The sequence below is a fragment of the Callithrix jacchus genome, chromosome 2, assembly GCF_049354715.1.
Source record: "Callithrix jacchus isolate 240 chromosome 2, calJac240_pri, whole genome shotgun sequence".
In the NCBI taxonomy this organism is placed as follows: Eukaryota; Metazoa; Chordata; class Mammalia; order Primates; family Cebidae; genus Callithrix; species Callithrix jacchus.
The window spans coordinates 58767582-58837880 of NC_133503.1; the positions used below are offsets into that span (position 1 = coordinate 58767582).

Here is a 70299-nt window from a genome sequence, read left to right on the forward strand (position 1 = left end):
GAGGGCCCTGGTGCCAGCCCCTCCTGCCCCCGCATGGGGAGAGCCCTGGGGAGGGGCAGGTAGGATGGAGGCCACTCGAGCTGGGAAAGGCTGCAGCTCTGCGGAGGCTGTAGTCTGAGTCTGGATTCTATCTGAGCCAGGATCCACCCACGTGGGCCTGCAGCCTTTGTTTCGGCTCTGCCCTGCATTCCCAGCATTTCTGCTCCTGCCTGGGCCTCCTCCCGGCCCCTAGCCCTGGGCTTCACCTGGATTGGGGCCCAGGAAGATGGCTTTCTGCCCAGGGTTAGCTCTTCATGTCTTGTGAGCTCTGTGACCTTGACCGAGGGGCCTCTGTTCGCATCTTGGCGTGCACATCTGTGAAATGGAGCTGCAGCTCAGGCAGGATGAGGATATCATGCCATTGACATGCCTGGTGTGGGATTTCTCAGCTGCCTTCTCCTGCTGGGACTTCACTCCAGCCTGTAGTATTTCTAGGCCCCAGCATTGCGAAGGACAAAGCCCTTGACTGCAGGGATTGCTGAGCATTGATGGTGCCGCCTGTTGAAACGAGGTTCCTGCACCTGCCTGGACAGCCGAGTGCACCTGGTCACCCCGTGCCCTTGCCAGGTGTCATGAGAGCTGGGGGCCAGCCTTTGCTGGGCTCCTCCTTTAGCTTGGGAACGTTTCCTTTTCTTCACTCAGGCCTCTGCATCCTTGCTGTGGAGGGGGTTGGACCTGGCTGGGAGGATCAAGGCTGCAGGTGGTCTCCAGCTCTGGGCTCCTACAGCTGTCTTGGGATTCCCAGTGGCAGGTGAGTCTGAGGCCCAAGGCCAGGCAGGTATGGGTCTCTGCCTGGGTCCTGTACACAGAGCAGTCGCTGGGCCGGGCCAGGCTCGGAGACCCCGCTCTGCAGAGAGGCTCTCCTGGTTTTTGCCCTCTGGCCAGGCACAAGAAGCCATGATCCTCCCCGGGGCTCCTTGGGTTTTTTGAGCTTTGTACTCAGCCACGGGTTTCTCCAAGGGTTCTGGGATGGGAACTTGAGGGCGTGGCTCCTATTTTAAAGATGAGGGAGCTGTGCTTCTAAGCATGCTCTGAATGCCTGGGGGGCCCCAAGCAGAAGGGTTGCAGGACACGGAGTGGCAGGACCTGTGTTGTGGCTGGGTGTCCAGGGGCCCTCCTGTCTCCTGGACCTTGACTCTGCCCTGCCCCAGGTGTGAACTGGGCCCCAGACTCCAGAGCAGCATTCAGGCTGGAGCTCCCCTTGTGCCTGCAGACAGCAGGGCCAGCCAGGCTCTTCCTGGGTTGTGTCCTGGGCAGGTGCTCAGCCTGCACCTATCAACAAAGGGCCAAGATTCCCCGAGAGGTTTGCCTCTGCATGCTCCCTGTTAACGGGCACGGGAAGGGCCAAGATGCAGACCCCAGGAAAGGCACGGCCTCCAGGTCCAGAAGGAAGAAAGAGCAGGGATTTGAACTGAAGTGGTAGGGCTCACAGAATTCCCCTAGCCACAAACACAGCCCCATTCCCTCACAGAACCCCTGCTCCCCTCACATATCCCCCCATCCCTTCACAGATCCCCATCCCCTCACAGATCCCCCCATCCCTTCACAGATCCCCATCCCCTCATAGATCCCCCATCCCTTCACAGATCCCCATCCCCTCACAGATCCCCCATCCCCTCTCACAGATCCCCCATCCCCTCATAGATCCCCCATCCCACCACAGATCCCTCATCCCCTCAGATCCCCAGCCCCTCACAGATCCCCCAGCCCCCCAAAGATCCCCCATCTTCCCACAGATCCCCATCCCCTCACAGATCCCCCATCCCTTCACAGATCCCCATCCCCTCACAGATCCCCATCCCCTCACAGATCCCCCATCCCCTCACAGATCCCCCATCCCCTCACAGATCCCCCCATCCCCTCACAGATCCCCTATCCCTTCACAGATCCCCATCCCCTCACAGATCCCCATCCCCTCACAGATCCCCCCATCCCCACAGATTCCCTATCCCTTCACAGATCCCAATCCCCTCACAGATCCCCATCCCCTCACAGATCCCCATCCCCTCACAGATGCCCCCATCCCCACAGATCCCCTATTCCTTCACAGATCCCCATCCCCTCACAGATCCCCCCATCCCCACAGATCCCCTATTCCTTCACAGATCCCCATCCCCTCACAGATCCCCCCATCCCCTCACAGATCCCCATCCCCTCACAGATTCCCAATCCCTTCACAGATCCCCCCATCCCCTCACAGATCCCTCATCCCTTCACAGATCCCCATCCCCTCACAGATCCCCCCATCCCCACAGATCCCCTATTCCTTCACAGATCCCCATCCCCTCACAGATCCCCCCATCCCCTCACAGATCCCCATCCCCTCACAGATTCCCAATCCCTTCACAGATCCCCCCATCCCCTCACAGATCCCTCATCCCTTCACAGATCCCCATCCCCTCACAGATCCCCCCATCCCCACAGATCCCCTATTCCTTCACAGATCCCCATCCCCTCACAGATCCCCCCATCCCCACAGATCCCCTATTCCTTCACAGATCCCCATCCCCTCACAGATCCCCCCATCCCCTCACAGATCCCCATCCCCTCACAGATTCCCAATCCCTTCACAGATCCCCCCATCCCCTCACAGATCCCTCATCCCTTCACAGATCCCCATCCCCTCACAGATCCCCCCATCCCCTCACAGATCCCCATCCCCTCACAGATTCCCAATCCCTTCACAGATCCCCCCATCCCCTCACAGATCCCTCATCCCTTACAGATCCCCATCCCCTCACAGAACCCCAGTCCCCTCACAGATCCCCAGTGCCCTCACAGATCGCCCCACACGCTCACAGATCCCCCCATCCCCTCACAGATCCCCATCCCCTCACAGATTCCCATCTCCTCACAGATCCCCCCATCTCTTCACAGATCCCCATCCCCTCACAGATCCTCCATCCCCTCACAGATCCTCCATCCCCTCACAGATCCCTCATCCCCTCAGATCCCCAGCCCCTCACAGATCCCCCATCTTCCCACGGATCTCCCATCCCCTCACAAACTCCCATCCTCCACAGATCCCTATCCCCTCAGATATTCCCCATCCCCCCACGGACCCCATCCCCTCACATATCCCCCCCCCACAGATTTCCCTGTGCCCCTCACAGATCCTCCCCATCCCTTCACAGATACCCGCATCCCCTCACGGATCCCCCATCCCTTCACAGATTCCTTCACCCCCTCACAGATCCCCTGTCCCACCAGATTTCCCTGTCCCTTCTCAGATCCCCCCGCCCTGTTTCCTCACAGATTCCCCACCTCCCCTCTGTACAGCGGTTTCCAGTGATCCTGGTCCTGGAGTGTCGGGGTTCCTGGGATGGGCAGAAGGGGACCCAAGCCCAATCCTGAGAATGGGGACCCTAGGCTCCTGACAGGCTCCTGATAATCTGACGCGGCCTGTGGCCGAGGCTGTACCAGAAATTGCAAGGTTCCCCGCCGCCCGTGGGTTCTGCGGGTTCCGGGGGCGCTGTGATGGCCCTCAGTGCCCAGGATGGAGCTGAAGGCAGCCTCCTCCGGGAGGACTTTGGTTCCAGGCTCCTGCTCCCTAGGGACCCACGGGCTAGGAGGGGCAGTGCGGGAGAAGGAGGCCGGGCCCCTGCGGCTCCCGTGATGGGGATCCTGGAGGTGGGCACGCCTCGGCCCCCACCCAGCACCCCCCCACGGCCCCGTTAGCGCCTCACAGCTGGGTGGCCCTGACCCTGCGGCCACGCTGGCTGGCTCCTGACGCCTCAGAGACTCAGTTTCTCCTCTGGCAGTCGCGAGGGGATTGTGCCGCGGGGTAAACCCGTGAGCGGCGCTCAGCGAGTTTGGCCGCGGCTGTGGCAGCCTTAGCCTCTCCTTCTGCTCTGGCAGCTGGGGAAGGACACGGTTCCCTAGAGCCCCGAGGTGAGGGAGGAGAGTCATGAGGGGCACCCGGGAGGCGTCAGAAGGGCCAGCACAGAGAGGCAGTGCCTGGGCTCCCCTGGGGTCCTGCTTCCTGGTTCCCCCCTAGCCCAGCACCTCCCCAAGCTGACAGCCCCACGTGCAGGCTAGGTGTGGCCTCGTGCCTCCCACTCCTGGGTCCAGGGGAGTTATGAATCCCCCCAGCCCTGCCTCAGGATGACCCTCCACTGTCCAGGGTTCCCCATGCCCCACCTCACCTTTCTTTTCTTTTTCCCTCCCCCCTCTCCCTTCCCTCCCTCCTTCTCTCCCTCCCTTTCTTCCTTCCTTTTTGATGGAATTTCACTCTTTCTTTCTTTTTCTTTTTCTTTTTTTTTTTTTTTTGAGACTGAGTTTCGCTCTTGTTACCCAAGCTGGAGTGCAATGGCATGATCTCGGCTCACTGCAACCTCCGCCTCCTGGGTGAAACAAATTCTCCTGCCTCAGCCTCCCAAGTAGCTGGGACTACTGGCGCCTGCCACCATGACCAGCTAATTTTTGTATTTTTAGTAGAGACGGGGTTTCACCATGTTGACCAGGATGGTCTCCATCTCTTGACCTCGTGATCCACCCTGGCAGTGGCCAGTATCAGCTCACTGGAACCTCCACCTCCGGGTTCAAGCAATTCTCCTGCCTCAGCCTCCCGAGTAACTGGGATTGCAGGTGTGGGCCACCCTGCGTGGGCCACCAAGCCTGGGCCACCACACCCAGCTAATTTTTTGTATTTTTAGTAGAGATGGGGTTTCACCATGTTGGCCAGGCTGGTCTCGAACTCCTGGCCTCACGTGATCCTCCTGCTTCAGCCTCCCAAGGTGCTAAGATGATAGATGTGACCTTCCACATTGGCTCTATTGCCAAGTCCTGTGATCAGCTGGGCCTGGGTCCCATGTACTGTTTCTGTTGTTGGATAGATTTCCATCAGAAGCACCGGACAGAAAATGGGGGAGGACAGTGCTTCCCAAGGAAATCAGTGTGCCATTCACAGATGGAGCTACTTACTAAGTGGGATGCTGGAATTGCCTTGGCCTGGGTATCCCCGAAGCAGAGCCTGAGGGACAGACTTGTGGGCATATGGTTTACGGAAGGGTGGATCCCAGGAGCACAGTGGGGGCTGAGGTGTGAAACAGTCAAGTGGGAGGCCTCATTTAGTCGGCCCCGGGCTCCAACTCCTGGGACCCAGAGCCTGCACACGCATGAATGCCAGGAGGGTCCAAGATCCCCCCAGAGGCGTTAGAGAAGGCTTGGGCAGAAGCTGGATGGCAGCAGGGGCTGAACAGAAGTGAACAGGAGGATGCATTTGCCTGAGTACAGACCACACATATGCATGGCCCTCACTGCACAGGACCCTGTGCTAGCCTCCCATAGCTGGCCGCTTCTCACCCAGACAACCTTGTTGCCCACTCATCTGCATGCCATCTTCAGCCACCTGCTCTCCCAAGAGAGCCAGGGTCATTGTCCCCAAACCCAAGGCCACCCTGCCCTCCCCACCCCTCCTAGAGCCCCTGCTGCTCTGGAGGCTCAGAATGAAGTTGAGAAACTTCCAGGGCTCCGGGCCCTGCCTGACCCTGACTGTCCCAGCCACACCGTGTCCCCTGTCTGCCACCTCATGATTTCAGCCGAGCTGGCTTGGTTGTGGCATGGGGAAACTGGAGCAGATGGGGCTGCCCAGGCAGAAGGAACGGGGTCAAAGGGCAGGACTTTCCTGATGGGGCAGCAGCTGGGAAAATGGAGTGAGTGGCCAGGGAGGGCTGTTTATGGGATGGCCCTCTGCAGGGTCTTGGCAGCCACAGCCCCCGCCCAGGCCTCCAAGCTTGCCTGGCGACAGGGCCTGGGTGTGAGTTGGACTGCAGGTCCCTGGTGGGCCTGGTCTGGGTTTGGGGTCAGCGAGGCAGACTGCTTCAGAGACAGCTGCCCCCTCCTGGGTGTGGCCAAGCGTGGGGTGAGAGAACTGGGCTCTGCTGGGCTCTGCCCATCTGTGTGACATTGGATGACCTCACTGTGACCTTGGGCTGCACCGCTGCCCTGGTCAGAAGAGAGGGAGGCTTGTTGGGGTGGGCTGGGACCAGGTGGCCTCTAGACGCCAGGCTCTGGAAGCATCCCTGCCTACTCTTCCCTAAGGACTTCCCAGGCCATCCCACCTTCAAGACAGAACATGCTGCTGTGGCTATGGGGCCCTGCCTGCCCTCCCCAGCCTGGGGACTGTGGTGGCAGGGCTGGAGGCGGAGTTCTTTCTGGGTACCCCAGGTCACCTAGCAGAGGCCCTGGCCCTGAGTGGGCACTGAGGGAGGCCCTTGTACATCTGGGGGCTCTGGGTCCTCTCTGTCGGCATTCCAGGCTACTCCAGTTCTCCCTGGGGTGGGAGCCAGGATCTGGTGTGGCCTCAAAGGTGACTGTAGCAAGTGGGAGCTGGCCTGTCCGGTGGACCCCCACCTTGGCCTGGCACAGCTGGTGTCCACCCCCGCTCCCCAAGGGTACTCAGACGATAAGTGTGTGGTTTCTACAGAATAAAACAGCCACTGTTTCTACCCTGGCCTTTGAGCTGCCAAAAAAATGTGCAGTATTTATGATTCAGCCCCCGGCTACCCAGCCACGCACCAGCATCTGGCAGCTGAGGCCCCTGTTCTTCCTCCCTGGGTCTGGAAGCCATCCCCAGCCCTTCTGGCTTCTGAGCTGGAGCCTGGTGGCCCGAGTCTTCTGGTGTTCAGGACAGACAGACAGACAGACAGAAACATGGCCACCCTCCCCTCTGACTTCTAGGCAGCCCCAGTAAGGCAGGGGAGTCCATTGCAGGCCCTAGATCCAGGCTGGGGGAACCACTGCCAGCAGATGCCCCCTGGCCATGGAGCACTGGCTGTGACCCCATCTGTCTCCCTCAGGGGACTGTGTGCCCTCCAGGCTGCCTTCCAGACTGCACGGCATCTTGACTAGCAGGAGGAAAAAACCCAGAGCACACATGGGGCAGGGCTAGCCTCACAGCCCCTGTCCGCCCGCTAGATCCATTGGTGCGAGGACCTGTGGCACCCCTTCTGGAGAGGGCTAGGAGACCCAGCTGTGGGGCAGAGGCTGGGCTGAGAGCCCCATTTTGGTGCTTCCTGCTGTCCTTCCATACTTCCTCACCAGAGAGGCCTGGCTGGGAACCTTTCCATCTTGGTGCTCCCAACACTGAGGCTTCCTTGTCCCAGCTCAGCCCCGGCAGGTCCCCAGAGGCACCTGGGAATGGCACAGGTATCCTCACACATAATCCCCAGCACACCTGCCCCAGGGGTTCCGAGGTCTTGCTGGATCCCCAGGGAAGGGTCAGCCTTCAGAGCTTTGGGCCTTTCCCTACAGCTGCATTTCAGCAGGGAATGCAGCCGCTCTGGCATGCCAGGGCTTGTGGTCCAGAGAGGCAGCTGCCACCTGGCGTGGGAGGCTTCTCAAGCTTGTCAGGCAGAGACTCATAACTCAGTGGTGAACCCCACTTGACCTCAGGACCACCTGCCTATCTTTAGTCCAGGCTCTGCCCTGTCCTGGGCTCCCTGGACCCCCTGGCACAGCCTTGTGCTACTCAGCATCCACAGCAGGGTCGGCTCCCAACATCCCCTCCCCCAGGAACCAAGAACTAGGACTCGTCCACATAGCAGTGCCTGCCAGACCTCCTCCAGCACTGATGGATGGAACAGCCAGACCCTACACTCTGGACAGCAAGGAGGCCTTGTGGCTGATGGGTCTCAAGAAGTTCATTTGCTTACTTTTATAGATATTTATTTATTTGAGACAGGATTTCTCTCTCTTGCCCAGGCTGGAGTGCAGCAGCACAATCATGGCTTACTTCAACCTCCTGGGCTCAATCCATCTTTCGCCTCAGCCTTCTGACTAGGTGGGACTGTTATGGCTTCAGGGTTTCTCTTTGTTGCCCAGGCAGGTCTCAAACTCCTGTGCTCAAAGGATCCTCCCACCTCAGCCTCCTAAAGTGCTGGGATTACAGGCGTAAGCCACTGTACCCTGCCAAGAAGTTAATTTGTTTGTTCATTCTTGGCTCAGCAGAGTTGCACACCAAAATGGCTCAGTGAGTTGGCCTGGTGTGGGAAAGGGAGGGGTATTCTGAAGATCAATTCTGCTCTTGGTGGGTCAGTGAGCTTCAGCAGAGCTTCACCCCTTTCTGAGCCAGTTTCCTCATCTGAAGGTGGTTGAACTGTTGGATTAAACCAGATTAGTCCAGAGTTGCCCATAATTTTGCATACAAGATACATTCATGAAAGACTATGACTTTTTTTCTAAGAGTTTATAGTTTAGTTCTCACATGTAGGTCTTGGATCTGCTTTCAGTTAATTTTTGTATGTGGCATGAGGCAGGGGTCCACCTGCATTCTTTTGCATGGTGGAAATCCAATTGTCCCAGCATCATTTGTAGAAGAGACTCATGATACCCTTGACAAGTCAATCAACCACAAATGTATGGCTTTTTAAAATGAACTCTCAATTCTATTTCATTGATTTTATATGTCTCTCCCTGTGCCTTGGGTCTTCATTGCTGACATTGTGGTAAGTTTGAAATCCGAAAGTGTGAGTCCTCCAGCTTTGTTCTTTGTGAAGACTGTTTTCTTTTACAATTGCCTTGACTAGAAAGTACCTCCAGAAGAATGTTGACTAGAAGTGACTGAAGCAGACATCTTCGTCTTGCTCCTGATCTTAGAGGAAGAGTTCTAAGTCTTTCGCCTTAGCTAGCTGTGGGTTTTATGTAGCTGTCCTTTATTAGGGTGAGAAAGTTCCCTTCTATTCCTAGTTGTTGAGTGTTTGTTTATTGTTTATTATGGAAAAATACTGGATTGCCTTTTTTTGCATCAACTGAGATGATCATGTGATTTTTGTTTTTATTTTGTTAATATGGTGTATCACACTGATTTTTTTGGTATGTTCAATCACCTTTGCATTCCTGGAATAAATCCCACTTGGTCATGGAGCACAATCGTTATTTTTTATGTTGCGAGATTTGGCTTTCTAATATTTTATTGAAATTTTTGTGTCCATACATGAGGGATATTAGTCTGTAGTTTTCTTTTCTGGTGATGTCTTTGTGTGGTTTTGGTGTTGGGATATGACTGGCTTCACAGAATGAGTTCTTTCCTCTTCTATTTTTTGGAAGAGTTTGGGAAGCATTTATGTTAATTCCTTTTTAAATATTCGGTAGCATTCACCAGTGAAGCTGTCTGGTCCTGAGCTTTTCTTTGTAGGAAGTTTTTTGATTACTAATTCAATCTCTTTGCTTACTATAAGTCTTCATGTTTTTGGGGCCCCTTTTTCTTGAGTCAGTTTGTGTTTCTAGGAATTTGTTCATTTCTTCTAGGTTATCGAATTTCTTGGCACACAATGTTCACAGCATTTCTTTATTATTTTTATTTCTGTAAGGCTGGTGCTAATGTTCCCTCCTTTCATTCCTGATTTTAGTAATTTGATTCTCTGTCTTTATTTCTTGGTCAGTGTAGCTAAAGGTTTGTCAATTTTATGTTTTTTCAAGAACCAACTTTTGGGTTTAACACTCTTTATTGTTTTTCTATACTCTATTTTAAAAAGTTTTTTCCCCTGTAATTTTTTTTTTCCTTTTTTGAGACTGAGTCCTGCTATGTTGCCCAGGCTGGTCTTGAACTGGGCTCACATGATCCTCCTGCCTCAGCCACTCAAGCAGCTCTCTAATCTTTATTATTTCCTTTTTTCTGCTTGCTTTGGGTTTTATTTGCTCTTTTTTCCATTTTTTAAAAGACGAAAGATTAAGTTATTGAGTTGACATCTTTTCCTTTTTATTAAAAAAAATTAGCAGTTTCTAGCTATAAATGTCCCCGAAGCACTGTTTTAGCTGCATGCCATAAGTTTGGTAAATTGAGTTTTATTTTATCTCAAAGTATTTTCCAGTTTTCATTGGGATGTCTTTGACTCATTGGTTATACAGGAGTGTATTGTTTAATTTCTGTATATTTGTGAATTTCATAAATTTTCATCTATTAAGGATTTCGAATTTTATTTCATTATGGTCAGAGAACAAAGTTGGTATGATATTAATTATTTTGAATTTATTGAGACTTGTTTTATGGCCAAACATATGGTCTATCCTGGAGAATGTTTCATGTGCACTTGAAAACAATGTGTGTTTCTGGCTGGGCGCAGTGGCTTACACCTGTAATCCCGGCACTTTGATCACTTGAGGTCAGGAGTTTGAAATCAGCCTGGCCAACATGGTGAAACCCCGTCCCTACTAAAAATTATCCAGGGATGGTGGTGCATGCCTGTAGTCTCAGCTATTTGAGAGGCTAAGGCATGAGAATTGCTTGAACCCGGGAGGTGGAGGCTGCAGTGAGCTGGGATCAGACCACTGCATTCTAGCCTGGGTGACAGAGTGAGACTCCATCTCAAAAAAAAGAATGTGTGTACTTTTATAGTTGAATGGCGTGTTCTACAGATGTACATAAAGTTGAGTTGGTGGATAATGTTGTTCAGGTCTTCTACTTCCTTGTTGATTTTTTGTCTAGTTGTTACAATTTCAATTTCTTTTTGTATAGTGACCTTAGGTCCTGCAACCTTGCTAAATTCACTTATTAGTTTTAGTAAAATGTTTTTGAAATTCCTTTGAGCTTTCTACATACAGAACATGTTATCTAGAAATAAAAACAGTTTTATTTCTCCTGTTGCATTCTGTATGCCTTTTATTTCTTTTTCTTGCCTTATTGTACTGGCTAGGACCTCCAGAACAAATAGAGGTGACAATAGAATGGACAGTCTTGCTTTATTCCTGTTCTTAACTAGAAAGCATTGAGGCTTTCAACATTGAGCAAGATGTTAGCTGTAGGTGTTTTGTAGATGCCTTTAATGAAGTTGAGGAAGTTTACTTCTACTATTAGTTTTCTGAGAGTTTTTTTTTAAATCATGAAAAGGTGTTAAATTTTGTCTAATTTTTTTGCATCTATTTAATTTCATTGTATGGTTCTTGCATCTATTAAAATTACCATGTGATTTTTTTCTACATTATTCTATTATTATTGTGAATTACATTGATTAGCTTTTCAAATGCTGCATTAACCTTGCATTCCTGAAATTAACCCCCCTCTTGGTCATTAAATATTATTCTTTTTATATTGATTCTCCTTGTTAATTATTTGTTGAGGATTTTTGTGTCCATGCTTAAGAGGGGGATTGTTCTGTAATTCTCTTTTCCTCTGATGTCTTTGGTTTTGAATCAGGATATTTGGAGAGTCACAGACAGTTCACACATTCATATGCAGGCATACACATTCACATGTATTCACACGCAGGCACACACATTCACATGCAGGCTCATGCATTCACACACAGACACAGGCATGCACATACATTCATGCACAGGCTCACATATTTACATGCATTCACACACAGGCACACACATTCACAGGGAGGCTCACATAGGCTCACACAGGCACACACAGAGGCACACACATTCACCCACAGGCACACACGTTCACATACAGGCACGTACATTCACACACAGATTCACATATTCACATACCTTCAGACACAGGAACACATATTTGCATACATTTACACACAGGCACATTCACATACAGGCTCACATAGGCACACACACATTTACATACAGGCACACACACAATCACATGCATTCAGACACAGGCTTACACACATTCACACACAGGCTCACACACAGGCACACATTCACACGCAGGCTCACATAGACACCCTCGAGGATGCTTTAGTCCCACATGGAGTCAGGCGCTTGGATTCACGGAGGACCCTGCTGTGGTCTGTGCCTGTGCTCATTTCTCAGCTGGGACAGTGTGGGGTGCTCCTTGGAAGCCATCTGTTTTTCCTACTCTGAGAAGGGCCCTACCCTGGTTACAAATCCTTCACAATTTCTGCTGCTTCCCAGGAGTCATCGGGGTGCAGGAAACCTGCCTTCTGACATTGCCCTTCTGTGGCCCTGTCCCTGTTCTGTGGACGAGGACAAGGCCTTCCAGGGGTGGGGCTGTGCATTCCAGGGCCCTTATCCTGTCCAGCCACCCCTCCCTCCCACAGCATTCCCACCTGGCCCCATGTGACATTGGCTCCAACCCCCAGCGCCCTTCTTGGTGGCACTCGTGAGCTGCACAAGTTTGTGGTGATGGAACACCGAGCTGGGGTCAGCCTTTGTGAGAGGCCATGAGAGCTGGCACCAAGGGGCCTTCACCATGGGATGCCCTGCAGGGTCCTGGGGCCGTGTCCCTCCTGCAGCTGTTCCAGCCCTACAGAGTGTGTGTGATGCAGCGTATAGGTCCCACAGTTCCTCGAGGTCTGGCGAGTCACAGCCTGCCCTGTGTTGATTTTGCTGCTCAGTGAGGGGCGTGGGCAGATAGTGTCACAGTTATCAGGAGGCAGAGAACCCCAGGCAGAAGCGGATCTTGAGGAGGCTAGATGGAGTCCCCAACCTGGAAGCTGTGGTTTGCTGGCCTGAGATCCTGGACCTCAGCCCCCGGCAGCGGTGGGAGCCTGTTTCTCCACCATCAGAGGACCATGTTTTGCAAGTGTTTGCAAGGGCTAGGGTTAGGGATCTTCATGAATGACTCTCTATGGGCTTTCTCCAGGGACAGGGACCCTTCCAGGTGGGAAGGGGAGGGCAGTGCTGTCTGGGGAGGTGGGTGAGGGGACCACAGTCTGAGGTCCAAATTCCAAAGGAATCACCTCTTAGACCCCTTCTTTCTTCATTCCTTCCTTTCTTTTTTTTCTCTCTCCTTACCTCCCCATACATTTTTTTAGAGCTACTGGGCCTGGGGGTGGGAGCTGCCTCCTAGGATTGGGGTGGCCTTGGAAGATGGGGCCTCCAGTGAGAGCCTGGAGGGGGCCCTGGGAGGAGGGGCTCAGGGTGCTGTAGTCCCAGTCTTGGGGTCATGGGGGCCCTTGAGCACCGGGGATCCCGGTGCCTCTGTGCAAGAGATGGCTCTGGGGCCCTGTACTGATAGAGGACTCTGTGTTTACCTAATGCGGGGGTGCATGGGGGTTGGCAAACAGCCCTTGACTGCTGGCGGAGGCTGTCAGCTTGGGTGGCGTCCAGAGGCCCCTCAACCCTGCATACCTTCCTCCCGGGCTCCAGTCCCGCCACCCCCACCTTCTTGAACACTGACCTGCAGCGACCCTGAACAAAAGGAAATCCCTAAAGCTAATGTCCATGGGAGCTGGTGGGAAGTGAGCAACAGTGGGGGTGGGGTCAGAGCCCTCGGAAGCAGGGAGTCGTGCTGGAGTGGGAGCGTCCCCTTGCCCACCCCAAGCCCAAGGGGAAATACCTGAGTGAGCCCTGGCCCGTAGGAGGCGTGTGAGGAATGTTCTGAAAATCCTAGGCTGGGTGAGTGGGGCCCTCATCCCAGGCAGGGTCTAGGGCCAGAGACAGAAAGGCTCGTCTGAGGACACACTGGGAGCCAGCCTGTCTTTACACACCCCCAGACCTCACCCCAACCTGGATTTCCAAGCCAGGCCCCCAGGACTCTGGCCCTGAGCAGGTGGGAGAGGGGAGGGGCAGGCAGACATGTTGTCAGCTGGGAGGAGTTGGGGGGGTTGGTCCCACATCCAGAGGACAGATTCATGACAGCCTGAAAAACACCCTCCGGAAAAAGCAGCCCAAATCGTCTCATGTGCTTCAGAAATTCTGGCATTTTCCCCCTCAAAATCTGTCCTAGTTATGCTTGAGATCTCCTGACCCCAGAATACTTTTATTTATGACAGAAAATTCATCTCCATGGCAACGCCTTAGGAAGCTGCAGCCTCAAGATTATAACTTCCCAAGCAATGAAGACAATAAATGGATTTTTCACAAAACAGCTAAGAGCGACTCTGGCAAGAACCGGCCCCTCTGTAGTCTGGGGATGGGGGTTTGGAGTTGGGAGGGGTGAGGGGACAGAAGGAGAGCCTAGGGCTGAAGTAAAGCCCACCAATGTGGTGGGTCCAAGGGAGTAAGCCTCACATTGTCTGCGTTCCAGCTTTTAAAGAGAAGTGCACTTAACCCCTTCATCAAATCAAACATGACCCTGGGCTGTCCCAGAGGCCCTGAGTGAGCATCCCCACATCAGGCCTGGCATACTGCAGTGTCTAAGCCTCCCAGCCACCTCTAAAGCATACCTTTGTGCCTCATCTTCCCTGTCTGAGAAACTGGCATGAAGCATAGAATAGGTTGCCTTGTTCCCGGGGAACCACAGGAGACTCTCTTTGACAACCCTTAGGGATCCAAGGCTGGAAACCCCTCTACAAATGGCTTGGAGGAGCTTTTCAGACTCAGCCCAAATCCCACAGTGAGGACATAAGTACCAGCCAGTTCCAGCAGAGATACTTCCTCAAATCAGATGGTGCCTATTGCAGGGGCCTCAGTTGGACAAGGTGGAGCCATCCCTCTGGTCCTAGATCCTCTCATCCATCCATCCCCTCATCCATCATCTTCCATCCATCCATCCATCAACCTATCCTACTATCCACTCATCCATCCATCCATCCATTCATCCATCCATCCATCCAGTCAGTCATGTGTCCAACCATCATTCATCTGTCATCTATCCATCCATCCAACTATCCACCCATTCATCCATTTACCCATCCATCCATTCACACATCCATCCACCCATCCATGAATCCATCCCTCCATCATTCATCCAACTATCCACCCACCTACCCATCCACCTATCTGTCCAACCTTCTATCACTCATCCAACTATCCACTCACTCACCTACCCCTTCATCCACCCATCATCTACCCATCCTTTCACCCGTCCACCCAATCATCCATTCATTCATCTATCCAACAATCTATCACCCATTTGACTATCCACTCACTCACCTACCCATCCACCCATTCATTTATCCAACCATCCATCTGTCCAGCCATCTATCATTCATCCAACTATCCACCAGTCCATCCATCCATCCATCCATCCATCCATCCATCCATCCATCCATCCAACTATCCTTTATCTAACCATTCATCCATCTGTCCCTTCATCCTTCCAGCTTAAGTTCCTGAATGCCTAACAGGAACCTGTCTCTCTGCCAGACACCATGAAATTCTTGCCTTCCTGGAGCTAACCACTCAGAGGGAAAGTCAGGCATTAATCATACATGCAAATGAACATAATTGTAGACTGAAGTAAGCGCATGAAGGAAAGTGACAGCAATGACTAGTACTTGGGGGCAGATGGTATGTTAAATCCTTTATGTTTTAATTCTCACAGCCACCCATGGGTGGGTGCTGCCAAAGACCTATGCTTCATAGATGGAGATGTTGAGGCATAGACTCAGGAAGGATCTTACACCAAATCTTGTAAGTGGAGGAGTCAGAATGTGAACTTGGCCCTTCTGAGTGTTTAATCTCTACGATATTCTGCCTCTCAGGTGGATGGGGAGGGTCCATAAGGGCCCCTGATCTGGTCTAGTGGGACCTCGGAAGACTCTTGGGTTGTTCAACTGAAGAACCAGCAAGGGATGCCGGTGAAGCACAGAGAAGGTGAGGTGGCAGGAGGACCAGCGTGTGGGTAGTGCTTGTTGAAGGCGGGTGGGCTCTAAGAAGCAAGACTGGCCCTAGAGGTGAAGAGGGACGGAGGGAGGGAGGGAGGGTGGAGAGGGGAGGAGGGCTGCCCTCTCTCCTGCCCCCACAAGAGGCACCAAGCCCTGCAGATGAGCTGCACACGAGAAGGAGGAGAGAGAGATTATTACTAAGAGCAGGTCACTGTCAGTGTCCAAACCTTTAAAAATTAGACAGAGTCGGTCTTCAGAGGAGAGCCGTTGTCTGGAGGGGGCATTCCTGGGCTCGGCTGCTCTTCAGAGCCTGTTGGATGCAATTAATTAGCGGGACTGAGTGCCTGTGTCCTGCCAGGCTGGCCCCGCCTCGGCCTTCCTCCTCACTCGTTTCTGGAGCTCCTGCAGCTCCAGGAAACCTGTCCCCAGTTGTCGGGTCTGAAATCTGCAGTGCTCACACATAAACTGTGGTGCCCTCTGACCTGGCCTTTCTGTGAGAGCCCATGGCCTGAGGGGAGAGGAAGGAAAGTGCCTGGTTTTGGAGAGGAGCTGTTTTCTTTTCAGGCTCCCCAGAGCCCTGGCTGGCTGCCTCCTCTCCCACATTCTACCTGGACTCCTCCCTGTCCTCCTAGGGGCCCTGCCTGGCCCTCCTTTCCTGTCAATCAGATGACAGTGACCTGGCCTGCACCTGACACTTCCTCCACCTCCCCAGGCCTGGGCTCGGGCTCCGCAGCAGCCCTGGATTTGGCCTGAAGCCAGGGGTCTGGGCAGAGAGTACTTGCTTGGGATGAGGTGTTCAGGGCCTGGAGAGGACAGGGTGGGCTCAGCCTGGGATCTCTCGGGGAGGCTGGCAGCTAGAGAGCCTTGAAGGGCAGACGTGCACATAGGGAGATAACAGCTTGAGGTCAGCAGGCACTCAGGCGCTGGGTGCACCCCCTGTCCTCGACGGGGTGGGGGTGGGGGCACCGGAGGTCCTGACCCCCATGCTGCCCCACCCTTCTCCTCAGCCTGCGCTCCTGGCACTGCCTGCCTGAGCTGCCCATGCCTTGGCTGTTGTTGCCCCCACCACAAGCCCTTCCTTTGGAGAAGCACCTGTCAGTGCGGGTCTAGGGCTGGGACCTCCTGGGGCTCCTCTTTGGGTTACCTGGGTGATTGTGCCCCAAACATTGCTTCCTAGGTCTGAGGGAGAGAGTTTCTCTATCTTTCTGCTCAGACAGCCCTGGCTGGGTAATTTCCCTCCCAAGCTGGGTGTGTGGGGACAGAGATGCGCATCCAGGAGCCTCTTCCTCCCCCTCTGCTGCCTCCAGGAACAAAGAACAACCCCCCACCCCCACCCAGGGCACTTGCCCTTGGCTGTTTCACTAGATCCCCACTCCGATTTCAAGGCTTCTCTTAGATGGGGCCCGCTGCTTTCTAGGAAGGAAGGTTGGGGGCTTTCCCTGCCCACTGGCAGGGCAAGGGCAGGTATGAGTGGCCAGCCTGCCTCGCCTGGAGCTGCCTTAGCCCCAGAACTGGCTTTATGGAAAACAAAGCTAACTTGAAATCCTTGGAAATGATGCCTGGTGCAGACAATCCTGTGTCACTGCCTGGGAACCTGACTAGGGAGGGGCACCCTCTCTGGGGGTCCTCAGAGCTGGCAGAGGGTGATTTGTGGCTGAGGCTTGGCTCTGGCTTCAGCTCCTCCAGCTGATCGTGGTGGAGGCAATGGTAGCAAAGGTTCATGAAGCTTGTCCTGGCCCCTGGTGCTTCTAACTGGGCCACCTGACGCAGTTGGTGCTGGTACTACCCTCAGTTCACAGACGAGGAGTCGGAGCTTTGCTGGGTCTCATGCCCAGGGGGCAAAAAGGGAGGGGTCAGCCCACTCAGCCCTTTCCAAAGCTCTGTCACTCTATTTCCAAACCTTCGAGGCACTATATTTATTTACGTGTTTGCCTCTCCCATGAGGTAGTGAATGACATGAGGAGAGAAAGGGGTCTTGTTTGTCTCTGTCATAGATTTTCAGGGCCTAGCACAGAGCCTGGCATAGTAGCTGTCCACACATCACCAGTGTTTCAGGATCTTCAGAGAAGATCCGAGGACGGCAGAGGAAAAGATGTTTTACATCAGCTGCCATTAGGAGGACATAAATTAAAGCTACAATCAGGCAGCACTACATAGCTATCAGATGACAAATAAAAAATACTGACCGTACCAATCCCTCCTCCCCCTTCCCTCCTCCCTCCTTCCCTCCTTCCCTCCTTCCCTCCTTTCTCTTTTCCTCCTCCTTCCTCCTTCCCTTTTCTTCCCTCCCTCCCTCCTTTTCTCCTCCTTCCTCCTTCTTCCTCCTTCCCTTTTCTTCTCTCCCTCCATTCCTCTGTCCTTCCTTTTTTCCCTCCCTCCTTCCTTCTCTCCCTTCTTCCTTACTTTCTTCCCACCTTCCCTCCCTCCCTCCTCTCTTTCTTCTTTCCCTCCCTCCTTTCTCCCTTCTTCCTCCCTTCCCTTCCTTCTTTCCCTCCCTCCTTTCTCCCTTCTTCCTCCCTTCCCTTCCTTCCTTCCCTCCCTCCTTCCCCCTTTCCCTCCTTCCCTCCTTCCCTCTCTGTCCTTCCTCCCTTTCTTCCTTTCCTCCTCCCTCCCTCCCTTGCAAAACCAGGTTTCTTGGTCCTTCCCATAGCCCTGAAAGATGCTGTTCCTCTGGGAGGGCCTTTGTGACTCAGAAGGGCAGCAAAGACTTCCTGCACTGGCTGAGATTCATGCACGAGGGACCCAGACCTTCACCTCAGATGAACGCAAGGACAGCCACTGGGCAAGTTCTGATGTAGAGTCACAGACTCCATGCCGAGCCTCGGGAGCCCTGCGTCACCATCCGGCTCAGCAAGCTCACGCTATAGAAGGAGGTGGATAAGGACACCTCCTGCCCTGCATGGGGACCTGGCGCCCAGGACTCACTCCAGCCTCTCTGTGTCTACCCTCCCCCAGGTCACTCTCTCCCCAGTGTCTGAGAGGATCCGAGATGATGGCAGTATTTCCTGGTCCCCGGGGCTGCCTTTCCCTCCAAGTGTGGACCACAGAGGAGCCACTGTGGTGTCGGCCTGCACAGCCTCACTCCACAGACTTGCAGTCCTCCAGGTGAATCAGCCCTGTAATAGGAGGAAAACCCAGTTTATGCATGTGTTTGGAGTATGGATTCCAAAGATCATTAATCTAGTTGCTCTACTCCTCAGACATTTTAGGGTCAGGAGGAATGGCTGAATTAATTGTATGTTTTAATGTGATAAAAGGAGCAGTGAGGCCAGGCCCAGTGACTCACGCCTGTAATCCTAGCACTTTGGAAGGCCAAGGTGGTCGGATCACCTGAAGTCAGGAGTTCAAAACCAGCCTGGGCAACACTGGGAAACCCCGTTTCTACTAAAAATACAAAAATTAGCTGGGTATGGTGGCAGGCGCCTGTAATCCCAGCTACTCAGTAGGCTGAGGAAGGAGAAAAGCTTGAATCCGGGAGGCAGAGGTTGCAGTGAGCCTAGATCGCGCCACTGAGCTCCAGCCTGGGTGCAGAGTGAGGCTGCATCTCAAAAACAAAACAATCACACAAAAAAACAAAACAGCAGCGAAACAGTGCTGTGGGCCCCCACCAGGTCACACATGCAGGCTCCACCACAGTGGCTGTGGCGGAAGGTCTCACGCAGCCCCTGAGTCCCCTAAAACACGTGCCCAGGGTGGGAGGCAGCCAGAACACGCACTTCTCCCAGGGACACGGGGGTCCAGCCCTGTTGGTCCCATTTTCCCTGAAGCCGACAGTGGCCACCGCCAGCACTGTTCTCCTAAAAGAGACCTGAGGAGGCTTTCAATGCTTCCTGCCACTGTAGGCGCGAAGCCCTGAAAGCTCTCACCTCTGCCATTAGGACTCTGTTGGAAAACAGGGTACTCAGCAGTGTGAGGTCCCTGTTTGTCAGGAAGCCCTGGGGACAGTGAAGCAGCCAAAGGGCAGGTGTGTGGCCCATAGGGATGAAAGGTGGAGAAGGGAGGTCCTCTGAGGGATTGATTCCCTCACACCCTGAGGGCCAGAGGGCCCGGTGCCCTGGGGTTTCGGGGCAGGCTCCTCCTGGGGGTGGAGGGAGACCCCATCCTGGCCCTTCTCCCTGGCTTCTGGACAGCCATCATCTTCCTGTGTCTGTTCTCATCCTCTTCCCTCTGCTTGATCCTCTCTGGGTCAAGATTCTCCCTTTCTGTGAGAATAGCAGTCCTACCGGATCGGGGCCCCCAGTGGCCACATCTTCCCTCAGTCACATCTGCGAGGGCCCTGTCTCCAAATCAGTTCACATTAGGGGGACTGGGGGTTAGAATGTGGACATATGGATATTTTGGGGGCAAAATCCAGCCCATAGGAGACATGAAGTGGGAGACAATGGAGTCAGGCTGGGTCCTGAGAGGACCTGGCGTGCCCCCATCTCTCTCTCTTGCTGCCTCCCATCTTAGCCAGGCCCCTACAGGACAGCCAGGGCCTTGGATGTGGCACACATGTGCATCCAACCCAGGGCGCAGAAGGGTTCTGGGGTGACGCCTGCAGGAGCCCGTGGCGCTGGCTGCTCTCCTGCACCACCCAGATGGCCAGCAGACCCGCCCTGCAAGGCCCATACCTACTCCAGACACCACACTAGCTCCTCCTCCCAAGTCCAGGCCAGCCCTGACCTAGAACCACAGTGGGAAGGGGCTTTGGGAAACATTCCAACATCCAGTGGGAAACAGGCACGCCATGCTTTCCTCACTGAGAATGTGCAAACCCTGTGCAAGTTTCTCAATTTTTATTTATTTATTTTTGAGTCAGGGTCTCACTCTATCGCCCAAGCTGGAGTGAAGTGGTATGATTCCAGCTCACTACAAGCTCGACTTCCTGGGCTCAAGCAGTCTTCCCACCTGAGCCTCCGAGTAGCTGGGACTACAGGTGTGCGCCAGGACACCTGACTAATTTTTTAGTCTTTTGTAGAGATGAAGTCTCACTATGTTGCTCAGGCTGGTCTCAAACTCTTGGGCGCAAGTGTTCCTCTCACCTCAGCCTCCCCTGGTACTGGTGGTGTAGCCTCCCACCCTGGCCTCCTGCAGTGCTGGATGGTGTAGCCTCCCACCTCGGCCTCCCATGGTGATGATGGTGTAGCTGCTGCACCTGTCCTTTTGTGCATCTTGTATCCTTTCCTGGATTTCATGTGACCCAGCTGTGCCGTACCCTCCCCTGCCTCACTGAGAGGCCTCCAGAGAGCCTGGGCCAGAGCATGTGATCCTGAAGCTCCTAGAAGAGTTCTGGGTCAATTGTACATCACTGACCTCCTATCCACCGGGGCTCTAGGTTGCAAACCAAGAGAGTAGACAGAGCTTGTGGCATGGATAATGGGATGGCTGACGGGAGGGCTGGGGACCCAGCAGAGCCACAGGACACATGGGGTCCCAGCCAGGACAAGGCTATCTCTAGGATGTCTTTAGGATGACATTACTATGGCTGTGAATAATTTCTAAAGTGTCCCAGAACCTTCATCTGTCCCTCAACATTTAAATCCTTGAACGGAAGCTCATGAGTGCCTGTTCCAGAGAGAGAGAGAGGCACCATATCTGCAGGGAAGCCCAGCTCCTCCAGCCCCCATGCATGCTCCATGGCTGGGGGCTTGGGTGTGTTAGGAGCCCCCTGACTGCCCAACCGGCAAAACCCTACTCTTGTACCGCCAACCTTGATCCTTCCCCTCCACTTAATACACATCCTGCGTGCCTGAATATGCTTCCTGGCTGCCTAGCTTTGGCCTCCAGCTTAGCCAGCTTAACCACTGACACATCCAGGCGGGTGCACAGGTCCAGGTGCCCTGGCCCAGCCCACTCACAGGGACTCTGCCAGCTCCCAGCCTCAGAGCTTCTGGCGGGCAGGACACCCACTGATGGACCTTCCTTGCCCACCCCATCTCTTCCCTCCCCTCCACAGGCGCTGATTGGGCATGTCCTGACACACCTCCTGGCTGCTGGGTGGAATCTTGGTCTGTCTCCTGGATCCAGGGATGTTCTAAGGCAGCCTGGGCCCCTGTGCAGCCCTGTGGGGCAAATGCCAAGCCATCCAAAGTGGCACTTCTGGTAGCTCTGTTTGCCTCCCTGCCACTGACTGCAACTCCGACCATGAGGCCAGAGGGAAGCTGGCCTGGGGCTACTGGGGGCATCTTCCTAGCTCTCAGAAAGAGGTTCAAGCCTGGGCGTGGTGGCTCATGCCTGTCATCTTTGCACTTTGGGAGGCTGAGGCAGGATGATCTCTTGAGGCCAGAGTTCCAGACCAGCCTGGGCAACATAATGAGACCCCATCTTTACAAAATTATAAAAAAAATTATCCAGGCATGGTGGTGCATGGCTGTGGACCTAGCTACTCAGTAGAAGATTGCTTGGGCCTTGGAGGTTGAAGCTGTAGTGAGCTTTGACTGTGCCACTGTACTGTAGCCTGGGTGACAGAGACAGACCCCCATCTTAAAAAAACAACAACAAAATAATAAAAGGGGCAGAAGGCAGGGATGTCTTTAGAGGATGGTGGATGAGGATGTGATGCCCGGAGCTATGGCAGTCATCTTGTGACCATGAGGGGACAATTCTGAAGTCTGAGGCCAAGTGAGAATGGTGGAATAGAGAGGAAGAGGCATCCCAGGTCCTGTGATGTCACAGAATCACTGATTGCACACCTTGAGCTTCTTGTCATGTGACATAATGTACCTCCTTTGTGTAAAGTTGATGCCTCTGTACTTGTATGCAAATGCAGGGGCTTGTGTACACAGATTCCCCCACTTAACATCAGAACGGGCCAAAGGTCACTCCTCCACAGAGGGAAGGCTGCAAAAAGCCATCTCCAGGAAAGAAGGTGTTAGAATGAGGGGGCCGGGAACTGCGTGGAGCCCCTAACTCCAGGCCTACCCAGTTCCATAAAGATGGCATGGCGGGTGCCTCTAAGCCATGTCCCCTCCTTGTCACCAGGGACAGTTCAGGGCTGCTCACGGCTGCCAGGTGCCACCACCCGGATCTCTCTCATGCCTTCTCTCTGGGCTGCAGGAGCCCGAAGTGAACTGAAGCCTGTGGGGTCAGCCCTCTGGCCGACCGACTCTTTCCCACAGAACTTTGAGAAGGGACTGACTCAGCAGAGCTATTTCTGATGTTTTCAGTCACTGGAGTCACTATCTTAATTTGTAAGACATAGTTTATGCTTCTTAGAAACTTGAGCCTGTCCCGGGAGTCCCTGGGGAGCTGCCAGGACAGATTTTGCACCGGCTCTGACCCTCCCTTCCATCGGAGGGGGAATTCGGGCCTGTCCTGGACAGGCAGTATGAGGAAGTTCCAGCAACCGTTCCCATGTGGCTTCCTGGGCAGTCAGCTTCAGGCTCCATCAGGCCCCCTCTTGTTCCAGCTCCCACCCCCACCCCCTGAGGCCCTAGGGAATGACAAGGTCCCCAGAATTCAGCACTGTGACTAGCCAGCTGGGCCACCCCTCTGGTCAAATCTGTGCAGCGGATTCCCCAGGGCGGCTCCACATGGGCGCCCCTGGCTGACCCATGGCTCATGGACCGCTGAGGAAGATGGGCCAGAGCTCCTCTGTCTCCCCTGCTTTGATGCCTGCCCTTTTACAGGGCTATCTTGGGGACCTCAGTAATCCCTCATAGACCCTGGCCATGGTCATACCTGGCTCCCACCCAGGTCAATTGGAAAGGTGATGGGGAAGAGAGAGTGGCTCAGGGAGCCTCCCATTATACAGATGAGAATGGGGGCTCGATGGGTGAATGTGCTCAGCCCCACCAGCAAAGCCAGGCCTCCAGCCCAGGCCCAGCTCCCTCCATGACATCAAACAGCATGAAAGGGGAGAAGGGGCACAGGGAGCTATGGGGTGGTGGGGGAGGGGTGTGCTGTAGGGGCACAGGGGAGCTGTAGGGCTATGGGGGAGGGGTGGGCTGAGGGGCACTGGGGAGCTCTGGGGTGGTTGGGGAGGGTGGGCTACAGGGGTATGGGGGGCTACGGGGAGGCAGTGGGGGAGGGACATGCTGCAGGGGCACAGGGGAGCTATAGGGCAGCGGAGGAGGGGTGTGCTGCGTTGAGCAGTCTCCCAAATTCATGTCCACCTGGAACCCATGATGCGACCTTATTTGGAAATAGAGTCTTTGCACTTGTAACTAGTTTAACTGATGTCTTAAATGAGATCACCCTGGGTTAGGGTGGGCCTTAAACCAATGACTGGTGTCCTCATGAGAGACCGAAGAAACTCACACACACAAGGGGTGGGTGAAGATGGAGGCAGGGATGGGAGATGCATCTGCAGGTCAAGGAATGCGAGGAGGGCCGGCCACCACTAGAGGCTGGTCAGAGGCCGGGCAGACTCTCCCCAGAGCCTCCAGTGGGAACCACTCCTCTGGATGCCTTGCTGGCATGCTTCTGGCTCTGGAATAGGGAGAGTTAGTTGCTGTGGTTTAATCCACCCAGGCTGTGCTGCTTTTTCATGGCAGCCAGAGCCAAATAAGACAGTGTCGGGCAACTCAGCTCTGGACCCCACAGCAGCCCTGCAGGGCTCCCTGCCTGTAGACGAGCGCTGGCTAATAGTACTTTCTACAATGCGCTCTGGATCTGCACCGTCCAGTGTGGTAGCCACTGGACACATGTATCTACTGGGCACTGGAAATGTGGCTGGTACAGCTGAGGGTCTGAATGTTTAAAATGTCATCCAACTTTAATTTCATGTAAGTACCCACACGGGGGCTCTTGGCTCTCCTGTTGGACCAGCCACTCTGGAGTCCTCGGTGAGACACGGCTGTGCCTGAAAGTTAGTTCCCAGAACATTGGGAGGTGCCCATGTGGGGAGGGCTGTTGGGTGGGAGCTCAGCCTCTAGCCCCCCTATTCTCCGTAGCACTTGTACCCATGTGTGCAGGTCACTGGGACGGCCTGGGCACTCCCCTCAGGCCAGCCTTTCTGCTCACATTGGTGTCTTCAGGCCCAGGGAGAGTCCCAGACAGAGGAAGGAAGTCCTCGGCTGAGCTTTGTTGAAGTGATCTGGCCTTCTTGACATCCAATTTTTCCTTCTGCAGTTTACAATACCCCAGGGTTTAGCTGAAACCTCTGTCTTTGCTTTGCAAGCTGCCCCAGATCCTAACGAGCATTCACTTCCCAGGGACTTGTGGAATTGTTTTAAATATAGACTCTACCACCAACCCCATAAAAAGTTTTATTGGTGGTAGTCATTCTTCAGCAGCCCAGTTGTCGTGTCCAACTTCCTCCGAGGGTTACATAATAGTGAGTGTAGGGTTCTGGGAGTGGAAGTGACTCTGTGTTGGCTCTGCGGGCAGCCAGTGGGCTTCAAACCAGCCATGCAATCACCATAAAGTTCACACCTTTGAGTTCATTAGGAAAAAGGAGGAGCTTCCAGTCATGAGTGGTTTGTGTAGAGGTTTGAAAACAGGATTTCAGAAATGACTTTTAGTTAGGCTTTCGGTGACCATGGCTCAGCAACTGGGGATGAGCCTTTGGACAGGGGCCTGGTGGGATTGTAGGACCCGGGGCAGAGGGGAAAGCGCTTGCAGTTGGGATCTGAAGACCTGGGCTTGAGTTCAGGGTCTTCTGCCAGCCTGGGGTCCTCAGACACTAGAACACTCACTCACATCTCACTAATTAAGTAAATAGACTAAGAGGGGGATGGTAATGGCAATGACAGTGATGTGGCAGTGGTGGTAGGACAGTTACAGGAATGACAGCAATGGTGATGGCGATGGAGGTGATGCTCATGAGGAGGTGATGGTCATGGGAAGCGGTGGTCATGAGAGGTGGTGGTCATGAGAAAGTAATGGTTATGAGGAGGTGATGGTCATGAGGAAGTTATAGTCATAGGAAGTGATGGGAGGTGATGGTCATGAGAGTTGATGGTCATAAGGAAGCAATGGTCATGAGGAAGTGACAGTCATGGGAAGTGATGGGAGGTGATGTTTATGAAAGGTGATGGTCATGAGAAGTGGTGGTTATGACAAAGTAATGGTTATGAAGAGGTGATGGTCATGAGGAAGTGATAGTCATGGGAAGTGATGGGAGGTGGTGGTCATAAGGAAGTAATGGTCATGAGGAAGCAATGGTTTTGAGGAAGTAATGGTCATGAGGAAGTGACAGTCATGGAAGGTGAAGTTCATGAGAGGTGGTGGTCATGAGAGGTGGTGGTCATGAGAGGTGATGGTTGTGTGAAGCGGTGATGGTTGTGGGAGGAGGTGATGGTCATGGGAGGTGATGGTTGTGGGAGGTGTTGATGGTTGCAAAGGAAGTGATGGTCACGGAACTGATGGCTGTGGGAGGTGGTGATGGTCATGGGCGGTGATGGCTGTGAGGAGATGATGGACATGAGTAGGTAGGGATAATCTTCCTTGTAATACTCTCGACTTTTCCTATTTATTTTTCTGTGTCAGCAAGGGCCAGGGAGACCCCGTCTGGTCTGATGGGCCTGCTAAGTTTTTCCCTAACTTCACATGGCTGGGAGACCTGGGGTCAGCTCTTGGTTTACACCTTTAAAGACCCCTTGTGGAACCCTTGGCCTGGGGCTCAAGGTGTACTTGCATTTCTGTGTGGCCTGAAGGGACACCTACCTCACCTCTCCACTGCATAGGTAGCAGTGGTCAGCCCATTCTCCCCAAGGCTGGCCTCTGCCTCCCACTTTGTTTCATGATTTGAGGATCAATAGAAAGAAGAATGAGGGTGAGGGAGGAGGGTGAGGGAGGAACATGAAGGGGGAGAGTGAGGGAGGAGGGTGAAGCAGGAGGGTGAAGGAGGAGAGTGAGGGAGAAGAGTAAGAGAGGAGGGTGAGGGAGGAGGGTGAAGGAGGAGGGTGAGAGAGAAGAGTGAGGGAGGAGGGTGAGGGTGGAGGATGAGGGAGGAGAGTGAAGGATGAGGGTGAGGGAGGAGGATGAAGGATGAGGGTGAGGGAGGAGGGGGAGGGATGTAGGTGAGGGAGGAGGATGAGAGATGAGGGTGAAGGAGGAGGGTGAAGAAGGAGGGTGAGGGAGGAGGGTGCGGGATGAGGGTGAGGGAGGAGGGTGAGGGAGGTGGGTGATGGAGGAGGACAAGGGAGGAGACTGAAGGAGGAGGGTGAAGGATGAGGGTGAAGGAGGAAGGTGAGGGAGGAGGGTGAGGGAGGAGGATGAGGGTGAAAGAGGAGGGTGAGGGAGGAGAATGAGGGAGAAGGATGAGGGAGGAGGACTAGGGAGGAGTGTGAGGAATGAGGTTGAGGGATGGGGGTGAGGAGTAGTTTGTTGAGATATAATTTCCACATGGTGAAATCTGTGAACCCACGGTGTGGCTGTAGGGCTTCTTGCTCATGTACACACCTGGGCTACCACCTTCCCAGGTCAGGTGATAGAAGTCTTCCCAGTGCCCAGAAAGCCTTCTCTGCCCATAGGACAATTCCCACATGGAGGAGGCCATGCTCCTGATTTTAATCAGCACCAGTTAGCATGGCCTGTTCCAGAACACCGCAGAGGAGGAATCTTGCAGGCACACGCTTTCAGTTTGGGCCTTGTTCACTTGTCATAACCCTTTTGAGCTTAATCCATTTTCAATGTATCAACATTTTAGTCTTTTTAAATTGCCGTGTAGTGCTTCATTGTACACCAGTTTTTGTTTGTTTGCTTGTTTTTTTGAGATGGAGTCTTACTCTGTGGCCCAGGCTGGAGTGCAGTGGCCCAATGCCAGCTCACCTTCAACCTCCTGGGTTCAAGTGATTCTTCTGCCTCAGCCTCCCAAGTACCTGGGACTACAGGTGCCTGCCACCATGCCCGGCTAATTTTTTCTATTTTTAGTAGAGATGGGGTTTCATCACATTGGCCAGGCTGGTCTCAAATTCCTGATCTCAGGTGATCCGCCTGCCTTGGCCTCCCAAAGTGCTTGGGCCATGCCGGGCTGTACACCAGTTTTTAAATCCAAGCTCTTCCGATGGACATTGGGATTTTAGACTCTTATGAGAGAGCAATGTGAATACTCTTGCGTGTCCTTTGGTGCACATGGGACAATTTACCTCTGACATATGTCGTCTCTGTGGTTGTGGAGGGCACGGCAGGGCAGGATTGTTGGAGGGGACTTTATGCACCCATGAAGGTCTCTGGCACTCAGCAGGGGCTCTGTGGTGGTCTGCTGAGCTGATCCGTGTGTGATAATGTGTGTTTCAAGGCTCCACCATTCTCCTTTCCATAGCCCAGAGCATTCTACTGTCAGAAATGGCCAGGATTCCAGAATTCCTCAGAAGCAGGAGCAGACTAGCTAAGAGATGGCCTCGAAACACATGTTCGCAGCCAGCAGCACACAGCTGTTTCCTCTTGTGGCGTCTGCAGCTGACACGATGGGTTTTATTAGAGGAGAGTCGTGTTTGCTACCGACCCGCAGCCCAGTGGCCCTTGGGGAGGCGACGCCCAGAAACCCTCCCAAGCCCTGTTGTTACCTCTATGAGTGTGGACGGCTGGGACATTAGGCACTGAGTGGCCGGTCAGCCCAGCTCTGCACTGAGCCACGCAGGCATCTGGAAAGAGCCAACTCACCTGGTATGGTCTCCTGGGGACACACACGTGGGGGCCTCATTTGGTCACTGGCAGAGCCAGTCCCACAGCTGCCTGTCTCCTCAGCACAGCTGAGTCTGAGGATGGATCTGCTGGAAACTTGGCCCACGCCCCGCAAGTCCCCCACAGCCAATGACCTGTGTCCACTCTGCAGGGACAGCCTCGGAGGAGGCAGGGCAGCCCCGAGGCTCCAGGGCAGGGAGGAGTGCTGGGCAGAGGGAGTGGCATGGTTCAGCCCATCTCTCTGTTTCTGGCTGGGGGTCTTGGGCAAATTCTATCTTCCCAGGCTCTGAGCCTCCATCTGTCCTAGGATGTGGTCATTCCTACTGAGGAGGGTGGGGTGAGCCCCATGTGTGACAGGCCTGACACCTGGTAGGTGTGCAGTCCCTGCAGCCCACAGAGGAGAGGGGCCACCCCAGAGATGTCCACTCCCCGCTGCTGAAGGCTTGGCTGTCATTTGGGGGATGAGCCCCTCCTGATGGCTTTAAGCCCAGCTCCTAGTGCTCAGCTCAGCAGCGTGGCTGGGGCAGCTTGAGCTCAGATTTGCAGCTGTTTTGAAGAAGATGCTGGTGGGTGCCACCTGGCCCCCTGCAACCCCAAACCAGTACTAGAGGCCCTTTGGTTTACTTTCCAGAGTGGGTTGGGGTGAAGGTGAGCAGTTTGGTGGGGCTGGGTGAGTCAAAGGAACGGTTTACTCTGACGTTGGGGTCAGCATTTGCTTTAAGAGACTGTTTGGGATATTTAACTGAGAAGTGAATTTAGAAAGTTTATTGGCTTTCCTGGTTGTGTGGGCCTTGCTCAGAAGCTGGACTTGAACACTGTTTGGGTTTGGCGTTGGGCCTCCCAGGCCCAACCTCCCGGGAGCTGCACAGCCCTACAGTCTTGTGGCTCTGGGAAGTAAATCCACCAGCTGGGGCGCAGCAGCACCTTAGTCCTAGACACAGCCATGCCTGCTGAAATCCTCCCTTTCACTCTCCCTCTCGGGCTGTGGAGGCCAGCAGAGGGTATTCCTCGGGAATCGCCCCGCCATGCCCACCACAGCTGCTGCACACCTGGCTTGATGGGAAACTGTGAAATGAGATTTTCTCAGGATTCTTTTTGTTGGGGGGAGACGGGGTCAGGAGGGGCTGGGAGGAGCCTCCCATGACACAGCGAAACCCCCCAATGGGAGGATTTACTGCATAAATATTGCACGAATGCTCCGGCCATTAAATCATTGAAGGAGAATGTGTCGGGCTGCTTTGCTCTTCTCCTCTCTCCACTGTGGCGCTGGGTGGGACTTGCATGCAAATCCTCCTGCTCACTCCTCTGGGTTGGTGGATCCTGCTGGAGGGTGCCTGACAGGGAACGAGTCCTTGTGCTCTGTGTTCTCCTGCCCCGCCTCAGTGGGGCTGGGGCCGTGGGATATTTGCTGCCTTTCCTGGAGCCTCGGCTTGGCTGGGCGGGAGGGCACAGGCCCGGTCTAGCGGGTGAGCAGGAAGAACAGAATGCTGAGCCCAGCATAGGTGTGACCTTGGGCCACCCTGTCCTCTTTCCAGGCTCTGTAGTGGGTCCTGCGTCTTCCCAGGGAGTCCTTTGCTGTGTGACGCAGCCTTGTGATGACACTGGGACAAGGTCAAGCCACTAGACAAGATCATTGATGTCACGGCAAGGGGGTTCAAACCCGCAGACAGCTGTTAACAGAAACAGCATCCCAACTTTAACCACGTGGCTGCCTCCCTGGACAGGGGCTGGCCCTGCAAATTCCAGCATGAGTCTGGCCTGGCCTGGGGCTGCCTGGGGGCCATTCCACCGGAGCACCCAGGACCCCGCTGTATCAGGGCCAGGCTGGGGGCTGCATCCAGATGGGAACTCCCCTGACAGCTTCCCTCCGGCCGTGGGAATCGGGGGGGCGTGGCTTTGGGAACTACGCAGAGGAGAGTGGGAGCCCAGGTCTCAGGCAGGCTGCAGGAGCCATCAGCATGTGTTTTCTCAAGGGCCAGATCTGCCCCACCCTCCCAGGAAGCTCTCCAGGCCTAAGCATGCTCCTAGAGGGGTGGGTGGCCGGGGCTTTCTCACACATCCCCGGAAGTCCAGCTAGGTGCCTGCACACCAGGGCAGAACCGTCAGCCTCAATGGACATTGCAAAGGGTCCTTCCTGGCAACTGCAGGCCCAGGCCAGGAAGGCACCCCAGTCAGATGAGCATGACCCGCAGCCACTGCTGTCCAGCATGCACTGTGAGTGTGCAGAGCTGTATGACTGGCTCCCTCCCACCACAGGCTGGGTTCTTGGCTCTAGGTAGCAGACCGACTCCAGCTCCTGTAAGCCAAAAAAACATAGAGGGTGAACCCTAGACTCTCTGAATAGGGCTTGAAAAAACCCTAGATACCCTGCGGGAGGCTCCCTAGGCCATAGGGCCACAGCCCACAGCAGACATCCAGCCTGTATATTCCCACAGACCTTGGGAGGGGGCCTTGGATCACAGCCTTCTGTGAACAAGGCTCCTGTGCCCACCTCCCCATAAGAGCCTGTCTGGCTGGAAGAACTGGAAGAAGCCACCTCTTCAGTTGCAAGGGAGTCTGGGGAAGCATTTGATCTTGGGGATCCCTGCTGTCATCAGGCAGGACATCCCCAAACCTAGGGAGGGTGTCCTGCAAAGAAACAAACTTGTCCTCTGTTAAGTTGCTGACTACTGCCAGCCTCTCCTGGGATCTGCTAAGGTCGGTCAGCTGCTGGGGAGCTGGGCCTCTGAGTTCGGGGACCTGGAACTGGCCGGTGCCTCCTGTTTGGGCTGGTCCTGGCTCCAGGCCTTTGCTCTCATTCTCCCCTTCCTGGAGTTCCTTTCTCACACATGGGCCCAGGTCCCTGCAAGGAATGCCTGCACCCCAAGTGTCTGCAGGGAGAGCCCATGTGCCATATCCTCCCCTGAGCTGTGTCTCATGTCTGAGAGGGGCTGGCACACAGAAGGCACCCAAGTCAGGCACACAGCTTGGGTGGCGGCATGGGGGCTGGACCCCGGGTCCCCATTGACCCTGGCTCTGCCCTGCTTCCTCATCCCTGGGCCTCTTGGCAGGGAGCTCAAGTGAGGGCAGGACTGGGTCCACACTGAGCTGGCAGGACAAGGGCCGTCCTCTGTCCTCCGGTCAGCACAGGGCATGTGGCGGGCAGAGACCGGAGGTGGCCCCGGGAGGAAATGTTGAAATTTGCAGCCAGGCAGGAAATGGACAGATTGTTGAGGAGGAGTTGGAATGCCATCTGGAATGCCGCCCCCTCGGTGCCCCCCATCCAAGCCCAGAGTCAGGAAGTGCCTGGTGTCTTGGCTGGAGGATCTCGTGCCCCCACTGGGAGGGTGCCTGCCTGGTGCTACCTCCGGTTCCCAGCTAGTGGCATGGAGGGGGAAGTTTGGAAACAGACAGGGGGCCACAGGGCAGAGGAGAAACTGGAAACTGGAGCCAGGACAGTGGGGTCCTCTCTTTGCTGCTGCCCGCGTGGGGTTCCCTCTGGGCTGCCTGGCAAGTGAATGAGGACCCTTGAAAACTGGCCCACGATGTGCATGGGATTCTGCACACTCTTTCACACTTTGCACACAGCCTTCTCCACATGCAGAGCTCTTCCGAGTAGAAATCTCCTATTCAGTCTTCACAACCCAGCTCTGGCAGCTCCTGGGGAGCTGCTGGTTCTGGAAGCTGTAGGAGAAGGGCTGCCCTCGGGGTGGTAAGGAGTCAGATTCACCCTCAGAGCCCATGAGGCCAGATGAAATAATTCAGCCCTGGAGGCAGCTCTGGTCACCTGAGACAGGAGTGCAGGAGGCAGCTGGTAGGACCCAGGGATCCAGCATGGTCTAGGTGGGTGCACATTTATAGCCTCCCTGTTGAATATTGTGGTGCAGACAGGCAGATTGATCAAACTGTCCCTTGATCAAGCTGTTCCTGAAGCTCCCAGCCTCACAGATACTTTGTCCCCACCCATCCAGTTTTACAGACCAGATCTGTGCCTTGGGACCACCCACCCACTCTCTACCTTTCTGACAAGGCTGAGGGGTCTCTGTGGACAGAGGACTTGTCTCACTCCCCGTGTCCCTACACCCCAGCACCCAGTGGGACATACAGTTGGCCCCGGTGTTTGTTGAGCTTGAAAGTGCAGCTCTTGAAATTTTAGCGAACCTTCCCTTGGGCACCTGGGAGATGGCTGTTGGGTTAGGGCACACTTCCTGGCCTCCAGGGATCTGTGTGGACTCAGCCTTCACTGTACACTGTGGCTGTTCCTGACATCACCCTCCCCTTTGAGGGAGAGGTGCTTGAAACCCCAGCCTAAGAAGTCAGGAAGCCTGTGTTTAAATTCTGCCACTGCCTCCCTGAGCTCTGAATTTTAACTCTCGAGCCTCAGTTTCCCCTTCTGTAAAATGGGCTTGATAGGCTGACCTCAGAGTGATGTGGAGACCTGGAGATGGAGAGGGTGGTGCAGAGGCCAGCTCTCCAGGCACCTGGCCATGTGAGCTGTTACTATCTACCCCTCAGAGGCGCTCCGGGCTGGAGAGAAGGGAGGGCCCCAGCGGCTGCAAATCTCCAGGCCTGGGTGGCCCCTGTTGCAGGATTCCTCTGTCCCCGTGGGGGAGTCAATTAACATTCCAGCCTTGGAAGGACAGCGAGCTCCTTAGAGTGGCCCATACATGAAAATGTACCCAGCAGTTTCCTCAGGCCAACTCCTCCTGCCTCCTCTCGCCAGCCCTACTGTGGCAGAGCCTATGGCCAGAGAAGATGACTCCTAGGGAGCTGCTGGTTCTGAAAGCTTTGGGAGAAGGGCTGCCCTCAGGGTGGTGAGGAGTCAGATTCACCCTCAGAGCCCTTGAGGCCAGATGAAATAATTCAGCCCTGGAGGCAGCTCTGGTCACCTGGGACAGGAGTGCGGGAGGCAGCTGGGGGGACCCAGGGATCCAGCAGGGTCTAGGTGGGTGCACAGTTATAGCCTCCCTGTTGAATATTGTGGTATAGACAGGCAGGTTCGGTGTGGTCTGGGGTCACCTGTCCCAGAGTCATCTGTTATTCAGCAGGTAAGCCAACTTCTCTCCTTGGGCCATCCTTGACCCATGATCCTGTGCTGGTGTGCACAGTGTCTGGGTTTCTGTTGAGGCTGGTGAGTGGGAGGCACCAATCCTGTTGAGACCAATGAGAGGCACCAGTCCTGTTGATTCCAATGGGAGGCACCAGTCCTGTTGAGGCTGGCCAATGGGATGTATTGATCCTATTGAGGCTGGCCAGTGAGATGCACAGATCATGTTGAGGCTGGCGAATGGGATGCACTGATCCTGTTGAGACTGGCCAATGGCAACACCGAGTCAGAGACTGGAAGGTGAGAGGAAGAGAGGTGAGGGTATTTCTTCCTCTGCTCTCTCTGCGCCTCAGGATCCCACAGTAGCCGAGCATCTCTAAGTTGCATCTCCTGCTTAGTAAGTGCTCTTACTAAGGTAATGGCTTCCTCCTGGGCCTTGTCACCCTGCATGCTCCCTGAGCTGCTCAGGCAGCATCAAATCTCTTCTGTAAACACCCCACCCCAGTTAAGCCAGTCTCTCTGCACCCTGCCGGCCACACATGGTGACAGTCCTGGTTGGAACCCTGGGTGCAGCGTCTGGGGACAGGGCTGTCTGGACAGGTGAGAAACCGAGGCACAGCACAGCAAGCCCACAAGATGACTCCGGGTCGTGGCAGGCTGGGGCGCTACCCACACACACAGGCTCTGCTCCTGTTTGCCAGATTTCCAGTGTCTGGGGACAGCCAGGCCCAGGGGAGCCCGTCCCTACTGTCCAGGCTTGGCCCATGTGAGCCCCGTCCCTAGCATCCAGCAGGGAGGGTGGGATGTGTGCTCATGATTCCACCAGCCATGAGATGCAAGTTAAGGAAACATTTATTTTAAATGTAAACTGCTCGGTGGCTACAGCCTGTGGACCTGAAGCCAGATGGTATAAATAGGAACAGTTGTGGCTGCTCTTAACCCAGAGGGGCCTAGGGAAGGGCTGCATGGCCGGTGATGGCCCCGTGGGGCAGGGTCAGATCCTGATCCATGGCACTCTAGACTTCAGCCTCACACCCCTGGGAGTCAGCAGGAGGATGAAGCTCTGCTGCTGTCCCCGGCCCCCCACCCGAGGGCTGGTGCTATATCCATTGTGCCCCACCCCCCGCACCTCATGAGAGCCCAGCAGCACCCAAGGCCCTTTGTGCTCCCTCTGCCACTTTGGGGAGATGACCCCCACCTCACACTGGAAGTTGCACATTGGCTCAGTCCCCCACCCTCACTGCCACCCTTCCTCTGTGGACCCCAGAGGCCTGGGGGTCCTGGCGTTGAGGTGGGAGGCCCAGGGGTCCTGGTGTTGGGTTGGGATGTCTGGGGAGGGAGATCTGGGGTTTTCAGCCTTGGGATGGTAGGCCCGGGGTTCCTGGCATTGGGGTGGGAGGCCTAGGGTTGCTGCTGTTGCAGCACTGACTCTCTGAGAACACCCTCCTGCTCTGGTCTCTCTCTTCCCAGTGGACGCAGCATCATCGGAAACAAAAGCCAAGAATGCTGAGGGGCCCCTGGGGCCAGTGACAGCGGCTGGCCGGGCGCCAGGAATCACCACAGGCGAGTCAGGGAGCTGGCGGGCAGCCAGGAAGTGTCCCTGTGGCTGCCTGGTGGGCGTGTGGGCGGCCGGGTGGGCCGGCAGCCCGGGAAACAGGCTCCTTCCCGGGAGCCCACCAGGAAGCAAGGTCACCCTCAGACCCCAGCCTGGATGTGCACGAGTGGGTGTGGGGTGGTGGCCAGAGGAATCCCCACTCAGAGGTGGGGAAACAAGCTCAGTGGGGAATAACGATTGTATCTGATATTCACAATGGCCCCTGTGCTCCCGGGGACAAGGACAGAGCTGTCACCATGTCCTGAGTCCAGGCCAGGCCTGGCTCAGGGAGGAGGGAAGGGCCAGGTGCTGTGAGAACCCTGTGTTGTGAGGCTGCCCATGGCCTCGGGTTCAGGGGGTTGCTGGTCTATTACATCCACATGGAGTCGGGCCCTAGCAATGCTCGATGGCGGGAACCTGGTTCTGGGCTCAGATGACTCCTGACCCCTAAGCTTCCCGTGTGGGTCCATGGAGGTCAGCAGGGACAGAGCTGGGCTGGCCGGAACCCTGAGCTCACATGGGGGACAGGGTGGTTGCTGATCCGGGGCCCTGTGTCTTGCCCAGGCTGGGCCAATGGGGAGAGCCCTGGTGGAGGCATCCACCCCTCCTGGGTCCTGAGGGACACATCCCATCTGCAGCCCAACGGAGACAGCGTCCTGCCCCAGCAAAGGAACCGTGTCCTCGGTGCTCGGACAGACTCAGGATAGATGACGGCAGACCCATACCTCACCCCTCCACCAGGAAGGCCTCCTTGCTCTGGCTGTGCAACCCTGGCTCAGTGGCCCCTGGCAGTTTTGTGGGTGCTGTGGGTGTCATCTGGGGTGAGACAGCTAGTGCTGCTATATCCCAGGGCAGCCCCTGGGAAATGGAAACACCATCCAGGATGTTGGTCTCCCTCTCCTCTGCTTTACAGACAGGGAAACTGAGGCTTGCCTGCAGCTGTGACAAGAAGGGCTCTAGAAGGCCCCCTGCATGAAGGTGGGGGCCTGGCCATCCCAGCTGCTGTGTCCTTGCAAGAGTGGCCCCTGAGAGCCCCATCTCTGAGCTCCCACTTTATCGGCTCTGCAGGTCCACAGCTCAGTCAGGAGCAGGAATTCTCATCCTCAGGTGGCTGCGTGGACCCATCGGGAGAATTCCGACTCGGAGTCTGCAGAGAGTCAAACCCAGGCTCTACCACCTACTTGGGGAGCCTCTTCCCTGACCTGGGCTTGTTTGCTTAGCTGTAGTGAGCGAGAGACCCCCTCACTCCCCCAACCTGGGAGGGTTGGAGGATCCAGGGGTCTCTGAGACCTATCACAGCAGCTCAGGACAGTGGCCTCAGGACCACGAGGATGGAGGGTGCTCCTGGCTGGGTGAGGGTGGCGAGGGGATGGCATTCTCCTCTCTTCCTTCCCACAAAAACCTAAGGAACACTTGCCTCCGGGGCCTGGAGATGCGGGACAAGCATCGTTTTACTCCAGGGAACAGGAGTGCCACTCGAGAGCCCCTGTCCATAGGAAGATGTTGGAGACTCAGTGGTTCCAAGTCCTCCTGCCAGGTCAGGACCTCAGAGGCCCCTGGAGTGAGTGTCTGGCACACCCACCCCCAGGCCCTTCCATAACCTGCTCAAAATGAAAACAGGACCAAACCATACAATAAAAACATGTGGTTTTAACAGTGGGGGAGCCTAATGTGGGATGAAGGATGGGCTGCCTGGGGCGGGATTCTGGGCCTTTCCTTACCAGCCTCAGACACCCCACTGTGTCACCCATCCGGGCCTGGGGCATCGGCTCCCACAGTGTCTCCAGGGACGGCCTGTCCCAGGCTTGGAGGCTCTTCCTCTTCAGGGCTTGGGGCTTCCCCTGAATGCCTCAGTCACAGCTTCTCTACAGAATGGCCCCAGCCCCTCCTCAGGTCCCCTGCCCACCCCCACATATTTCCTATCCATGGCAGAAGCCCACCTGGAGAGGGGTGGGAGTGCGCTCTCCCTGCCTGGCCTGCCCTCTTCCCTCTGCCTAGGCATTTCCTGAAGCCCTGGAGCCTCCCTGAGGGTGGGAACCCCCCTCTTCCTGCCCCCGGCTCACTGGGGCCCTGGGCGACTGCGGGAGGGACTTCCGACACCCCCACTGTCTTTCCAGGGTACAGGGAGGGCTGGCTCAGCAAGGAAGGACCCAGGGAGCTGATGGAGCTGCCAGGCCTCCTCCCTCTTGCTGAGCCTTGACGGGGCCTGAATGACCTGGGAGGGTGAGCCCTGCCAGCACAGGCTCTGGGGATATTAGCAGCGATCACAGCAGACTCTTCGCTCCCTTGGCAGATTCCACGCAATCCCACACAACCCTTCGAGGTGGAGGCTGAGGACCAGTCCTGTTTTACAGATGCAAATACTGAGACACAGAGGCGGGAGGTCGATGTCGATGTCCGAGCCACACCGTGTGCCTTGGAGCCAGGGCCAGGCTCTGTGTCCCGGGGCTGCCTCGGGGTGGCTTCATGGTCTGGGACAGTCCCGGGAGCTCTGCATTCAGGGTCCTGGCTGCCAAGAGTGAGCATGGTCCCTCCCTTGCTGGGGCGTGGAGCCCGGCTCGCTGCATCTGCAGGGCTGGGAGCCACAGGAATGCACTCTGCCTCATCGGAGTCTAGCAGTCCGGTTTCAGAGTGCACAGGACAGCGTCCCTCGGGGCTCCCAGCAGGCCCATCCCTCCCCTGCTCCCCGAGCCGGCTTTTTATGCTCCTTCCCTGAGTGATTCTCATGGGGCTCCGGGAGCAGCCCACAGCATTGCCTGGTCTTTTCTGCAAATCTCCCTTGGGCTTCCAAGGCCCCGGAGCCAGTTGCCCCCTGTCCTTGGCCTGGTGTGGCTTCCAGGCCTGCCTTGGGTGGCTATTTCAGGATCACCACAAATCCCACCCGCCTGTGAATGGGGACTTTTCCTCAAACGTGGCTGAGGAGGGGGTGACGTCACTCCCAAATTACAGGGGATGGGGCTGGGCAGGGAAGGGTGTGACCCGTGTCCTTTGGGGCGGGAGGCCCCAGGGCTGTCACCTGTGTGGGGGGGCCCTGCGCAGGAAGCTGCCGCCCCTCTCTGTTCCCCTGAGACCTCGAGGCCTTTCAGTCTTCAGCGCGTGTCTGGGAAAATCAGAAACTGGGCGGAATTTTTGTTTGTTTCTCTTGAGGCGGGCAGCTGAATGCAGCTCTGATTCCAGGGAAATGACCAAATCAGCCTTGGTTACTTCTAGGGCAGCCCAGCCACCCTTGCCCAGCAGCTTATCGGGGAGAGGATTCAGCAGCCCCCCAGGGGAGCCACGGAAGGGCATGGGCACGTCGTATCCCAGCCCCTTGAGGGTAACCCAAGCTCTTAATTAGTCTCCTGGCTGCTGAGTGATGCTGTAAAGGCAGCTCCAGGTCGACTGACCCTCCCCCAGGGCAGAACAAAGCACTCAGCCTGGGACTCTGCTGGGCTCAGAGACCTCATTCAGCTTTCTCCGGGCAGCCACACCCCGCTGGGGACAGAGAGGAGACAGAGAGGGAGGGAAAGAGATGGAGACAGAGGGAGGAGGAGAGAAAGGGAGAGAGAGAGAGATTGGAGAGAGACAGAGAAATAGAGAAGGAGATAGAGGGAGGGGAGAGATACAGAGACAAGTAGAGACAGAGACAGAAAAGAGGAACAGAGAGATAGGGAGATAGAGGGAGGGGAGAGAGACACAGAGAGAGGAGAGAGAGAGAGACAGAGACGGAGACAGAGGGATAGAGGGGAGAGACAGAAGGAGGGGGAGAGATGGAAGGAGTGGGAGAGACAGAGGGAGGGGAAGTGAAAGATGGAGAGGACTTGAGAGGAGGCAGGAGGTCAGGAGCATGGGAGGGAGCAGAGGCAGGCAGGACCCAGGGCTCCATGGCTTAGGGCCCTCCCGGACATGAAGTGGGGGTGTTCTGCAGTAATGGGAGGCCTCCCAGACTCAGCAGAGGCAGGAAGGGAACTAAAGCTGATTTCCAGGGTGTGGGGAAGGCTCACTGTGCTCACTCATTCATTCAACAAACACCCCTGAACACCCAGTCTGGGCCTCCCCATGGGCTGTGGCTCCCGTTCCATGCTGGGGGGCCCAGGTGTAGAAGCTCCTGTCACCATGCAGCTTGGACGCCCATGTCTGGTCCAGAGGGCAGCTGACCTTGCCATGGCCCCTGCATGTGGGTGGGCGGGGATGGGGGAGGAATCCTTGTTGGCTGATGGCACAGCCAGGGCTATGTGGACCCTGCTCCCCAGCTGGGGACTTCGCAGGTAATGAGGCAGGCAGAGCAGGGGCTTAGAGCTCAAAGAAGCAAGGGGCCTGAGGAAGGACAGCGTGGGCGTTCTAGGGTCTGGTAACAGGGCCCAGCAGAGCTGCTTTAGGGAGAACAAAGGTTTAGAAGGAAGGGAGGGGGCCTTCGGTTTTGTTTGACCTTTTATTTTTTATTTGCTGTTACATTTTCTTTTGTATACACGTCTTGCTCTATTGAACAGGCTGGAGGGCAGTGGCACAATCATAGCTCACTGCAGCCTCTACCTCCTGGGCTCAAGCCATCCTCCTGCCTCAGCCTCCAGAAGAGCTGAGATTACAGGTGCCTGCCACCACACCTGGCTAATTTTTAAACTTCTCTATAGGCAGAGTCTCTGTCGTCCAGGCTGGAGTACAGTGGTGTGATCATAGCTCATTGCAACTTGAACTCAGGCTCAAGAGATACTCTTGTCTTAGCCTCCTGAGTGGCTGAGATTATAGGCGTGAGCCACTGAATTCAGCTGAGCCTCAGTTTATCCCACCATGCTGTGAAGGTGTGGCCTGATTCAGGTTCCGAAATTTCAGCCATTGCCCAGCGCCTTTCTGACTTTCACTTCTCTGACCCGCCATGGTGTTGTTTGCTGTTTACTAGTATGTTTTAAACAATTAACTCACTTTTTCCTCCTTTTCTTAAATTGCATTCTCCCTCTGATATAAAATTAGGTCACTTAAACTTAAATAATTAAAGAGAAATATGATATCGCTAATAAAAAACCCAGCATCTCCTGCCATGAATGGAGGTTAATTTGAACAATATAGGCAGACACAATGAAGCGCTGGGGCCAGCTTCCTTCCAGCTGGTGCTCCTGGAGGCCGGGCCCTTCACCTTAAGAGTGTTAAAGGGGCCGATTAGCACCAAACAGGTGCCTCTCCTTGAATAAGAATGTCCTCACTCTCTCATTGTCCTTGTACCTCTTGAAACCATCTGTCAACCCCAACCATGTTCATCTCCTGTTTTGGGAATGGCTAGGGAACAGAGACAAGTCTTCGATGTCAGGAACCAAAACGTGAGCTCATCTGGCACAAAATAAAGAACATTGTTAAGTAAGGAAGGAGAATGTGAGAGGGCAGAGACTCTAGGGAGCGCGCAGGAGGTGGGGAGCCCAGGGAGCACACAGTAGGAGGTGGGGCCTCAGGGAACTCACAGTAGGAGGCAGTGACCCCGGGGAGTGCACAGAAGGAGGTGGGGATCCTGGGGAGCGCACAGTAGGAGAGGGTACCTCAGGGAGTGCACTGTGGGCCTGCGGGGACCTGAGAGTAAGTGAGTGTTGAGTGCTCCTTCTCAGAAGGGCAGATGCAGAAGCAGCTGCTTGGTCCCTAATGTGCCAGTTTGGGGGACATGGAAAACTGGAGGGTGATAGGAAGCTTCCAGGTAGGCTTGGAGAGAGGGCTGTGCTTTCTTCTGCAGCCTTCCTTCCTCCCTCCAGTTACTTATCGCAGCTGGACCAGTGGAGTCTGGGCCCTAGGCTGGCTCAGGGTGGGTGAGGTAGGATTGGGAGGGCCTTGAGGAAGGCGTGATCCACCTGAAACTATGCCCAAAGGAACAATCGGGATGGGTGCTGCGGACAGAGGGGGCTCGAGCCTAGGGCACCAGGGCCTGAGGACAGGAGAGTTGGCACATCCCGGAGCTGCACCATGGAGCCCTCCCTGCCTCACCAAGGGCCACGAGAGCCACACAGGGTCCTGGGAGGGCAGGAGGTAGGTAGATGCTGGTCCTGAGACCCTCTGAGGGCCGACAACGGAGGGCACCTTTGATTGGGAGGCCAGAGAAACTGCAGAACATGGGGTTTATTTGCCTTATGAAGCTCCCAAAGCCTGGGCTGAGCCAGGCTCTGATTCACCTCCCTGCACATCCAGGCCCACAAGGCAGAGACATGGGAGGATGGACATCCCGAGCACAGGGGTCCCTGCTCTGCTCCTGTGCCAGGCCATTCCCATCATCCTGGGGCCTCCCTCTCTGCCTGTGGAATCTGACAATTTCCAGTTCCCCTGGCCAAGGTGTCCCTTCACTCCCCTGGGACGAGAGGCGGCCCTTCTATTGGAGTAGTCCTCCCTCCATCTCTCCCTCATCCCCCTCCCTCTCCCTCCTCTTTAATTCCTCTCCCTCCCCACTTCCTCCTCCCTCCTTCATTTTCTTCTCCTCCCTTTCTCCCTCCTTCTCTTCTCTCCCTCCTCCCTCTCTCCCTCCTCTTCTCTCCCTTCTCCCTCTTGTCTTTCTCTTCTCTCCCTTCTCCCTCTTGTCTCTCTCTTCTCTCCCTCCTGCCTCCTCTCTCCCTGTCTCGCTCCTCCCTCTTCTCTCCCTCCTCCATCTCTCCCTCCTTCCTTTTCTCTCCCTTTTCTCTCCCTCTTGCCTTTTTCTCTCCCTCCTGCCTTTTCTTTCCCTCCTCCCGCTCTTCCTCCTCCCTCCTTTCTCTCTCCTTCCTCCTTCTTTCCTTTCTCCCTCCTCTCCCTTCTCACTCTTCTTTCCCTCCTGCCTCTTCTCTCCCACCTCCCTCTCTCTCTCCTATCTCCCTCCTTCCTCCCTCTTCTCTCCCTTCCTTCTCTCTCCCTTCTCTTCTCTCCCTCCTGCCTCTTCTCTCCTGCCTCCCTCTCTCCTATCTCCCTCCTTCCTCCCTCTCGCCTCCCTCCCTCTCTCCCTCCTCCCTCTTCTCTCCTTCCTGCCTGTTCTCTCCCTCTTCCCTCCTCCTTTTCTCCATCTCCCCATCCTCCCTCCTCTCTTCCTTCTCCCTGCCACCATCTCTTCCTCTTCCTTCTCCCTCCCCACTCCATCCTCCCTCCTTCCTTTTCTTTTCTTCCCTCTCTCCCTCCTGTCTCTTCTCTCCCTCCTCCCTCTTCTCTCCTCTCTCCCTCTTCTCTCCCTCTCTCCCTTCTCTCTCTCTCCCTCCTCCTTCTTCTCTCTCTCCCTCCTCCTTCTCTCTTCTCTCCCTCTCTCCCTCTTCTCTCTCTCCTCTATCCCTCCTCTTGCTCTCTCTCCTCCTTCTCTCCCTCCTCTCTCTCTCCCTCCTCCTTCTTCTCTCCCTCCTCCTTCTTCTCTCCCTGTCTCCCTCCTTCCTCTTCTCTCCTTCCTCCTTTTCTCCATCTCTCCATCCTCTCTCCTCTTTACCTTCTGCCCCCCTCCATCTCTTCCTTTTCCCTCTCCCTCCCCTCTCTCTCCTCCTCCCTCCCTTTCTGTTTCTTCGAAAATGCTCAGGGCACTTCATTTCTGCATCCTTGGGCAGACTGCAGGCACCTGCTGTGTGGCCTGTTGGGCCCTGGGCTGCCGCTGTGGCTGTGAGGGGACCTGGGTCCAGCCCCACAGTGGGGAAGGGGCAGGCTGGGGGCTGCAGAGAGTGGGATGAGGCCTCAGGGGCCTCTTGGGTGGACAGCTGAGCTGGAGAATAAGGATGGGGTCTAGGGCAGTGACCAGGGCAGCCTGTAGGGCGGGGGTGGGGGTGGGGTGGGGTGGGGGAGGGGTAGACTGGGCATTAGAGTGTGTGGCAGGCCAGGTTGGGGTGAGTCCCAGGTTGGGGTGGACTCTTACTCTGAGTCCAGAAGGAGCCACCGGAGAATCTGAAAGATCACTTTGTGTGCTGAGTAGGGAGAGGACCCCAAGGGGACAGGGTGAGGGGTGCACAGGGTGACAGGGTGTTGGCTGGTGAGCCAGGCCATCCCTCTGGACACAGGCCTGCCTCGCCCCTGCAGCACATCGTGGGTTCCCTGGCCACTCTGGCCATGGTGTGTGTGGGGCAGCAGGAGAACCGCGGCCACGGCCGGACTTTCATGCGGCTCTGATTCCGACTGGCTTTGCTCTTGGGGACTCCAGGCCAGGTGGAGAGGGGGGTGCCTCCGGCCCACCTTGGCTGACCCCAGCTCTCCCCAAACCAGCAGCTGCTGCCCTGGAGGCATGGGGCCTCGCTCCCTGCTGGAAGTGGAGTCTGCATGGTTAGTGGAGTCAGGACCCCGGGGATCCTGGCTGGGGGCCCTGCGCCTGGGATTCCAGAGGTCTCAGGAAGAAGCATTGAGATGTGTCCCATTTCTGGGGGTCAAGACACAAGGCTGAGCTCGAGGAGGGAGGAACACTCATAACTCAGAGGAGGCCTCTTGATGGGGAGCCAGTGCATTTTTAAGAAAGAAAAGGGAGAAACTTGGACGGGCCTCAGCGCCTCTGGGCGTGCTTCTCCAGAGTTGGCAGCAAAGCTAAAGACACATCCCGTTTACAGCTCCCACCGGCCGCGCCACCTCTGTAGAGCTGGCCTTGGAGGCTGTGAGGCCGGGGAGGCTCTCTTGGGTCAGGATGGGCGGCTCTGGCTCTGGCTCTGTGAGTCCAGGGAAGCTTGGGGTGGGGCTCCAGCCCCTGCATCAGAGTGGAGGGCCTAGGATGCTTTGGTGTCGGGGAACTGGTCTGGGACCTGGGAATTTTTGAGCTGACCCTTAACTGGTGGCCCAGGCCTTGTGGGGTTCTGCGTCTCTGTGTGTGCCTCTGTCTCATGCAAAGGGCACTGAATGTCCCTGTAATGTCATGGAGCTCTGGTAGGTGCAGCCTCCTGGTGGGGAAGTGGGTGGAAGGAAGGGGGAGATGTTTCTCAGAGCCCACTAGTGGGGTCAAAGACCCTGTTTCAAAGGCCAGGGGACAGGACTGCTTCGGGGTCCCCCCAGATCCTAACTCAATGGCCAAGAAGGCCAAGAAGAAGGTAAGCGGTGGCTGTGGGATGGACCACAGGCTCCACTGCGTAGACAGGATGAGAGTCACCAGCAGAGCCCTGCAGGATGCTGTGCACTGACTCCTGTGGCACAGGGAGCCCCAGTGGGTGCCTGAGAGCAGCACGGAGTTTTCCCCTGTCCCTGGAGCCACTAGGAATATATGGAGGGATGGGAGATGTCCAGATCACCTGGGGCTCCTTCCCTTGAGAAGACTCTGCTCAATTTAGATACTGAAAGGGGAGGGTTTTAGGAATTGACTTTCCCAACTGCAAAGAAAGGCCTAGTACTTCTTGGAGAAACAGAGAAACAGTAAGAGCCCCAGGCTGAGAAACCTCCTCCAGATGCCTGGCTGAAGATCTAGAGACCATGTGGGCTATGCCAGCCTGTCCACATTCATCCACCCATCCATCCCTCCATCCACCCATTCATCCATCCATCCATCCATCCATCCATCCATCCATCCATCTATCCATCCATCTGTCCCTCCATCCTCCCACCACCATCCACCCTCTCTCCCACTTTCCCATCCATCTATCCTCCCATCCATCTATCTACCCACTCATCCATTTAACCACCCATCCACTCATCTATTCACCTACCCACCTTCCCATCCATCCATCCATCCATCCATCCATCCATCCATCCATCTATCCATCCATTCCCCATCCATCTATTCACCCAGCCACTCATTCATTCATCCATCTACCATCCTCCATCCACCGTCTTCCACCCTCCATCATTGATCCATCCATCTATCCCCCATCCTCCATCCACCATCCATCCTTCCACCATCTATCATACATCCATCCATCCTTCATCCTCCATCCACCACCCACCATCCACCATCCATCCATCATCTACCCTTCATCCTCAATCCACCACCCACCCACCCATCCATCCATTCTCAATCCACCATCCTTACTCCATTTTTCATCCATCCACCATCTATCCACCATTCATCCTCCATCCACTATCCATCCTCCATTCTCATCCATTCAACCACCATTCATCTTCCATCCACCACCATCCATCCACCACCATTCATCCTCCATTCTCAATCCATCCATCCATCCATCCATCCTCCATTCATCCTTTATCTGCCATTCATCCATCCATTAGCTATTGTTCCCTCCTCTGAGTCAGTCGTGGCTCTAGGTGAGGGAATGCAGTGATAAGACATAGCCTCACCCTCTGAGGCTGATACACCAGTGCGTTGAGGCATGGGGAAAACAAAGCACAGAAACCAAAGGGATTCACAGAGTCTTTTGCCCCCAGAGTTTTGGGCCCTGTGGGGGTGTTTCTGAGTGCCAGGCATTGTTCCACAGAGTCCTTGAGCCTGTGGCAGGCAACAAGCTGGGAGCCGCCCTTATTGAGCACCTGCTGTGTGCTGAGTACACTTTGGGCTCTTCACACAGTGATGGGCTCACCTGAATTCCTGTAAGGGAGATTCCACTTTTCAGACAGAAGAGCTGAGAGAGGAATCCACATGCTGTAGAGAGGCCAGCTGGGGTCTGAACCCAGGTAGTCAGCCTCCCTGCAGCAGTTTCTCAGCAGGGAGCTGCCTCAAGGACTGGGTGGTGGCTGGGTGCTGTGGGTGGACACCTGTGCATTTCCTGGAGTCTTGCTTTCATTCAGAAGCTGGGTTGGAACAACAGGAGGCTGGACAGCCACCCTCAATGTGACCTTTTATCTTGGCAGCCTTGCTGGCCCTGGCCGAGGTGCGTCTCAATTTCTTTCTGGCCTCCGCCAGAATTACTTAATGGATAAAAAATAACCATGTCCAGGGCTCAAGTATCAGCCACAGGAACAGCCAGCATCGGCAGCCAGGGACCTCTTGCTGACCGGCCAGCTCCAAGAAGAGCTTGCCCCCTCCTCCGCACAGCTGGCTGTGTGCGGGTGTGGCAAGGGTGGGGGGGTGGAAGGAGCACTGGACTGGAGTCTGACCGCCCCCGGTGCAAATTGACCCCACCTCAAGCAAGTCAGCATGACTTAAGGCAAACCAATAACCCTTTCTTTAAAAGTTGGCCAACGAGGGGTCAGCATGGATTACTGAGAGGGTCAAATGAGGTGACTCGGGCAGGAGCAGTGGCATCACCATCATTTTCTCGTCTTCTTCCTCCTTCCTTCCCCTTGGCAGTGTGGAGCTTGATGACTTCCTCTCCTGATGGTGATGCAACCAGCCCCATCCTGGTGGTGGGCGCCCACGTCACATTGACCACACTTCAGTGTCCCAGGAGCCCATGTGTTTATGAACTGGCAGTGAGATAGACATGTCTCCCGGGGCCAGTCATGTCTTCTCCTGCTCTTCCCACCTTGTTATGTGCTGTGGGCTGGATACGCTGGAGCTTTTTTTTTTTTTTTTTTTTTTTTTTTAAGGCTAGTCAAGTGAAGTACGCTGGAGCTTTTAAATACAATAGTTCCACTCTAGCATTTGATTCTGCTATGAATGGAAGAGCATCCTCCAAATTTATAGGTGGAAGCTGTAGCCCCATGTGACTACATTTGGAAACAAGGCCTTTAAGGAGGTGCTAAGATTGAATGATACCATAAGGGTGGTGCCTTAATCCTCATCCTGCAGGACCAGAGTTCTTACGGGAGGAGGAAGAGAAACCGGGGATCCCCGCTGTCTCTGCACACACAGAGGAAAGGCCGTGTCAGGATTTGGAGGAAGGCCGCCATCTAGAAGTCGAGGAGAGAGGCCTCTGGAGAAACCAGCTGTGCTGCTCCTTGATCTTAGATGTCCAGCCTTCAGAGCTGTGAGAAATAAACATGTGTTGTCTAAGACCCTCAGCTTGTGGTTTTTGTAATGAAAGCTGCAGTATCCTAAAATACTTTCCAAACTCCATGACAATGTGCGCCCCATCTCCTGTTACCACTCAGGAGCAGGAGAATTTAAAAAGAGGGCTGGCAGGGGCCAGGATGAGTGTCTGGGATACTGGGGCCCCAGGAAGAGCCACGGATGGATGTTCTGGGATACTGGGGCCCCAGGAAAAGTCATGGATGGATTCTCTGGGATACTGCGGCCCCAGGAGGAGTCACAGATGGATGTTATGGGATACCGGGGCCCCAGCTGACTTTGGACAAGTCTCTTTTGTCTCCCCACCGTACAAAGGGCACCTTGAGCCCCATAGTCTCTGTGTGATTCTCCATGCTAGAAGCTCTCTGGTGTCCTGAGTCTGGGACCACTGCTCAGTGCAGGGAGGGCTTGGTCTTGGTAGGAGCAACAGTGCTCTCAGGGCACAGAACAAGGCCCGGTATGTGAGCTGGGCCCTGGACCAGCAATAAGGGACATTCTGACCTCTGCCTCTTCTTCGCCTTCCTTTCTGCAGTGATCACGGCCAACACCCAGGGCTCCAGCCCACTCCTGGGTCTTGGGGACATGGGGACCCAGAGAGAATGCCCAGTTGGCCCAAATGAGGGTTATCCCTGCATGACCACTGTCCCCGAGACAGTTGCCTTTGGAGTGTGCAGAGGACACTCTCAGTATCACCAAATTCCAGCCTGCCCGGCAGGAGTTCCTAGGACAGTCACCCTTGGCTTGGTAACACAGGCCTCTGTCCTCTACATCTTATGGGGGTGGAAACAGCTCTCACGATGCACACTAAATGCTCATACCCCTCAGCTTCTGTTAAGGGTCAGAAATCAAGGGCATGCTTAGAAGACAAAGCCTTCCTTGGGAGTCTGTTTTTCCATCTGTGGACTGAGCAGCGGGCTCAGATCATTGCTGGCATCCCCCTGAGGTCTGTAGGATCTCAGAGGTTTATTTGCAAGGAGTTTTCCCCACGCTCCCTTCTCATAAATCATCCTGAGCACACACATACTTGCCTATGCACCTTGAGGGTGGCTGGAAGTCCAGATGTTGCTCCTGACTCCCTTAGGTCCAGGCCCAGGGCACAACCCTGTAAATCCATAACACAGAGAGCACCATCGTCCGAAAGTGTCCTTGTGCAGGGCAGGGCCGTGGGGAAGAGGCTGAGCTGCCGGGGGCTCTCAGGGCTGGAGTCTGGTCCTGAGGTGGACACAGAGGGTTCTGTATTAGCCAGTGCCCTTCAGAGGGACAGAGACAGAGACGGTGACACAGGGAGATGGATTAGGAGCTAGCCCACATGACGGTACGGGCTGATGACTCTGAAATCTGCAGGGAAGGCCCACCAGGGAGCAGGCTGGAAGCCTGGGCAGGATTTTACACTGCGGTCTTGGGGCGGTGGCCCTTCTCCAGGAAGCCTCAGTATTCATCCTCAGCAGCAAGTAAGGCCCACCCACATCTCAGAGGGTGATCTGCGGCACTTAGAATTAGCCGATTGTGCGTGTCAATCACATCTGCAGCACACCCACAGCGACACCTGGATCGGGGCTTGACTGTACCACTGGGCACTGCGGCCCAGCCGGGTGGACTCGGAGAAGTGCTCTTCTGGAGATCTAAAGGCCCTAGAGCAGCCTGCGGCCTCTGTCCCGGCTCTCGTGACCCTTGGGTGGGACGATTCTGAAGGTCCCGTGCCGGCCCCCTCCCCGGAGCAGTACCCCATGGTGGGGACAGCAGCCCTCCCCAACCTTAGCCCTCATTCCTGTGAAAGTTCCCTGGGATGGCTCCCCATAAACCTATTTCTGGGTGACCTCAAGTTAAGACGGCCCTGAAGGAGAGGGATCTGTGGAAGGTGTGGAGGGAGAGGGAGAGGGAGCTCCTGGGTCGGGGAGTCCCTGGCTCGGACACAAGGGCTGCCTGGGCCCCTCCAAGAAGGAAGAGCCTCCCTCAGCCTTGAAGCTTTGGGACTCTCCAGATGAGCTGGGAGCCGCCTGCAGGGTAGAGCTCAGTGTCAGCCTCTCCTGGTCGCTGAGCCCAGAGCTCTTTGCATCCACGGCCCCGAGCTAGGCTCAGCAGAGGAGGGTTTCCAAGCCTCAAGCTCAGACCGTCCCATAGATGAATGAGTCAATGTACCCAGTGAAGGCAGGTGAGGCATGGCCCCCACTCTGCCACCTAAGGCGAGCTGGACCCTGAGGCTGACAGCCTGCAGGACCAGGGAGGGAGCGATGAGGGAACACGCAGAGAAGCGAGGTCTAAGAGCTCCTGCCAGGCCCTCCTGCTGCCCTGGTCAGTACAGGCTGTGGGGACACAGAGGGAACCTGGGAGTGAGGCCGTGGGAGCAGTGACCACCCCACATGCTGACTTGTCCTGGGCCTTGGTGGGTGCTCAGGACTGGGCTCTGGACTCAGTCACCGTGGGGCCAGCTTTGCTTCTGTGCAGCTGGGGCTGGACAGAAAGGAGGACCCCCACCCCACTTCTCAGCAAGCCTCTGTCTGGCTCTGTGATTCTCAGAAGGAGCTGGGCTCTAGCTGGAGCAGGCCAGCGAGTGTCCGTCTCACAAAGTACCTTCCAATCTGACCCAGGCCTCTGCCAGTGGTCGTGGCATGTGGACCCTGGTTCCTTCCTATATGTGGCAGCAGCGGCTGGGATTTCAGAACAGAGCTGCTCTCAGCCCCTGACAGTGATGGATAAGCCGGGGCTCTGGATCACTGCCGGGTGAGGGGTGAGCCTGCTTCACTCGGGCCCCGGAGAAGCTGGACACAGTCCCTGGACTGAGGAGGAAGTTCCGGAGGCAGCGCCTGGGCAGGTGGACGCCTCCTCTGAATCTGGCTTTTCTGTGGTTATTCGGTGAGTGACTGGCATGCCTCTTTCTTCTCCCCGGGTCCTGCTGAGAAAGAAAAGGCGCCCAGCACAGCTGAATCTGCCAATGGCCAGGTGGCTGCTGCCACCGGCTTCAGTGTGTGCCCACAGTGAGGCCTCCTGGAAACGGCTGAGCTGGGCAGTGTGGTTTAAAGAAAAACCCCAAAGAAGAAGGTGGCCATTCCCCACCCCCACGTCATTGCAGCCTGCCCCAGAGGTCACTTGCCTCTGGAATTTGATTCTCATGAGGGGTAGCTCATCCCCTCCTCTCACCCCTTGAGCCCTGCAGGGCCTGCACGTTCCTCCTCAGTCCTCCCATACTCAGCGGTAAACAAGGCAGCTGTTCCAGGTCAGAGCTGCCCAGCAGCCTTGTGTGTGGTTTTAAATCTGCTTGTGATGCCTGAAAATGTTTAAGTAAAAGTGATATTTAGTTTTGATTCTATATTTTAACTCAATCACCCAAACATTGTCATTGCAACGTGCAGTTAATGTAGGAAGTGCTCACGAGACTGGGTGTGGTGGCTCATGTCTGTAATCCCAGCACTTTGGGAGGCCAAGATAGGTGGATCACGAGGTTAGGAGTTCGAGACCGGCCAACATGGTGAAACCCTGTCTCTACTAAAAATTCAGAAGCTAGCTAAGCGTGGTGGCACGTGCCTGTAGTCTTAGCTGCTCAGGAGGGTGAGGCAGAAGAATCACTTGAACCCAGGAGGCAGAGGCTACAGTGAGCTGAGATCGCTCCACTGCACTCCAGCCTGGGCTGCAGAGCAAGACTTTGTCTCAAAAAAAAAAAAAAAAAAATTGCGCGTGACTCAGCGATGACTCGCTCCCACCTGTGGCTGATCTCAATGGGAGGTGCCCCAGGTGCTCTGTGGATGTGGTGGTGGGGGGGGCGCTGTGGTCCGCGCAGCTCCCCACCTTCCATGAGAATGTTTGCACCTTTACTGGGCCTGGCTCTGGCTCCGAGTGGGTGCAGTGGAGGCCCCAGGTCAGAGAGAAGTGGAGACCCCTGGGCTGGAGATAGAGATGGGAGGCCTAGATGGGGCAGGCTGGGGCCATGGGGAGGGGTCACCATGATGGACAGTGTGGGGCTCTCGGTCCATTCGCCCTAGGCTGCCGGAGGCCTGGGGGTGGATCTGGCCTCTGGTTCTGGGGTGTCCACTGGGCCACATGGTCTGGGCAAGCAAGGGCTTCCAGGGGCTAGGGTCTCTCCCTCGTGCCTAGAGTGGTCTCAGGCATGGCCGTGGTGGAAAAGAGCGTCCACGCCCTCAGATGACAGAGCCTTGCACGGCAGTAGGCTTCCTGCTGACCAAGGAGAATGCTGAGATCCGGGGAGTCGGGAAAAGCTGCCCAAGCACAGGAGGCGATGTGATTGGGGGCCAAGCCCGGCCCTACCCTTGGTGCTGCTGCCTCCTGCCTTATTTCTCTCCGGCCGACCTCAGCTGCTGGGGGTGGCATCACCGCATGGTTATGCACAGGGGCCTCTAGGCCCTCACACTCCGGACATGACCAGCAGAGACGGCCCCTGCAGCTGTGGCCCTCGGATACCTGTGCTAGGAAGAGGTGGCTTAGGGGACTTGGCTGTGGCCAGTTCTGTATCCAGGCCTCCCACCGCCCTCTCATTCTGGGGGGCATGAGCCAAGCTTTCTGTGACCCCCGCCCATGGGAAGCCCCTCCTGGAGCCCTTTCATCTGCGCTGCAGAATGTTTCCCACACACTGACTCATCCACCTCCCACGGCCTCAGAGGTAACTTGGTCCATTTGGTAGGAGGGAAACTGAGCCACCTCATTGTTAAAGATTGACTGCCAGGCCTCCCAGCAACCCAGCTGTCCTCTTCCCCTCGAGGTCCCAGATGTAGGAATTTGGTTCAGTGGAGCAAGTCCTCCCAGAGGACCAGGTGGAGGGGCCAGGCCGGGCTCTGATCTGAGATGGCTCCTCTGTGTGGCTGCCTCTGAGCCAACGGTGTAGGGTTGCTGTTCCACGCCCTGCAGTGTCTGTGCCAGACACTCCCTCACCCATGCCCCTTTGTGTATGCACAGCTGAATTCTCACCGGAGTCACACAGTCTTCCAAATAGGTTCTGCTCTTCCCCCTTTTATAGGCAAGGACACAGAGTGTCTGTCAGAGAATTCAGCTCTTTGGGCCCAGGAGCTAGTGAGATCAGGCCCGTCTGTCCCCCAGAGTCATGGTTTTCACTGCGCATAGGCAATCTTGTTTACCAGCTGCCGAACATGAGGTTAGGGCGTGTAGTCAGAATCCACATGAACGGGCATAAGCAGAGGAGTGAAATGTGACTGTCCAAAGAGGAAGGTGATTGTCATCGCTGAATATTATAGTTCCTTCCTCTCATTTTCCATCTCAGCTAAACTGTAATCAAACTTTGTGACGGCTTAGACAGTGTTTAAAGGGAAATGCATGGGGCCAAGGATCCCCATGCCTGGAACTTCCTGCGAGCCAAGCGGGTCTTTCTGAGCTGGGGAACATGCCTGTTCTCGCCTGCCCACCTGCGTCTGCTTTGATAACCGGACATTATCTCAGCTCTCCCTGAGCCCGCCTGTCAGTCAAACCCCTTTGTGAAGTCACTTTCACAGAGACAGCTTCTCTTGCCCCTGACTCAGGGTGAAAACTTGTCTTCTGTTTGACAGGGAGGGAGGTGGAAATTACTATGTGCATAGAAAACTGCAGGTTACACAAATAACCTGTCACCAGAGATCAGCAGCTGAGCTTTAAATCAACTCTTGGGCAGCCAGGGCCTTCGTGCACCCCAGGGCCACTCGCCCTGCACGGGGCACACATTGCAAAATTCTGCCTCCCTCCTGGCCTAGGTCATGGGCTGACATTCTTTCCCGGCTCTCTTCAGCAGGTCCCTTGCCCCAGGCTTCCTTCTGGAAGGTAGGGGACGACCCGGCCCATTTCTCCAGAACCTGCAGTGTGCATGGCAGAGTTTGCAAGGGCATCTTCTGATTCCTCGAGCAGCGCTGTTCGATTTTCTGTTCACGCTGACTCCGAACGGCTGCTCCTCTCCATCTAGGCCCTGCCGTTCTCCAGCCAGCGAGCCCTGGACTCAGAGGGGACAGTAGGCTTGAGCTGATAAAAATCCAATCATAAGCATAAGGAGCATAACGGTGGCAGATGGCATTTGGTGGGTGAATCCCTGAATGAGACTTAGGGGTCACCACATTTGATTTTTGCCATCCCAGGAAGTGAGCCTCCTTGTCCCAGGGAAGTGCCTGGGTAGAGAGGGTGGCCAGCCAGGGGTACAGGAAGCTTGAAAATACTTTTCTTAGACCCAAAGCCTGGCTGAGTTGTCTTCACACTAAACCTGACATCCAGTTTCCTATTCAGAAGATTGGCCCCTAATTCATGCACTGAGTGAGGAGAGTGCTTCTTTGGGGAGGAGAGATTTGGAAAGCTATTTAAATAAGAAGACAATGGGGAGACACCAGAACACTGGGGCCATGTGGGGACTCCTGAGATGAGTCATTGGGTCTGTGGTTCTCTGTATGGGAGGCTGGATGGGGCTGCAGGGTCTGCTCATGGGCTGGCCAAGGCCTGCTGCACCCAGAGCTTCAAGAGCAGAGAATTTTACAGGTGTTCATGTCTGAAGGGTGGGGAAGTCACCCCTGCCCCTGCCCCCTCCAGCAAACAGCCATGGGGGCCTCTGGGGACCTAGGGTTGGGTCCTGCGTATAAGGCTGGGGAGAGAGTCCCTTGGCAGCTGGTGCCAGGGCTGGGCTGTGGGTGTCAGAGGGTGCCATGCCAGATGGTCAGATCCACCGGCCCGTTTTACAGGTAACTGGGGAAAGTTGCTTGCACCAGTCTGTATACTTCCCCTCCCACACCACGGAGCTGTCACAGGATAGGCTGCAGAAGTTTGTTGAATGAACTTGGACATTCTCTGTACCCCATACCTTGGCCACCTGGGCCAGGGAAAATGGGCAGGCCATGGTGGTCCCAGGGCATCTTGGGGGCCTCTCCAGGCCTGGCGCAGGGCCCTGCTCTCCTACCTGTGCTGGCCTGCATGGGCAGCAGCTGTCATTTGGAAAATATGTGACCCAGTGACCTGAGAGTTGGAGTTGGGGCCTGTGCGCCCTGGTGAAGGTGGCCGCTCTGCTCTTCGGGAGTTGTTCTTCTGGCTGGTTAGACTCTTGGAAATGGGGAACTGGGTGCCTCCTGTGAAGGGAGGGGCTGAGCCACCCCAGAGGTTCCACTGAGAGAGGGCGGCCTGTCCTGCAGCCATCAGTGCAGACTGGTCTGGGAGCTGCTGTCTCACCTGCAGGTGTCACTCAGTACAAACCCCTGGGGAGCCAGGTGCGGGGAGGGGCAGTTGGGGGATGGGGGAGATAGGGGTTGTTGGTGGTGGGAGCCAGCAGCTGCTGGCTCTGAGCTAGGTTCCTGGGCAGGCAGAATGAAGCAGCACTTGGAGGGGGCTGACTGTGGCTGAGGTCCTGTGCCCAGCAGACTCAGCAGAGCTGAAGTGCTTCTCAAATTGTCCACCTGGGAAATGGGGCACCGGTTTGCCCAGAACTACCAAGGCCATGCTCAGATTTGGGGCTCCACACCTGAGGTGCTCATGGCATCCTGTAGAGGACCACCCCCTCTGGGTTCCTTGCTACTTCCTAAGGATGCCAAGAAACCCACCGAGAAGGTGCCAAAACTGCTGCTCCTGCTGATCTTCGGCTGACCCGGGCAGGCCCTCCATCACCCGTGTGGATGCTTTCTGTGCCCGGGACTGTGTGACCTGGGAGAAAGGAGCACCCAGTGTTTCACTGTGGTGAGGGTGCTGGGGTCCTCCAGGTGGGCTGGCTCCAAGCAGGCAACCACATCCTGTCACCCCTGCTGGGGCCCCCTTCTTTCACCCTGCACCCAGCCCAGCCCCTTCCTTTCTTTTTAAAATTAAAAATTAAAAAAGTTTTCTTTTGAGACAGGATCTTGCTCTTCACTCAGGCTGGAGTGCAATGGCACTATCATAGCTCACTACAGCCTCGACCTCCCCAGCTCAAGGGAACCTCCTGCCTCAGCCCCCGATGTAGCTGGTACTACAGAGTCATGCCATCACACCCATCTAATTATTTTATTTTTTGTAGATACAGGGTTTCCCTATGTTGCTCAGGCTGGTCTTGAACTTCTGGACTCAAGTGAGCCTCCTGCTTCAGCCTCCCAAAGTGCTGGCATTACAGGCGTGAGCCACTGCACCTGGTCCCTTTCTTCCTTTCTTCCTCCTTCACCTTCACTTCCTGAGCTGGATGCAGCAGCGTCTGAGTAACTGTGAGGTGCTGTGTGTAGGGGTCCTGCCTGGCTTTTCTTGAGTTTTATGGAGTCGGTGAGACAGATAGCGGTTGCCAGGTGACTGCCCAGCACTGCAGGAGCCAAGCTGAGCCCTGGGACAGAGCTGAGCCCCATCCCGGGTCCAAGGAGCCCCTGGGATCCTGCCTTGGGAGGAGGGCAGCCATGGCTGGGCGTCCTGGGTGTGTGTTCTCCACACTTCCTGGAGGAGGTGGCTGGAGTGATTGGCTCCATTTTTAACCTTCAAGTCTTGGAGTGGTTACGTGGCTTGCCTGGGGTCACACAGCTGGAAATGACAGAGGCGGTGAGCGGGGGGTCTGACATGGGGTCTTCGTGGGGTACCCTCCCCACGTTCGGCCTCCCCGTGCTGGCAAGGCAGGGCTGGAGAAGAGCAGGCTTCTGTGGGGCGACAGACTCTGCCCCTCAGAGACGCTTCCTCTGGGTTCATCGTGTGGCTACTTGGGTTTGAATCTTTGGAATGAGTGGGGACTCTGCGGTCTTGGGAGGGGCTCCAGAGGGCCCAAAGATTCTGTGAGGGGAGAGAGGAGACTTTGCCCCACAATGCAAGATGAGGGGAGCAAGGGGCAGGAAGAAATGGCAACCCCAGGAGACTGAGCTCAGGCACAGCTGCATAGGTGCTTGGGAAGCCTGTAAAACCGCAGGAAGACTGGGCTGCATCCTGCAGAGGGGTGTTAGCAAGGACTCTTCCATTCCAAGTGATGGAAACCCCGCTCATACTGATTGAGGCCAAGGTGGGTATTTACTGGAGCCTCCCAGAAAGTGCAGGGTGGTGGGCTTCAGGTATGGCTGGATTCAGGTGCTCCAACAGCATGATCAGGGTGTGGCTCTGCTTTTCTCCGCCTGGGCTCCTTTCCCAGGCAGGTTCCCCACACTTGCCCAGGTGGTCCTGCTCAGCAGGGAAGAGCCTCTTCCTGAGCATCCCAGCCTGAGTCTGAATGACTTGGCTTGGGTCCCTGCTCAATGCTGGGACAATCACCAGGATCTGGGCCTGCCCTGGGTGGCAGACCCACTGGGAGCCCAGGGGTTGGGGAGACCCCAGCCACATTGACTGAGATTAAGGACTTGCCCAAAGGAAAATCAGCGTCTTAGCTGGAAGGGAAGATTGAAGTTTAGTCTGAATACCTCTCTTGCTTATCTCCAGTGACTCAGAGCTCATCATGTCTGAGGGAACTTGTTCATGGAGCCCCTGAAGGATGATGGCCACCCTGCAGCCCCTGGAGGCACTGGTGCTCACTCCCATTGCAAGCCTGTGCTCGGCCTCTGCCCTGCAGAATGAATGATGCTTCCTGGACACAGGAACTCCCTGCGGAGAGCCTGGCTCCCTGAGGCTCCAGGCCCCTGGTGGGAGGAACTATAGGAGATGCAGGAAGAAGATGGTCTTCTGCCTTCCTGGCTGTCTTGGAGGACCCAGCTCCCAGGCAGCTTGGTCTGGGTGCCTGAGCCTGTGCAGGTCACGGCTCATGTGTGGCCTCCCACACACACCTGCCTATGATGGCTGCCCCAGCCAGCCCCCTGATGCAGGCCCAGCCTGCTGTCTTCCATCCCTCCCACACCTCTGCCTCCAGCTTCCCAGACACATGGCCTGAGGGCTCACAGTGGCCCAGGCCCAGGATGGCAGGACCTCGCTCTCAAGCTGACGCTGGCCCTGCTGTCCATCTTCCAGCCTTGAGCCCCCAGTCTGCCCGCCCCAGAACCCAGCCCTAGCCCGTCTCCCAGCCCACCAAGTGCTGGCCACAGCCCCCACCCCCCGCCTCTCCCCCGTGGCTGCTCCAGAGGGCCCGAATCCCTTTTCAATTCCGCAGCTTTCTCTGGGTCCCGGGCCCAGGCCTTTCTTTCTCCAGGACCACGGGACCAGACAAGGCTGCCCAGTCTGGGGGAGCAGGCGCCGGCCTCCCTGGAAGTCCACAGGGCACTCAAGCTCAGGGCCAGAGATGTGTCTGGAAGCCGCCGGGGACAGGGCCAAGTCTGTCCAGCCCAGCTGCTCCTTTGTTCCTGCCCTTGCCCCCAACACCCCCAGCCATGGGGGACAGACTTTCTCGGCAGCACTCTTGGGCCAGCTTCAGGCTGGAGGGGAACATCCATTGTGGCCGCAAGGCCTCTCCCAACCTCACAGCAGCTGCCCGGCCCCACCTCCATTTCCTTTGGTCAGGGCATTTGCTGACCATGGCCTTCTTGGTCCAAGGTGGGTGGCTGCAGGGAGCAGAGCACTGGAGGTACAAAGCCTAGAGGCTGCCAGGACCCAGGCAAGCTGAGGCCCTTGGACAGCCCGTGTCTAGCCTCTGCTTTCAGATAAAACCTTTAGAAAGAAAACCTAATTCCAGCACTTTGGGAGGCTAAGGCAGGTGGATCACGAAGTCAGGAGTTCAAGACCAGCCTGGCCAACATGGTGAAACCCTGTTTCTACTAAAAATACAAAAATTAGCCTGGTGTGGTGTGTGCCTGTAATCCCATTTATTTGGGAGGCTGAGACAGGAGAATCGCTTGAACCTGGGAGGCAGAGGTTGCTGTGAGAGGAGACTACATCACTGCACTCCAGCCTGGGCAACAGAGTGAGACTCCATCTCAAAAAAAAAAAAAATCCTACAAAAAAGAAGCTTAACTTTTTCCCGCTGCTGGCTGAGTGGGTTTCCTAAGATCAAGAATTTCCTCCACCCCAGTAGTGCTTTTCAGTGATGTCATGTGTTCCTCATCAAGGGAGCATCCCCGTCTCCATGGAAGGTGGCCTGGAACGGTGGCGGGGGGACGAAGTCAGCCTGACATTGCTAGGGTCTGCATGGCTTGGGGTGGGCTGGCGACTGTGACCACTGGCTCTGAGGAAGAAAGAGCCCAGATGGGAAGGGTTTGCTAATGCCTGTGGCGAAAATGTTCCCACTGGGACTGGCTTCGAGCTGCCAAGGAGACACACTGCAGGCAGGGGTGGGAGTCCTGAGGTGGCACCCACGTGACCCAACTTCCCAGACAGACCCCCCTAGGCAGACAATGACACATGACCAATCTCAGGAACCTGAAGGACCGCACAGGGCTGCAACACCAGAGGCAGTCGTAAGTGCTGTGTTCAGCACTTTTGTTTTTAATGACGTCTTTATTTGTAAGTTCTTATGATTTTTTTTGTTTGCTTGTTTTTTTGAGACAGTGTCTTGCTCTGTCACCCAGCCAGGCTAGAGTGCAGTGGCACGATCTCAGCTCACTGCAGCCTCCACCTCCCAGGTTCAAGTGATTCTCCTGCCTCAGCCTCCCAAGTAGTTAGGATAATTTTTGTATTAGCCACGCCCGGCTAATTTTTTTATTTTTAGTAGAGACGGGGTTTCACCATCTTGGTCAGACTGGTCTTGAACTCCTGACCTCGTGATCCACCCTCCTTGGCCTCCAAAAGTGCTGGCATTATAGGCCTGAGCCACTGAGCCCAGCCCTTATGATTTGTTTTTGAGACAGGGTTTTGCTCCTCACTCAGGCTGGAGTGCAGTGATGCAAACATAGCTCACTGCAGCCTCAACCTCCTGGGCTCAAGTGCTCCTCCCGTCTTAGCCTCCCAAGGATCTGGGACCGCAGGTGCATGTTACTACGTCCAGTCCAGCTAATTTATTTATTTTTTTATTTGTAGAGATGAAGTCTTGCTGTGTTGCCCAGGCTGGTCTCTCACTCCTGTCCTCAAGTGATCCTCCCTCCTTGGACTCCCGGCATGCTGGGATTACAGCATGAGCCCCCATGCCTGGCTGATTTAATTTTAATAGTACTGTGTCTAACGGCCAGCTCAGCCAACTCCAGGACATGAAGGCTCAGCTCTTATGAGCTGGCTTTGCAAACCACCCATGGGACGGCTCCACTTCGCACCAGACCCTTACAAGACTGAGGCCTTGGGCTGAGTGTGAAGTCCCCTTCGAGGGCAGCACCACCCTTAGCCCCTGGCAAGAGGGGTTCTGTGTTCCCCTCCAGCCCGGCTGATGCCTGAGCTGCCTGCGTGACAACATCCTGAGAACCCTGAGCCCTGGGGTTCTTGCAGTTCCTGGCCCAAAGATCTCACGAGCACTCATGGCTTCCTCTTCCAATTCTTCTGCCTGGGGTGATGTGCTGGGTGTGTGGGGCGGCCAAGGGCACTCTGTGCAGGGTGCAGACCCAGAGTGGCCACTTGGAGTGTGGGTCCGGCGAGAGCCTGAAGCCCACTCCCCCACTTCCCCTGAGCCACAGGCAATGGAGGGAGGCAGGGGGCATGGCTGGTTTAATCAGGAAGAGAAGATTTCTAACCTTGAGTCTGGACCTCCAGGATGCTGTGAGGTTTGTCAAGGCGGGAGCACGGAGCCTACTCTGTGCGTTCCATGGGGTACCAGCTGGGGCAATGGTATTTAAATGCCAGGATACGCACTGCCTGGGCCTCGATTGAGCTCGGGGCCCTGCCCGTGTTGGGGCATCGGCCACGTCAGCTGTGTTTAAATGCTTGCACATGTATGCCTGGCCTCCACAAAGTTCCGGGCCCTGCCCGAGATAGTGCAGGCCTGTGCAGGTGTATTCTAGGTGGGAACACACCCTGTGAAGGCCGGAGGAGAGAATAGTGACCTCTTCCTGCCTGGGAGCCTCCGAGGAGTCCAGATGAGGGTTGAGGGTGCAGGATGGGAAGGCTCAGCAGACCCAGGTTGTGCAGGCTTTGGAGGGTTTTGTTGAAGAATTTAGACTCTGCCCCAGGGGTGATGGGAGCCAAAGGCAGGGGCTACCTTTTTCCTCTTCCCGTGATCTGGGTGCTCAGAGGAGTCGGGCAGCATGGCTGAGGCCACACAGGTGTGTGTGACAGAGTGCGGACATGGGTACTCCAGGGGCACCAGCCTGCCAGGGAGAATGCCACTCCCCTGGCCCGCCTGGAATGCATAACTGACTGCTTGCAATCTGCACCCTGTAATTTATTGTAGACCTCAACTCTACAAAAAAATTAAAAATTAGCCACATGTGGTGGCACATGCCTGTAGTGCCGGGTACTCAGGAGGCTGAGATGGGAGGATGGCTTGTGCATGGGATGTTGAGGCTGTTGTGAGCTATGATTGCACCACTGCACTCCAGCCTGGGAGACAGAGCAAGACCCTGTCTCAAAAATAAATTAATTAATAAAATAAAATAATAACAATGATACAACCACTTTAAAAAGTCAAAAAAAAAAGACAATATTGCCATCAACCTAGACGTGATCCTATACATTTAAATTCATTAAAATTAAGTAAAACTTAAAAGCTGGCTCCTCAATTACACAGGACATAGTTCCACAATTGCACATTTCAAGGGCTCAGCAGCCACATGACCAGTGACCATTGCGTGGTACTCACAGACACAAAAATTCCCACCATCACATGTGACCAGTGACTGCCATGTGGCACACACAGACATGGAAATTCCCACCATATGCAGCCAGCAACCGCTGCATGGCGCACACAGTTACAGACATTGCCGCCACCACAGACACTCCCACTGGACGTGCTGCCCTCGGAAGTTCCTGCAGACCACATTTTGTGTTTAAAACTGGGCTTTCTTCTTCCATGTTGCACAAAAATATGAGGTCTCACTATGTTGCCCAGGCTGGTCTTGAACTCCTAGGCTCAAGTTATCTTCCTGCCTTGGCTTCTTGAAGTGTTGGGATTGCAGGTGTGAGCCACCTGTGCCTGGCCTATTTTTTTTTTGAGACAGAGTCTTGCTCCATCGCCAGGCGCCAGGCTGGATTGCAGTGGTGTGATCTTGGCTCACTGCAACCTCTGCCTCCTGGTTTCAAGCAATTCTCCTGCCTCAGCCTCCTGAGTAGCTGGGACTACAGGTGCATGCCACCACGCCCAGCTAATTTTTTGTATTTTTATTAGAGACGGGGTTTCACTATGTTGACCAGGATGGTCTCAATCTCTTGACCTCGTGATCCACCTGCCTCGGCCTCCCAAAGTGCTGGGATTACAGGCATGAGCCACTGCTCCTGGCCATGCCTGGCCTATTTTACAAGTGCAGTTTTGTTAGATGGAAACATTGTGTAGTGGTGACGTCTGGGCTGTTAGCGTAGCCATCACCAGAGAGTGTACATTGTACCCACCAAGAACTTCCTCATTCCTTGACCCACCCTACCCCGAGTCTCCATGGGTGAGTATTGCACACTCTGTGTCCACTTGCACACATCATTTAGCTCCCTCTTGTAAGTGAGAACATGTGCTATTTTTCCTTCTGTTTCTGAATTGACTCAACATTATGTCCTCCCATTCCATCCATGTCGCTGCAAAAGGCACGATTTTACACTTTTTCATGGCTGAATAGTACTCCACCGTGTATATGCACGTTTTCTTTCTCCAACTGTCTGTTGGTGAACCCCTAGGTTGATTCTGTGTTTTTGCTATTGTGAACAGTGCTGTGAGGAATGTATGTGTGCAGGCGTCTTTTTGATGTAATCATTTCCTTTGAGTACATGCCCAGCAGTGGGATTGCTGGATGAGTTCTGTTTTTAGTTCTTTGCTAAATCTCCTTACTGGGTTCTGTCGGGGCTGACAGTATTGCTGGTGGGGGTTTGGGAGATGCAGGTGTGTGTACTTGTCAGAACTCATCTCACGGACTGTTAAGATCTGTGAATTCCACTGCAAATTTTACCTAAAACAAGAGAACTGTTAACAGATATTGGACTCTAGTAAATGCTTCTGAAATATTTGGATTGAAATATAATGCTGTCTACAACTTCCTGTGAAATGCATCCAATAAAATAAGATGGGTTGATGGATGGGTGGAGGGATGGGGAGGGGGCGAATGGGTCTGTGATGAAGAAAATGAGCAATGCTAATCATAGAATTTGGGTGGAGTGCCAGGCTTCATAATAAAATGCTGAAGAAACTCCAAACCCAGTCAGGGATGAAGTGATCTCTTATTACTCTAGGCATGTGAGGGTATAAATCGCCACCCCTGTCCATAGGAGAATCAGAAAGCAACATGAGGGATGGTGGGGAGTGGAGCCACCTCTCTTCAGCTCCTGGGAGCCACGTGCTCTCTTCTGCCAGCACCATGTTCGGTGACATCACATGGGCAGCGTGAAGACAGCTATGGCCGCAGTGTTTACACCGTAGGAATTGGCAGTACCTATGAGTCAGGGCCTTCCTCGGTTGCTGATTGTTAGATGTTTGCCAGCACACCACAGGGGAGCATCAGGGAGGCACTGCCTTACTCCCCAGTGAGAATCCCTGGGGGCAGGGTGGCATTGACTTGTCTGTGCCACCTGCCCCAGCACAAGTCCTGGCCCAGAGTGAGTGCCTGGCTTTTGTGTGTGAACTTGCTGTGGAAACAGGATGGCTCCAGGACAGTGCATGCTGGTGGAAGAGGGAGGGGAGGAGGGGATGGGTCCAGACACCTCTTTATTTCCAAGCCTGGAACTGAGGTGCCTTCTCCACCCCTCTACAAGGCGCTGTGCTTGTTCCTGAGGCTGCTCATTGTGACTTCTGAGCCCCAGACCCATCTGCTGGACGGCTCACGAAGGTCCAGTCCTTCATCAGATGGCTCAGGGCCATTTGCAAATTAGCTCGCTACCTTCTAGAGTTTGTCTCCTGCTCACTGGGCCCAGAAGGGCATTCCTTGGCTACACATGTATAGAGGCAGGTGGACAAACTCCAGCCCCTCGAGGGGCCCTCTCCACCTGGTCTGAGGGTCCAGAGCCTCCCCACATCTTCACATTAGCAGTGGCAGGACACTCTGGTGGGGAGCCCCCCTCAATCAGGGGTTGCTCGCTGAGTGAGGAGTAGTTCCTGAGGGGAGTGCTGGGCACTGGACAGGGCAGGGCTGTGCCCCATTCCATGGATGAAGAAACTGAGGCTGGTAGAGACAGGGCACTGCAGGAACTTTGCACCTCCCCGGCACACTCCTGCAGCGGAAGGTGCTTCTGACCTTAGGTCCCGGGAAGCATGGTCGTTAACTGTTACAAAGTCAGGTTCACCGGGAAACCCAAATGATGTAGAAGGAAAAGTGGGCAGTTCCACCCACTCAGATGATCTGCAGAGGTGACCTGTGGTAACGCAGAGGTGTTTGTGTGCACATGCAGCCGTGCACACACACATGCACACATACACATGCACACACATCCTTGCACTCAGGCACTCATGCACACCCTCATGCCATGTTTAGATAAAACGAGTTCGTGGACCATTCTGTTCTGAAACTTGCTCGTCTCACTATTTTGACTCTTGTTGTCCCACTGTCCACACTTGAATGAGCCCCAATGGCACATCCTCTGCTGTGGGGGGCCCCATGGTGCTCCACACCCCTAGCCAATGACAGACAGACACCTGCACCTCGGGAGCATCCACACAGCCCCTGTCCTGGGTTGAGGACTCTTATTTGCTGTGCGAGGGACTGGCTGCTGCTGGGTGCTGGTGCCGTCCACTGGGTAAGCTGGAGTGACTTGCGTGTCATTGATGGTCTGTGAGGTAAGCCATTAGGTCATCCAGGCAGGTCTCCTTGCATGTCCTTCTCTGGGAATCGCCGGGTCCTGGCCTTTGAGAGAAGCATGACCTACACTTTATAGAAACGTTCTTCCTGCTCCAGCCCTGCCCTCCCCAACAGAGAGACACGGGCCAGGGCTGAATAAGCCCTTGTTGGCTAGGGCTAGGCACATAGTGAAAAGGATTTGTGAACTGAGCCAGGGCTGAGAAGAAAGCAGTGGCCATCCCTGGGGAGTGGGGACCGGGTGGGGGGCTCTGTGCCAGGGCACACTGAGTCATGGGGCAGGGAATGTCCACTGGGCCGTCCCACCCCATGGACGGCCTTGCTGGCCAGAGTGTCTACCCTTGCAGGGCCTCAGTTTCCCATATGGGCAGGTTCCTGTCTATCACCCTGGAGCCAGGCTGGCTCATGTGCCCCGAAAAATGTCCCCTGGTGTCTGCCCTGCCAGGCTCCCTGGCACCCAGACGCACTCACCATGGGGATATTTTCCACCACTTGGCGGGGGGCCTGATATGAAGGGGGGCTGCTTCCACAACCCAAGGGTGTTCTCCATTCTTGAACCCCTTCCTCAAAGTCAAGGAGCTGCATCCAGATACATGAGGTCCACCAGGGAATGGACTGGCCCTGCTCACCTGGCAGGTGAAGGCCCTCAGCAGAATTGCCTCCTGCTGACAGCAGGTGCTGACAGACACTGTTTTCCTGAGACCATCTGTCAGCAGCCACGGTGCAAGGACCAGCCTCTGGCACAGTCGCCTTGCCTCCTCCCCAACCCTGCTTTGCCTCTCCCAGTCCTGAGCTGTGAGCCCAACAGGGAGGAGGGAGCGGGGAGGAGGGATGAGGCTGACCTCTGCTTGCTTCACTTGGATCCTGGGGTGACTCCCGGCTGGAGCAGAGCCTCAGTGGGGCCGAGGCCTTTGTGCCCACCCTAGCCCAGCCCCCTCCTTCTAAGCCCTGGGGTAGGATGTCTGGTGCCAGCTGCCACTTCTGGAACTCAGGGTCTTGCGGCTGTGCTGGAGAGAGCTCGGCCTGAGCCCCACGGGCCGGGGTAGGGCAGTGTACAGCCCCCCAGGGAAGCCTCCCCTGCCTGCAGGCTGTGCGCTGTCCAAGAAGGACTCCTCTGCTGTGGACAGGAGGCATGCCCAGCACCCGGACCCTGCCCTGACCAGCCGTCAGGACCCTGCAGCCTATGGAGGGAACCCCTTGACTGCAGTGAAGGTCCTGAGCTTTCTCATTCCCCCTGCCCTTAGCTTTCCTTTCCCTGTCTGCCTTTTCCTAAATCAACGCCTGGAAGGTTCTTCTGCCACTGCTCCTCCCCAGCCAGAGCTGTTTCTGGCGTGGGGTCTCCTCCCCACCACTCGCCTGGGGCTGCCTCTGTCATCCCCACCCCCCCGCGCTTCTTTAGCTTTTGTGTTGAAAAGACCCCAAAGTGTACAGCCAGGCCCCTGCTTCCAAGGAAGCTGCACGGGACCCTTCCCATCCAAGGCTTAGGGTCCCCAACTCGCGGGGTTGCCTGTCCTCCCTGGAGCATCTGCGACAACTGGGAAAGAAGAGGCGGTGGCTCTGACAACACAGGAAGCCTCTGGTGGGGATGGCTGGGTCCTGTATGTGGGCCTGGGGTCCCCTTCTGCAAGCAGGACCCAGGCTATGCTGGGCAGACAGGGCCCCAGGAGGGTTCCAAGGGGACTGGGCCATCCCTATACTGCTTCTGGGCACCGCACCTGATGACCACAGCTCCCAGGACAGGGAGGGGCATCCCTGGGGCTGCAGAGACCGAGGCTGGCCTGTGGACTGCAGATTCTTGGGGCCTGGCTCTCTCCTAGTATGAGTAGGGTCTTCTTCCAGCCAGAGGTCACCAGTGACTCCTAAGCTCTTTCAGAGAAGGCAGGGTGGAGGGCTGGGGGGCGAGGGTGGGGGCCATTGCCCAGGTGCATGCTGGGGAGCATCATTTTCTCTTGAAGTGGTTGTAGGTTGGTCACCACTTGGAGGCCATTAGGTCCCTGCAGGCGGGGGCCGTGGGGGCCCCTTTGCGGCTGTTTCAGGACAGCCTTGTACCTGGGTCCCACTGTTTCAGGACAGCCTTGCACCCAGATCCCACCGCTTGGGTGCTTCTCGATGGGGGCAGGGGAGCTGTTCTTGAGCCAGGTGAGTAAAGCGGTCCCCGACCTTCACTGGCGAGTCACTGAGGCTGGAGGAGATGGGGGGAGAGTGGGCGGGGGGTTTGCGCCCAGGGCTGCTGCTCCTCGAGTCCCTGCAGAAGACGTGCCCAAGTCCCTGCCCTGTCCCCTTGCTGCAGGGGCCGGGGTGGGTGCTCCTGGGGGAGGGCCTGGGTGCACAGACACACACACAGATCTTCTGCTGCTGTGAGCCTCTCTGGGACCTGCCTTGGCTGTGTCCCTCAAGCCTTTTGAAGGGGGCAGGCGAGCCAGGGGTTGGCTGAAGGCCATGGCTTCTAGATTCCTCTGTGTCGGGTTTTTTGCAATCTCGGGCAGCACTTCCACAGCAGAAACTCAGGACAAACACCAAGGGCTGGGCCACAGTGTCTGCCGGGGCTTGGGGAATGGTGAGTTTTTGAGGGTGGAGGCCTAGCCTACCCTCAGAAGTAGCTGCTGAGAGAGTGGGACTCCCCTACCAGCCCCTGGCAGGGACACCAGGTGCAGCCTCCATCTTTGGAGTTGCAGTGTGGGGTGGGCAGCGGCCCCTGGGTGGGGGGCACTGATTATAGACCCACAGCCCATCTGTGCTGACCAGGCCTGCTCTTCCGGCCCTGGGGTCTTCAGGTGTCTATCAAGATTGACATTGCTGGTCTCATCAAAGGGGATGCCCTGGCCTTCTGGAGGGAGGGCCCAGGGATGGGTCTCTGCAGGGAGGTCCCTGCAGCTCTCACCTCTCCTTTGAAAGCCATCAGAGATGGGGCCAAGAGGGATGACTGGGGGAGCTGGGACTGAGAGGGCTGTGAAGGCTTTGCCTGCCCCTGAGCGGGGTCACACCTTCAGTCCAGAGCCCAGACACCCCATGCTTGTCCGTGGGATGGTGATGGGAAGGGCTGACCTGGGGCTACTGGAAGTTAAGACGGGAACTGACGTGGAGAGAGTGCCCAGCTTCCAGAGTCAGCTCCTGCAGCCCCTCCCAGGCCACGCGCCTGGCTGAGAGCCTTCCTGCTCACTCCTGGCTGCCCCTCCAGGCCTGGACTAGAGCTTCAGAGAGGGGCAGGATTCCAGGGGGATGGAGCCAAGGGTTCCCTGGACAAACCGAAGTTGCCTCTGGCCAATTGGGATGCGATTCCAAAAAAACATCCTGCTCTCCTGGTCATCCCGGCTGGACTGCCCATGCGGCCTCCTACAGACTAGGGCTGGGGAGGGGAGGTGTTAGTAAGTACGTTTTCTGCCAAGATCAGAAGAGGCCAAGTGGGCAGAGAGAACACTTCTATCCTGGAATCAAGGATTGTGGCCAAGGCTGACAGCCAGCTCAGCACAAGGTCACACCAAGGTGAAGAAAGGGAGCTGCTGTGTGCCCATCCCTGAAATGGGAATAAAAACTTTGAAGCCCAACTCTCAGTAAAGTAATTATTAACAATAACAAGCCGATTACACATTGACATAAATAACCTTTTTAAAGAAAGAACTGTATTTTACAAAGTGAGAAATAAATAGCATTGTTTTATACTTTTGCAAATTTCTCTAATGTTTGAACTTGCAAGAGAGCAGCTGGATTCTCATACCTGCGTTTGCATTAGACTGATGAGAAAACGAGAGCCAAAAGGACAAATGACAGCTTAGTATTATTCATATGCATGTGATGGTTTTGACACCGTGGATCCCCTGAAAGTGTCTCAGGATGCCTCAAGAGTCCTCAGGTTACACTTTGAGAATTTGGTGAACATCAACGAAGGCAGGAAAGAAGAAAAATCTCGAAAGAACAAAAATATGATTGCTACAGATAGGAAACAGCAAGGAAATGACACACTTAAATCCAACTATATTGATATTTACAATAAACATAAATGGACTAAACCCTCCTGCCCTGCCAGCCCTTTGGGAAAGGAAACACCTCTAACAGTGGAATGTCAGGCACCCTGGTGTATGGCTGGAGACAACATCTTTAGGAAAGCATGCTTTTCTCCACTGTTTTTTCTACCTCAAATATATTCTGAGCCCTTCTATGCTGGGCACTATACAAGCCTTGGGGAGATAAAGATGGTCTCCACTCAAGGACTACTCGTGGTCTCAGGGATTGTCAGCTTGGCTCGGAGACCTTCTTCTTTCTCAGCACTAGTGATATTTGTTCGATGTCTATCCATCTCAGACAGTCCGTAAGTGTGAAAACAGGCTCACCTGGATCATCAACAAGCATTCAGTGAGGGTCTAATTCAGAAGAGGTGGGTCACAGGTTTGTCTAGAGCATCTCACATGTTCCATTTTATGGATGGAAAAAAAGGCCCAGGTGTGGGGGTGAGATACCCAAAACAGGCAGCTAAATGGAGGCTGCAAGCTCAGACCCTCTCGGCTTTAGGACACTGGCCTGTCTCACATGTGAGTCCCCGGGATGCTGTTCTGGAAGTGCCTCATCAATCAGAACGCCAGGTTGTTAGAAGACCGTGGCTTGGGGAAGGTGTAACACTCCTGAGTCAGTGTCTAACTCTGACCTGGCTGAGAGGTGCAGCTGGCTCACCTCCTCGGTTTGTGGCTGAGTTCAGCAGTGGGGTCTGCTTCCTTATCTGTAGAATGGGCATCAGTGGCCTGTCAGATGACTGCTGTGAGGATCCTGGAGCAGGGGAGGGTCCAGGATGGTGACTGTGCCTGCTGGTGAGGTTGGGCTCTGAGGCTGGCCTGCACCTGGCTGGCGGACAGGTCAGGGCTGAGGCCCAAGAGATGCTGGGTGAGGACTTCTATGAGTTTTCACAGATTGACCTCTGTAGCCTGGGTTGTGGTTCAGTCCTTGAAGCCAGTCTGAGGTCTGCGTCACTGCAGGGTTATATTTCAGCAGTGGCTGCTGGCTTCTTCTGAAACCAGAGGCATCAGCCCAGCTTAGGGGCTTCATGTTGATTTCAGGTTGGCTCAGGAACCTGGGGAGCAAACCCCAGGGGCTTTGACTTGTCACAAAGACAGCCGAGGCTGGCAAGCCCCCAGGGATCCCACTCCGCCCTCTTCCTGCCCCCTGGCACCACCCAGGGCCTTGAACTCTCAGAACAACCCATTCTGCAGCTAATCAGAAACCATGGAGACGGCCTCCGTGGTCCGGTCCTCTGGGCGGTGACCTGCCACTGCATTGGACACCACACCACAGAGTGAGGTGGCTCCAGTGGCGAATCTGGCTTGGTGCCCCGCTATGCCATCTCAGTGCTTAAGATCAGGATCTTCCCAATAGTCTACCTAAATTGTTCTCTTTTCATCAGCTATCTTCTTCCAACCAAAGTGATTTTTTTTGAAGCCAGGGGCTGGCTGTGTCCCCCAGGCTGGAGTGCAGTGGTGTGATTTTGGTTCACTGCAGCCTCAGCCTCCTGGGCTTGAGTGATCCTCCCACTTCCCTCCTGAGTAGCTGGGACCACAGGAGTGCAACACCATGCCCAGCTAATTTTTGTATTTTTTACAGAGGTGGGGGTCTCACTATATTGTCCTGGTCTTACACTGATTCTGACCGTCATTTTCCTTTTCCCTTCAATGTTCGCTCCCCTTTGGGGCCCAGACTTCAGTTCCTCAGTGTAGTTTACACATTTTCTTTAAAAAAATAAAACATCACATGAGAAAGTGGGCAAGAACTCTCCAGGCAGGCATGGGTTCGAAGTGCTCAGCCTCCAGGGGGTAAGAGTGACCCTGTGGGAGCTTTGCCAGAATGCAGGTAGAGGGGGCGTCTTTACCAATTGTTCGCTTTGAGGTCCTTGGGGGAGGCTGCTGGTTTTCCCTGGATGGGTTCCTGGCCTCTACCTCCTTGCTGAGAGCACAGGTGCAGGTCAGGCCCAGCCTGTAGCGGGTAGGCTGCTCCCAGTGCTCCTCTCAGCTTCGGGAGCCCCAGTGCCTTCTCTCCATCTTGGCCTCTGAGGTGCAAATGTCTGCAGTCTTTGCTCCTGGGCAGCCTGCAGGCCCTGCTGAGTGGGAACATTTTGCTGCCTCTCTGGTGTCTCTGATGCGTGTCTCCTTGTGAAATTTGGGGTCTGGCCCGTGGTCAGAGTGCAGCTCCGTCACTGATTTCTTCTTCTCTTCTTTCCCCTGTGGGGTGCCCCTTGAGAGCAGACCCACACTGTGGGACCTACTCCTGTGTCCCCAGCACCAGCGTGAGGAGTTTCCAGAAGGCACCAGGCCCTCCCAGCTCCTGGCAGCTCTGTGGCTCCGTGGCTAGCAACTATCTTGCTGCCGTCTTCAGCCAGCCTTGACCATGTGCACCTATGTCCCAAGCTCCCCTTTATGAGGACACTTGTCCTGCTGGGTTTGGACCACTCTGATGACCTCATCTTAACCATATCTGTAAAGACCTTGTCTCTAAGTAAGGCCACATTCTGTGGTGCTGGCATCAGGACTCAGTACCTCTTTTTTGGGGGACCCAATTCACCCCTCACAGCCAGCTGGTGCCTCTCTCTGACCCCCACTCCCCTTCTCCCACAATCGCCCAAGGTCTCTCCCCATCTCAGACCCTCATCCCATCCCACCCACAGGGCCCTACTTCCCTGGAGGGCACCACAGGCCGCTGCCCCCTCGAGCTGGCCGTGTGACCCAGGGTGAGCCGCACAACATTTTGTGCCTTGGTTTCCCTTCTGTGAAGGGGAATAAACACAGATGCCAGTGCCGGGTTATATACACATCAGGGCTCAGGACAGGGCAGGTGCCCAGGAACTGAGAGCCTTTACCCGAGCATGAGGTCCTGTTCTAGGGGGAGGAGAGCTCCATTTTCAGGCGTTGCTAACTCCCTCCAAGCCTCAGTGTCTCAGCGTTGCTCATGTGGTAAGGACCACACAAGCTCACGTTTGCTTTCACTCCCTGTCTACAAAGTGCCCTGGGGTCTCCTCTGTCTGTGGAAAGTGTCAAATCAGCTCCTTTCACACCAGGGCTCTGGCCAGGGGTGATAGGTGGGAGCACTACCCACCTCTCACACATCAGGTGCTGGGTGGCCCAGGTGTTTCACAGTGACTGTGAAGATGATGGTGATGGTGACAACAATGGGGTGGGAGGGAGGAGAGGGAGGAGGAGGAGGAGGTGGGGAGAAGGGGGAGGAGGGGGAGAAGGAGGGGGAGAAAGAGGGGATGGAGAGGAGGGAGGAGGAGGGGAGAAGGGAGGAGAGTGGGAGAAGAAAAAAGAAAAAAGGAGGAGGAAGGGGAAAGAAGA

General features: G+C 55.4%; 1 long non-coding RNA gene and 1 pseudogene across 1 annotated transcript; both read left to right on the forward strand.

The window, feature by feature from the left end:
* Window positions 1–258: 258 nt before the first annotated feature.
* Window positions 259–22171, forward strand: LOC144581321 (uncharacterized). Its single transcript, XR_013531937.1, has 3 exons — window positions 259–790; window positions 15330–15441; window positions 18082–22171. It is a non-coding gene; the product is annotated as an uncharacterized LOC144581321 (long non-coding RNA).
* A 36004-nt stretch (window positions 22172–58175) lies between these two features.
* On the forward strand, window positions 58176–61265 carry LOC100402954 (uncharacterized; annotated as a pseudogene).
* Window positions 61266–70299: the final 9034 nt, after the last annotated feature.